Below are 72,089 nucleotides of genomic sequence, written 5' to 3'. Positions count from 1 at the left end.
CACAGAACTTTTCATGCTTTAGGAAAAGTGAACCCAGGCTCAGTTAACTTTATAGGAGACCCATTTCACAGCAGAACAAGCCTTCTTCTGCCTTGTTTCACAATATTAACATTGAATCAAGTGACATTTTTTGACACTAGTAGATTGATCTGCCTTATCCCGCCTCCTCGTTTCAAGACACTGACCCTCATTTCTAGAAAGGTCCATGAAACAAGTGAAACTGCATAGGAAACAAGTGAAAGTATGCAAGAGAGCGAGAGTCAACAGTCAAGAAAAAGCTGTTGTATCGGTGGAGAAACTGGTCTCTCTGCCTCTTCTACGATGGATTTCTCTCTAGAAAGAAGCCCTTGCTCTTTGATTCTGAGGGACTGACACCAAAACCTGACGTTTACAATTTCCTGCTGTCAAACTGCTGGAAATATGACAACATGACAACATGACGTCACATCATCTACGTTTGGCCAGTTATCCTCAGGAATAAGAAAAATACACCACCAAACAACAAAATGGACCCAGAAATCCAAGATGCATCGCCAATAGCAGTTTTTCTAACAGTGTTAAAGTGTTTTTGGGTGGATCTTTCCTTTAAGGTGGACATTTTTGTGCAGCGCAGCACCCCTGCTGCAAGGGCAACATCAAACGACTGAGTCAACAAGGCTTTTCAACCTCCGAGCTCTTTTTTTTGCAGCGCGCGTTCCAGCGGCTCAAAGGATTATGGGAACAGATATATGTATAAACAGCTTGTTAAGTAAACAGGCCCGACTGCTATTATCAGACTGGAGACCGGAGAATATTGAAAAAGGTGGCACACACACACGCGGCTGTGCAAACACACGCGCACGTATGTACACACACACACATGCATCCAAGCAGACACACACACACACATACGAAGGCCAACAGCAGCATACAGAAATACTCTCCGCATCCCATTTTCTCTCTGTCTCTCGCTTTCTTTGTCACACACACACACACACACACGCACTAGTGTTGCTGAGCAGATGCTGGCTGACAGGTTTGAGTTCAGGCTGGCGAAGACGCCGAGTCAACGCCCTCCTGCCTTGTCAACAGCACTGAATCTCCTCACCTTAACGTCACCTTGCAGTGTGTGTGTGTGTGTGTGTGTTTTCCTGAGAGGGAAGCTGACTATAGAAAAACACAGTCTAGTAATGAGAGAAGACAGAATATTCAGTCTTATACACACAAATATGTATGTATAGACTGTAAACACACACACACAGGTAGGGAGAGAGAGAGAGATAGAGATATATATAGAGTGAGAGATAGAGAGATAGATAGGTAGTGGAGAGAGATAGATAGATAGATAGATAGATAATAAGGCAAACAACTACCAATATAAACTAAAGAAACAATTACACTTATACATATATATTATGATTTCTTCCCTTCAGGAGAAAGAAAGGGAGAAAGAAAGATAGAGGCGTATATGTCATCGCTCCAGTAGATGAATGGCTCCCTATAGGCGAGAGGCGTCACTCCTCGTCCTAATTGCTCTGCAGGCACTGACCCAGGATCAGCTCTCCCACTCCGCTCTGCATTTAACCCTCGAGGACCAAACAACTAAAAAACTGACCCTCCATCTACTGAAAAGTCACGCGGGTCAAATCTCCTCAAAGCTCCATCAACTCCTCGCAGAACTCGATACTTTAACTTTATGAACGAAGAATCGGGAGCGAAATTTGCATCTGCCCCATCCCCCCATCCCTCCCTCCTCCCTCGTGGTTCCGGATGATTGATGACTCATCCGCCGAGACTAATGGGAATACAGACGGCGGCATACATATTTCATAACGGTGCAAACCTTTCGTGTAATGTACCAAATGTTGGGAGTCAGTAGCCGGGCTTCCGTCCAGGTATTTTCATGCAAGTGATGATGAGAGGATGAATGGTAAACTGCAAATTCCGCTAAAATTTCGAGTTTTTACACGCTGGCTTGAGGCAGAATGTTGAATCTGTCTGTAAAACCTCTGTCCGCCATGACAGCCTAGTGTTGCACCCATGTATAAGGCTGCATCATAGTTGCATAGTCATTAGCTGGTTCACTAGAATGTTGCCAAGTGCATTACTCCGTTTTCATGTAATATTCATGAAATATGGCCATCATTAGCTGACACCAAAGAACAATAACAACTCGCCCAACACCAATACATTTTTTCCCTTTCTGTTTATTTTCTCATGTAGTCTCCAGTCTATATTCGGGATTTATTCGCCTCAACCCAGCTGATGGAAACCAAATTCCCATTTTATTTCTTCCCCTTAAAATCCGCCTGGAAGCAGAAACTGGTGTCAAACTTTTCCGAGCGTTCCGTTTCTTTTTTTCCCCTCCTCATTCTCATGCAGCGGGCGTCGCCGTGCCGCATGTGGATGTCTTCTCCAGACAGCTCCCAGCGGGCTGCTGCAGCTTGATTGCATTGGCCCGATCTGCCGGCCATCACAGCACACACACACACACACGCACACACACACTGTGGAGTTAGTCAGGTAGGGAGCTAGTGACAGGGAGAGCCAGAGTGTGTCCGCTGTCTGCTGCCTACCTTATGTTTGATAATGGACTACCGGGGCAATGTGTGTGTGTGTGTGTGTGTGTGTGAGCCTATGTATGTGATAACCAACATTAGAAACCACTGATTGATATTACCTCCTTAAATCTGTGATCAATAACTGAATCCCAGTGGATGACTTTCCCACAGCGGCTGTTACACTTTCATTCGTCCATGGGATATGAAGTTAAACGGACAATTCGCTCCAATTTGCAGGCGGTAATGTGATTAGCATTATTAACACCATCCACAGCCGTCACTAGCCATTATTTGAAGGCGTGTAAAGCAATTGCGGCTGTAATCTCACCCGCTAAACACTGTCTCCCCCCCGTCACACACGTTTCAGAATAATCCAAACAATAATTACAGTTTTCCAACAGCAATGTAATGAAACACGGTTAACACAGTTACCATTTTTTGTTATCGCATTACTGGAATCCTATTACATGAAATGTGTGGGTGTGTGTGTGTGTTGTGTGTGTGTGTGTGTGTGTGGCCTTCTGTTTCATGTAAATGCTTGTGTCCCCGGGGCGGCGGCGGCTTCTCCCTAATGGACGGATTGATCAACGTCAGCCACATCTGCTCACTCATCCAGGTTCACTGTATTTTTCTATTTTTCCTCCTCTCCTCCCCACCTTCTCCCTGTTTTTCCATCTATCAAAACCCCTGACTCAACTAAACGCATCTTTGTTCAGCCAAATACCAGCCTAATTAAACCAAATACATCAAGCAAATTCAACTAACTGAGCTAAATCGAGACATATCAACATATTTTCGTCAAACTGTGGGGATATGTTAATGAATTTGTGTGCACAGAATAATGAAAGTGAGGGTCTGGATTAACAGAAACGAGGGAATAATATGTATCTTGCACCACCAATTTGCTGAAGAGGAAAAACATGTTGGAAGTGATTTTTCCATCTTCCTTTCACTCCTTCCAGCATCTGCCGTTGTGAGAAACTGAAAACTTTAGCTCTGTTTGCGCTGGAAGAACAGCGCCCTCTTCCTGTTTTGTGCCATAAAGCATTCTCCCTTTGTGCCGTAAAGTAATCCAGCAGATTTTGTGTGAAATCACAGTGTAAAATGCAGTGTAGAGGCAGATAGAGGCTGCCAGTCTTCTAGGCGATGGTCTCGTTTGTTTCTCAAAATGAATGTGGTAGTGATTTATGCACCTTTAATCAAAATGTAAAGTAGATTCTGGCCTTGAAATATATATTTTTCTCCCTCTATCTGAAACAACAGCCCATATTGAACCAAATCTCAGCTGCACTGCTGTGGTGTTTCACTGCTGTTCACCTGAAGTAACCTTTATTGTTTGTAGTAGCACCAGGATCGCTGGATGTGTGAGGTGTGGCAACGTCCATCTGCTGCTCAGTCACACACTCAATGTGTGTGTGTGTGTGTGTGTGTGTGTGTACACCCATCTCTTTCTCCACCTCTCTCTCTGCCTCTCACTCAGTCTCTGTCTCTCTCTACCTTTCTGCCTCTCTCTCCTCTATCACACATTCTCTTGCTCTTTTTCCAGCTTCCCTCTCTCTTTTTCTCGCTCTTTCTGGCTTCCTCTCTCTCAGTCTCTCTTTCCTTCTCTCTACCTCTCTTGCTCGCTCACTTTCTCTCCCTCTCTCTCCGTCAATCTCTCTTTCTCTCCCTCTCTCTGCCATCTCCCCATTTCTTTCATTTGTCATTTATCAAAGCAGGCAGTAGTTGTTGGTCTCTCGGGACTCCTGCTGCACCTCCAGCCTCTTTCGACAGATATGGGTTTTTGAAGGCGGATACCAGTACTGATATTTGTGGACTGAAGTCTGAAGCTGACATTTTGTGCCAACATTTCACCATTTTCATGCCCAAAACAATCCATTTATTTTTTCTTGCCAGGGTGGAAAAGCCTGAGAAACAGCATTCAGGCCATGTTGGGACACTAAAACTCTCCACTGAAACCCCTGAGGCTGGCTGATATTACTGTAAAGTCTTAATTAAAGGCCAATATCGGCCTGATATATCAGTGTCAGGTCACTAATCACAAATTAGAGTGATAAAATGAAGGCAGACAAAGGCTGGTCACATATAAACATACTCAATTCATCAGATTTATATGAACTAAAATTACTTCAAATATTGTCATAGTGTAAATTTCTACTTATCACAGTCATCACTGACTATTAAAAAAAAGCTAATGAAAGTGTTTATTTGTGTGTGTGTGTGGTCTTAGTTTTCTGTGCGTCATAAACACTTAACAGCAACAGTTGTTTGTATTACTGACCTATTTTAACAGCAAATGCAGTGTTGTTACTAATCAACTCAGACACAGTGCTGGAAAACTGTTGGCCGTGACTTCAGCTATTTTCCCAACCTGAGGCTTATGTGTGTGTGTGTGTGTGTGTGTGTTCCATTTCTTGGCCCTCTGCCATGACTTTCACTCGCTTTGAGTCTCTCTAATACGATTTATCCAAACAACACATTTCAGATTCCATCCAAAAAAAGCCAAACGGGGGAACTGAGGTGAGGCAGCGCAGGGGGAAATGCTGTTTGGCTGGATTGGTCAATTTTGAGATATTACAATATTTTGCTTCTAGAACTACTGTAGTTTCCTAATATCTACAGAACAAGCATCAGAAAAAAAACTTTAAATAGATCATTTATATGTTTTAATTCCAGCTGCATCAAGTAAAAATTGACATTTTCTCAAAATTACATATTCCCTGTATGAAAAACACTTTTGTTTCAACTTAACTTAAAACTGTTCTAATCGATATTCTTGCATGTTTATGAACTATTACCTAATTTGTGTTAATAACAACATAAATGAAAGTCAAGTGTGCATCGGAAGCTGTATAGTACAAAAATAGATATGTATTTGCGTCCATATTCAAGATCTAAAACTTAATTCTGATGGGATGAAAGGATTTTTTTTCCCTATTCAACTGTGATGTCTCATCTTAAGTCAATGTCACCGCCTGCCCTTCCCTATCTCCGCCTCACCCCCCCTGCATAATAGCTGGTTTTGCAGTCATGCTAAACGTGTGAATGCGCGCTCGTCGCCCGCTGGTAAGCAATACTGATACACAGAGCGAGGTCCCGGCCCGCCGCCTCCGCATCCTGTCAGGAACATCACCGCTCTCCTCCCCGCTGCTTGTAGATTCACAGAGCGCCGGGGCCGCCGCGCGAAACCCCGCTCTCCTCTCAGTCCATCTATCATAATGAAACACTGCGAGGGGACCGATGATGTCTACATCCACATGCCGGCTGCCGTTCCCGGGCCCGGATCGTCTGACAGGCGGGAAGATTGCATCTGGAATGGATTCATTTCACGCCCTTGTCTTTTATCCAATTCGGTGTGATATGGATAATGAGATTCTGTTTTGATTCCCACTGCAAAAAATAGTATTTTCACCTTTTCTCTCCGCAGGGAGGTCAAAGGTCAAAGGTCAGCTATAGAGCAGCAGACCTGGAGCTGGTAGGGATTCAGTGTCTTGCTCAAAGACACTTCAGCAGGGTGGATGCATAATGACAATGGGACATGAACCAAGGTCTTTCAGTTTAAGGTGTTCTTTATTGGGCCAAGAAGGGACAAGGTTTGTCCCAATAAAGGTGTGTAAGAAGCAATAGAGTATGCGCATCTCTCTCTCTCTCTCTCTCTCTCTCTCTCCCTCATGTGTTGATTATTCATAGCATTCTTAAACATCAATATGTGATTGTCAAATTAATTGGGACACCTTGGTATAATTAACGTAAACAAATGAGACCATTGTGGAGACGATTGGTAGCCTCTGTCTCACACCAGTGGTATTGTTAGCGCTAGTGTTTCTCAAAATTAAGGATAATTCCGGTTATTTTCAAACCTGGGCCATATTTTCCAATTGATTGTGTTCAAAATGTCATCACTCACTGTTCAGCTTGATGTCGCTTCAGTTAGCTGTCCAACACACACCCAGGGGACAAACACGCTCTCCAACAGTTGATCCCCAAAAAGCAATTAAAACACGTCCTCCCAAGTTTTGCCTCTAAGACTTTAGTCTGAGTCTTAGCCAAGTTAGTTGTAGATTTTCTACATCACAGGACTGTGGAGTGGGCTTTGCATTGTTTAATTGCCTGGGGATTCACTGTCACCACCGGCGTTGAAGCTCCTCTTGAAGTACTGATAACTGCAGCCGGGCAAAAATGACTTCTTCCAAAGTATAAGACTCAACTAATTATCTCGTTCCAACTACCTGTGTCTTCTTTCTAATGTTTGTTTCTGTGTTTGAGAATAACAAAGAGAACGGAAGTGAGAGGGGGCGACTACGGGTCCCTGGAGCGGACAATATTCCTGGCTCAAACTGGAAACTCTCCCCAGCACCGCTTGACCACAAAAGTTGAACACCCACTGACTTAACCAATCTGCTAAATTATATTATTTGCACTTTTCTGCGAATCAGCTTGGAGGTGTTTAGGTGCGAGTGCTGCTCCTCCTACCTTTCTGTAGACGATCATGTTGGGGGAGTCGTCGTCCGGGTCCACGCTGCTCATGGACCTCATGGAGAGCAGGGGTCGGGCCGGGGGGGTCCGGACGCCCTCCTTCGCCTCCTCGGGCCCCGCGTCGGCCTCTGCGGCCCCCGCCGCACTCGGCCCTAGCTGCTCCTCCTCCTCCCGCTCCTGCTGCTGCTGCTGAGGTGCCTCAGCCATCGCCGGGGTCTCCCTCTCAGTCTCTCTCTCTCTCTTACTTATCCTTCCTTCTGTATCAGTATCAGCCTTTCCCCCTCGTCCTTCCTTCTCTCCGCCGCTCTGTGCTCTCTCCTCTGCGACTGGAACCTGCTGGAGGGAGAGAGAGGGATGAATTAGATAGATAGCGCGACTCACCGCTGGGCTCTGTTCGCTCCTCGCCCCACTATCCGTCCCTTTTTTTTTGTCTTCTGTCAGCGGGGGGACAGGACGGATAAAATGAAGGCATCATAAATTCTCCTAGTTGTCTCTATTCTCTCTCCTCTGCTCTGCAATTTCTCCTTGTTCCCCGTCGCATGAGACCGAAGGGACAGGAGAATAGAAGAAGTCTAGTTTGAATTTTGCTCTTTTTTTCCCCTTGCAGCCTCTCCTTCTTTCAGTATCCCAAGGTGAAATGAGGACACCGATAAAAGACACCATTACTTGGGAGTATTGTATCGTTAAGGGGAAATAAGGATCAATTCAGGATTCAGAGAGCATAAAGAAACTTCCATTTCACTTCAAGCATTTACCAATATACAAGATTTGATGTTGCAGTGCTTTGAGCCATAATCTAAGGTGAGCATTCATACAGAAGCCCAGTTCAGATGTCAAAAGAGACACCGTACACACACACTTTGAATCAGTTTTCTATCTCGGCATCCCATAACTTGGGGCTGTCAGCTTGTGTCTGATGGTCTGACAGCTGTCAACATATTGATGTCTGAGGAGAGCCGAGCCAAGGTGAGAGGAGAAGAAGAAGGGGAACAAAGGAGAGGGGAAACAATAGGAGAAGAGAAGAGTCTCCAGGCTCTACCTCCCACATCTCTCTCCTCTGGGTTCTCAGACTGAATCAGCGTCACTGATCCAGGACCAGCCTACTGCATCCTCATCCCGACCACAACTGGGAACCGATTCATTTCCCATTCAATCCCATTTTAAATGGAAATAGAAAATGCCATTCGCTTGCTCATCATAGCACATTCATCTTCAATCAGCCGCTTTCTTTACAGGCTGGATATGACAACATCGATGTGCAAAAGGGTTTCTCAATATTGGAAATGATTTGAGGAAAAACCACTTCCTTACTTGATTGAAATGAAATAGAATTGATCCCAACTTTGATCACAACCGCCAATGAGGAAATGCAAATCTCATCCGGCATCAGTAATGTGTGGGCTCAAAGAGCAGGGTTGCAAAGGTTACTTTCAAAATGTAAAGTCTTACAGATTACGTATTACCAGGTGTGGAAAGAGTACTAAAATATTCCACTCAAGTGAAAGTGCTGTTACTTTGGAAGTAAAATCACTGGTGTAAAATTCTAACCAAAAGATATATTGATAGTCAATATATATTACAGGTTTACTATGTTGAGTGTTGTAAGATGAAATTAAATTCATTCATTATTCAGTGTCATTAAAAAAGGGTTAGTTTAGCAAGGCTAGCAAACTAGCTAGCAAAAACCACGCTAACCAAACCAATACTGTAGCTGAATGGATGGTAACTATACTGTGACCAGGCTTACTGCGGGTTGGTACCTTGAATAACAGACTACACCACCTAGGGAATTGCACCCCAGGACATATGTTTTAAACACAATACCCCTTTTCTATGAAATATCCACAGGTAAGTTTGTAAGGAAGCAGAGACGTGGTTTCAAAAGTGTATTTATTGAAGGTTATGCTGAGAATGAGGGACACCGGAAGCTGCTATGGAAATGTTATTCATATGTTATTCATAGCTACAAAATATAAAAATATAAATTATTTTAAGTTCTTAGTATTACCTACTACAGTTGGTTTGTCAAGATATAACAATATAAAGATTACAAAGTACACAAAAAAAACCCAAAGTTATTCTAAGACCAGACAGAACGTGCCCGAGCTCAACACTACCACCACATGAGTGGCAATGATGGTAAAGGTCAGTCTCTTGGGGCAAAAGGGAAAAACTAAACCATAAATACAACTAAGGCAAAACAGCAGGGGCGGTAACCTACAAAAAGAAACAGAAATACAAATAATAAAAATTACCGTAGTCTGGATTTCAGACCATTACAAAATGAACCAAACAAAAAAAAAAAAAGGGAAAATACCCCTGGGCACAAACACCACCTTGTACTAAGAGTCAACACAGGGAATTCCTACACTCCTCTGGACAGTGCTGTGCTGGGACTTTGCTTCACTGGACCATCATCCCTATTTGAGGATAACATTAGTCAACCAGCATTAAACCATTAAAACCAAGAACAAGAAAATAGAAACACAGATTACCTTGGTTCCCATTCACAGTCCCAGTCTGATGGGGAACCACAAGGACCCAGACTGATCAAACCTAGAATAAGGTGAACTACTCGGTGAAACAGTCTGAAACCAGTTTGATGTCATTAAAACCCATCTAGCATATAGGCTGACCTTAGGCTACAAGCACAGCACGGGAGCACAATCACAAACCAGCTTCCTATGATGAGGGGAAATAAAACCCAGGTGTGCCTGATGCTACCCATTGGCTGATAATTAGCCAATTGGCTTCACTGGTTACCCCTTATGTAGAGATTAGTGTCACACAAACACACAGGGATCTACCTGTGTTCTGTACCTGTCACACTACTATCATGGATACATTTGAGCATTTAATGTAGTTAGCTACACAAGCTTCTGATGTAGTAATGCTTATGGAGAGCCTGCAAAATGTGTACTCTGTAATGGATATGATTTAAAATGTAGTAAAGTACGGTACTTAAGTCAAAATGTAGTTCAGTAAAACTAAAACTACTGACAAATACTCAAAAAAGTACAAGTACACAAAAAGCTATTCAATTACAGTAACAAGAGTAAATGTAATTCATTATTCCACCCTTGTTGATTACCTGCTAGAAAATGTAATCCACTGTTATAGGCCTACTCAGATACTCAGGTGCTTTTGTATTGCCTCCAAAGTCAATTACATTTCCAATTTCCAGTTACACAATGTACTCAGACTTTCAGTACAATATTTACTCCACTACACCATTTCATTGTAGTTTAAATGGTGTGTTTATCATTATCTTCCATTTTTTCAAGATGTGAAAAATAATGTTAAACATCTATAATCTCACAATCAAAATGCCCATTCAAACATGTTTCTAAGTATTCCAACAAATTATCAAAATATCTGAAATTAGATTGATGTGTTAACCACCAACCATTCATTCTGCATGACATTGTACTATCACTTGAGTTTACATTAGTGTACATAGTAAAATCTATATTCTGACTTGTTCTGTACCCACTTCTGTCACTAATCAACAGTGAATTTAAAGGAGAGCATCTCATAGTTTCTGTGTGAATGTAGATGGTGTGTGTGTGTGTGTGTGTGTGTGTCTCTCAGTGCCTGTCTGTACTAGTGGCATTGGCATTTAGCTCCATGTCAACTGGCTCCTCAGATCAATAAACTCATCAGCCAGCTCTGTGTGTGTTTGTGAGTGTGGGTATATACCTACAAGGCAGTATTTGTGTGTGTGTGTGTGTGTGTGTGTGTGTGTGTGGGAGGGGGTGGGGTGGGGGGGTTACACTCATCATCAATTCCTCAGAAGCTTGGATCCAGCTGAAGGATGAGCATGACGTATTTGTTTGCAAATCCAAATGGGAGATGAATTTAATGCATTTCTGAATCAATGACTCTCAAATTAAATGAATTGCGGCTTTCATACGAGAGGTACCATCTGTTCAACAGGTAGTCCTAATCTCCGGATCACCATGAATAGAAATGCCTCATTCGTTTTCCAAAAATGCTCAAGTTCCTAGTCCCATAGCCTCCGTCTCTGGAGGCACATGTGACCCTGCTGGCCTGGCATCATCCCACCAGAACCTGCTCTACTGGGCTTCCTCTCATTCTTCCTACTATCGCTATAAATAAATTCCTAGAGGAGATGACTCAGTTCCCCTTAGTTGTATTATAAATGACTAGACCAGGTTCAGGCTGAATACACCCGCCTTATCAGCCTGAATCACAAAGTGGGGCTGGAACAGTTGAAGAGCGTCCCATCCAACCTAATGGAGACGCTGTAGATTTGCCCTATTTGTCCAAATTAAATTCTTGTGTAGAGTATGGACACTTAGGAAGAGACGAAGCAAAACTGAAGAGTGAAATACAAACTGGGTCTTTCTCAATATGCGTTCTTATGTCCTACATGATGCAATTGACGTAATATCTAATGGCCGAAGTACAATTCCAAAACAAAAGAGCGAAAGGACGGAAATTTACAGGAGTTTTACGTACCAACCGAGGAAGCATCAGATGGTCACTTGGCCGATGAGAATGATTGGGAAGCCCCAAGATTCATTGCGAGAATGACACATCACGTCCGAACACTGTAGCCAAGGCAGTCAATTATGGTTCTCGAGGTCCAGTGTCCTGCGGGTTTTTGTTCCTCCCTGGTGGTTAACAGGCCATTAACTATCAGGGAGGAACAAAAACCTGTAGGACATCTGACGTCGAGGACCGGAATTGGGTACCTAGAGTCTACGGTATAGAGTCGGTCGAAACAGCTGGGAATATGAGCGCTTGTGTGTCTTAACTGATCACATGACCTCAGGCACACGGCCCATGTCAGACTGTAAAGCTGATTTTCTGTTCTCGCCTTTTTGCAAGTTTGTTCTGTCCAAGATAACTGTGGAAGAACGCTCTCCACAAGGACAGAAGTATCGACTTAGCATTCTCGGACTGAACCCCAGGACTTGCCTTTTGGGGTCACCAATGCGCAGAGTTGCCTAGTGCAGGTTTAACCCTCGGATATGTACTTCAGCGAGAGTTCTTGCCTTCCCTGGATGCTGAATTAACAGTAGGTGAACCTTGCCCATGCCAAGGACTGTTAGCAGAGCAACTGAAGAGTTTCTCAAAAAAGATTTCTCATAGAATCATGATTTTAAGCTCCAAGTTCTGACAACAGTTTTGGCATGTGGAGAACTTTGCTTAAAGGAGTACTCTAGGAGATCCTTTGTGGGGTTTTTTTTTATGTTGATGACATCTTTGGTGCTAAGCGTTCACTGCTGTGGTGTTTCTGCACTGCACTTCACAGAGATCACCTGTCAATCAAACAGTGTGTCCAGTACTGTGACGTCTTTTTCCTTGGATTTTCTGTTGATGAAGTTTGAGTTTCTGTAGGTGGCGCTCTTTTCTTTGTCTGTTCAACCATGATGACTATCGCTGCTCATGCCAACTACCCAGTTCTTCTATTTATTACAAACAAGCCAGCCAGAAACATAAAATACATCACTTACTGTGTGCCAGAGTATTTTTCCCAGGAAAGACCTACCAGACACTGGGTGTTAAGAACAGCAAATGTAAAAGCTTTCATGAACTGGGTATAGGTTGAATCACTGTTGTGTTATAGCAATCAATGACAGAGATGAGCAAAACAGACATTTATTGATATGAATGTCACGGATTATTAATTTAACCTCAGATCACACTGAGAACTGACAGACTCCGGCCTGACCTTTAGTTTTTCCAGCACATGCTCTGATGTCAGGAAGTAGAGGCAGAGTGAGATCTCTTGCTCTTTCCCCCCGTCTCGGCTATTTTTCCCCGCGGACCTTCCACAGTGTAAAGTGCACCCAGTGTTTGCTCCATCATCCAGCCTGTCTGCCCCTGGCAAGACTGGATGATGATGACGATGATGTCTGGACGCTTTACACTGTGGGACGGCTGTGAAATAAATGACAACGTCAATCCGGCAGACCGCCATCTTTACACACCGGGAGCCACATCTGAAGGCTCTAGACACCAAATACAAGCCGAAGTTTGGTTTTGTGAAAACTTGATCTTGACATCAACATCAGTGGGTTCCAATGATCTTAATTGTGTGATTAATCAGAAGTTTAAACTAATTTTGATCATTAGTCACAATAAGAAAGTCATGTAAGGTGTATTCTGTAACAATTGCAGAATGAAATCAAGAACATTTTTATAAAAGGTCCATTAACGTGTCAGTCACGCATCCATTTACATGCTATTCATAGTATTCATAATCACTGCTCTATGCTACACTGGATGTACTGGAGGCTAACTTCACATACTATATAGACATAACCAATATGTATGTTGCACTGTATATGAGGTGCAGTTGCACCTCATATACAGTAGTATATGAGTACATAAGTATATGAGTACATAAAGTCAATATGTCTCTGCACCAGTTTCACCTGGACAAATCCCTCCACATGTATTGCACATGGTGAGTAAAGTATGTTTGAACTGAAATACACTAATTATTCCATGAGTAAGTCTCATCAGGCAGAATAAGTGACTTCACTCCAGCCATATTAACCCTGGCATCAACCAAAAGACACGACAATATCCAATGTAACTTGATACCATAGATCACAATGATGGTCATCCCCAGAATTAAGCTTAAATATCCAACATGAAGCAATGTAATGATAAAAAAAGAATTATAGTATGGTATATAATGAATTACTGTTGTCTCTATTTGAATTAAGCCAAAGTTTGGAGAATTGAAGTTTGATGGTTTGAATGGTAAGCCTATGATAACTATATAGGCAATGACAGTAGCATTGAGGTACAGTCTCTCTCTCTCTCTCTCTCTCTCTCTCTCTCTAACAGCTGCCTGTGGTCTCTCTATCCTCCCAGGACCACTCCACTCCCCAAACACACAGAGCCAGCAGCTCTGCAGCCTAATTTAGACTCTCTCTCTCTCTCTCTCTTCCTCTGTGCCACTTGTGAAAGATTTCCATCGGTCCAACGGGGTTTTACATACAGTAGACTGTGTTGATATCATTACACACACGCGCGCGCTTTCGTGCAAATGCGTAAACATACAGTATGATGCACTTTGCTATCATCACGCGCGCGCGCGCACACACACACACACACACACACACACGAACATACGTTTCCGCGCAAATCCAAGTACATACACAGACAGCGAGTTACATTTATGTTGATACCATCTTTTTCTCTCTCTCTCTCACACTCACGCGCACATCCAAATTAATATACATAGGCTAGTGTAGCCCGCGCGCGGGCGCACACACACTCAGTTCCTGCGTACACCGGCGTCCTCCTTACAGTGTGTCACTTGACCAAATACAGTTGAGGGCGCGCTCACCTGTCAATGGTCACTTCACACTATGGCGCACTTTAAAGCGCACGGCGCAACTGAATGACATAAACTCTTCTCTCTCTCTCCATTCATTCATCCCTCTCTCTCTCTCATCCCCCGGTCATCCCTCTCCATCTCCCCTGTAATCGATCCCTTCCTTACCTCAGCGCTGGCTTCTCTCTCGCTTGCAGCTCCAAGCCAAAAAAGCGGCTTCACCGACCCGACAGGCGCTATACTACACAGAGAGAGAGAGAGAGAGAGAGAGAGCGAGAGAGAGAGAGAGAGAGAGAGAGAGAGAGTGGAACAGCTGTAGAGAGAGAGAGAAAGGCTGTGGGATTACAGGCAGATGCTGTGGCGCGGCACTCTTTCCTGGTGTGTGTGTGTGTGTGTGTGTGTGTGTGTGTGTGTGTGTGTGTGTGTGTGTGCGTTTCTCTCTCTCTGTTGTATGTTTCAATGGAGAAAAACATTGATTTAATCTCAATTACGTGTCCATTGCCCCCACACTAATGGTCTAAGTCTACACTGTCGACTACAAGTAATGGATTAGATCAGTACACTGCAAAAAAAATCCACCGTAACAAGTCACTTAGTCTCATTTTCTGTCTGAAAATATTATTTTTTATAAAAACGGGGAGTGAGATAATTCCACTCGTTTCCAATAGAGTTTCACTTGTTTCAGGTATTTTTAGACACAGTAAGTGTCAATATCAAGGATTTGAAGCCTCTATTCCAGACTAAATGACTTGTTGAGATGGGTATTTCTTGCAGTGTGCTGTCCGCCTACTGTTGTGTGTTGATTGAAGTGTGCAGACTGGAGCAGACTGAGTCTGGTCGGGGGTCTGCAGGCGGATTTGGATCAGCTTTTCATCGCATCTGGAGATCAACTAAGATGGATGGATCTCTCTCCAGCTCTGTCAGTCTGTCCCCCCCTCTCTCTGACCATCCACCCCTCCCTTTATCCCGCTTTCTGTCTCTTATTCCCTCGCTCTTGCACCTCTTTCTGTTTTCAAGGGAGGTTGGGTGTGGAGAGGCACAAACTGTCAGTTTTATTGTATTAGAAATGTCTTGTTTTGGTCTTCGCCTGTGGAGATGAGGAGTTTCATGACCTGTGAAACAGAGAATGAGATATACATGAGTGGGAGACTGAATCACTGAGCACAGAAGAGAGAGAGGAATCAGGAATTATGATTTGAATTTCCTTAGATTAAATCTTTCATTGTAAAACTCTTTACCCAAATGGAATGAATGAGGAATTTTATTTTGCAATGATTTCTTTTTATTGGTCCATAAGCCTTGAGGTGGCCATTTTGGATGTCATTGAATATATTTATTGCTGACTATACATGCGATCCTGTGAGCCTTATGAAGGCTATTACTGCCAAAATGCATTGATTTTTTTAATTTTAAAGCTTTGCTCTCGAACAGTAGCTGAATGTTTTGATCCCTTTGGTCCTTGTTTAGCAGTAGGGCCTATATGCAGGGTGTCCTGTGGGTTAGAGGGACTCTGTGCTAACCGAAATGTCCCAGGTTCAATCCAATAATAGCCATGTGCTCTGTCCAAGTGTCCTTGAGCAAAACACTGCTGGATATAAGCATCAAGGTTGTGGGGAAGAAGGTCCTGGGTTCAAATCGGTCCTGAGTTTGTACATTTCTCCCTGGTTTCCTCCCACAGTCCAAACACATGCAGGTCAGGTGGATTGGAGACTTTAAATCGTCCATAGGTGTGAATGTGAGTGATTTGTCTATCTGTGTTCGCCCTGTGATGAACTGGCAACCTGTCTATTTCTGTTTCCCTTCCGCCCGATGCATGCTGGGACATGCTCCAGCCCTCCCGTGACCCTGAATGGGAATAACACACGTATAGAGAATGAATGAATGAATGAATACTTAAGGTCTTGTTTGTGCTGCAGTCGTATATGAGGAGCGACCTTGAGTATGTTATTGCTTTTATACGTTTGCAATATTTTTGCAACACTATCGTCAGTAAACTGCACACAGTGCGCTCCTGTTTACCAGTCAAGCCCGTTGGCATTTGGGCATTTAGGGTGAATTTACATAAATGAAACATAAATCTCAATAGGTAGAGCAAGGCACTAATAATGTCATGGTTAGGGGTTCTTCAAACTCTTCTAAACTTCTTCTTCTCCTCCCCATTTTCTCCCTCCATCTCTCCCTCAGCATTATCTCTCTCTCCATTTGTCTTGAGCCCATCTCTCCGAGGCTAAAGGCCTTAAACCAGCCAGATAAACTCCTGGCTGATAAGGACGTTTGGACCGAGCGCTGCGGCACATCAAAGCATCTGATGCAACCACGGACTAAGGGAGGAAACTGGCTAGTTACAGCCGTCAGGAGGGGTTAAGCTCTAAGTGTGTGTGTGTGTGTGTGTGTGTGTGTGTGTGTGTGTGTGTGTGCAACTGCCACATCTCACAGCACACAGTAGAAACGTCAAGTCAAGCAAAAAACGGCGGGGACTAAAAATATTTGCTGCCCTAATTCAATAGAATAGTACTGGGACAGACAGTGGAGCATCAAAAAGCAGTTGTTTCTCTCCTCTCTCTCTCTCTTTCTTTTCTCTCTCTCTTTGTCTCTCTCTTTCATCTGCAGTTTAGCGCACAAATGGGGAAATGGACGCCAATAAGCCCACAAATCAATACATGCACTTACCAGCTAAACATCATCAACAACAACATTGATACTAATGGACCACTCCGGCTTAACGGACTGACATTGAGACACACACACACACACACACTCATGGATGGTAACTGTAGCCTCCACTCTGGACGAGTTGAATTATTGAGGAAGAGTAAACAGGAAGAGAGAAGGTCCCGCTGGGAAGTGTGTGTGTGTGTGTGTGTGTGTGTGTTGGTGGGTGTTTGAGTGGGGGGTTGCCCCACATTTAGTGCTCTTTTACAGTTACATGCCTTACACACACACACACACACACACACACACACACACACAGAGAGAGAGATAAAGAGAGAGATGATCTGTTCCATTACTCAAATGCATCCTTTGCTTTCTTATAATAGATAAGAGTTTTTCCGGGCTGATATATAAAACAGGATTGTTATATGATGAATACTAACATAATGATGCCATACACATTAACACTGCTATACTGCATTTCTCTAAAACCTGTGAACAGGTTTCCATGAAATTTGGTGGGCAAACAGGCCTTGGCAAAGGAACACTTGAGTAGATTTTGGTGGTGATCTGGATCTGGGATTTCTGCCATTAGATGATAATTATTATTTTTTTTTTTTCATAACTAACAGAGATAGAGACTCACTTCCTCTCGCACTGTACAAATTATGCAGGGATCAGAGATATTTGCCTCCCCAAATTCAAAACCATATGCACATATTTTGAAAACATTCCAACAAACGACAAACAACAAACAAACAAATGAAAAGGAGTCTGCCACTACTGCAGCCAAATCTGTCTTAGCCTGTCATAGTCTCAGACAGGAGAACAACTGACAACATGAAAAAAAGAAAAAAAGAAAAAATGTGTGCCCAACACTGTTTGAGAATGTAAAATGTATTTAGATAAACTGGTTGACTGTTTATTGTTGTATTTACTAATTTAATAACACATCAATTGTATATTTATTGTTTATTGACAGTTTGATTGCTGCTGTTTGAATTTGAAATTGTTCACTTTGCTTTGGCAAAGTATTTTTGTATTTCATGCCAATAAAGCAGCTTGAATTGAACTGAATTGACTTGATTCCAAATGCTAAGGGGATGTTTGCAGGCTCAAGAAATCAATTTAACTTAAGTTTAAGTGGAATGATGTGTTTAGGTGTAACAGCAAGTTGGAGAATTGTTCTTTGAGTGACTTCTAGTTTCTTTTTCCCTATCCTCATAACTTAAAAAATAAAAAAGTAAAATAAAAAGGTGGCTAACTTGAGCTTTTGGATGGTTTCATCCTCCACCACATTCCTGTTCCTAGCAACTTAAACACTTTTTTTTGTTGCATCTCAGTCAAACCAGTGGCTGCCTAGTGTCGACTTACAGAATGTGGTTTGAATAATCCCCAAGTCAAGTTTGGAACTCACTTTTGCGGCATGAGGCAATATGAGTGTTTGATTATCCTAGAGTCTCCTGTAATGCTTCACAGATCCTTGTTGACGGCCGTTGAGAGGATCTTAATGGAAATGGTGGAGATGTAAAATGATGTGTGTGTGTGTGTGTGTGTGCGTTCTTTCTCGGGACAGCTCGCTGAATACCCACAGCCATCACAGACAGCGGCACACACTGACAGGCATTGTGTAAGTCGGCAGAGAGCATTAAAAGCATAAGGGACCGTTCAAAACAGCAGAGACAAATCTCAAATGATGGCGGAACAACAGAAGAACAAAAACACCTCTACTCTCTCTCTTTCTCTCGCTCTCTCTCTTCTTGAGTGCCTGATAAGAACCGAGAGCCATCCAGAGACATGAAGGCATTGTGTGGGCTGATGGAGTGTGTGGGATAAAAGCACGGAGGGGCCCCATACACAACAAAGAGGAGGAAAAAGTCAAGATATGGCGATGCGTCGCTGAAGAAGCGAGCGGCTTTTTTTCCCTCTCTCTCGGCTGGAAATGTCTGAGTCACGCTGCTCTTCAGGCCACTTAGCGCCAGGGGATGAAGTGGAGGGTAAACCCATCGACACGCAGTTCAACAACCTTTTCATTTGCGCAATACATTTTACCCATCTTTCCAGGCCGGTATATGAATCTTTGTGAGGGAAATTCGTAGTTTACGTCATAGAAAGCGGTGTCAAACTGGTGGACGTTAGATGAGGATGAGGTCTTTTAAGGACAAAAAGAGAAAGGAATTCATGCTTTTCTGAAAGTAGAATGGATTTGTTTATATTGGTGGTTGTTCGCCTTGTGATGATCAGCGACTGGAGGTCAGAATGCTGTTGAGTTTCCCTTGAGCATGGCACTCCCCCCCCCCCCCCCCCAACTTCAACTATTATGCGGTTCTCTTTTACAAACCGGATCCTCCTGTACTTTAGAGATACTGAACAATAGCCTCGGGTCGTGCCTTTTTTTCCCCCTCCAAAATTGAGCATTTAGCGTTTTTTGGAAATGAACCCTTTTATATCTACCAAAACGCCACAGCCTACAGCTCGTATCTCTCCCTGATCAAGACTTCAGTTCAGGTCCTGTGTACCTCGCACCGTAGCGAATCCTTGAAAAGGAACCCCAGGTGATCCAGCCCCCGCATTTTCCACCTGAAACAAAGATGACTCATCTGCGGCCTCCTCCGCATTACGCTTCTCCTCTTGTCCTCCTTTCTCCTCGTCTGTGCAAAAAAAAAAAAAAAGTACTGTAGCGATCGCTGTGCTGGCCTGACATGGCCCCGGAACTGTCCCTGCAGGTAGACAGACTGAGAACAAGCGCAGGTCAATCCGCAGCTACAGAGATCACAAAACAACACTGTTTAGTTTGTCCCTGCAAGCGTTTGCTCTCCCCGTCTCCCCACTGCTTATTTTTGTACAGATGCTTCTTCGTATAGCAGTGACTCAGCCACAGAAGTATGTGGTCATCTGCATCAGCATCACTTTATTCAACATGGACATGATGGGATGGGACTTCTTTTTTAGATATGGCTTCTAGTACGTCAACATACTTGTCTTAACATAACAAATGGGCCGTATTAACATGAACTCTGTATCTCAAATCATTAAGGAGTTATAGTAGTAAGAAAGTCAGTTTTTCCTCATTAACATGCACATTTATGCAGCAAGGTGCTCCAAAATCTAATCATCTACTCTATAGGGGGAACCTGTGGTGTAAAGTATGACGTTCCTGTCATGTATTGTTCATGTGTCTACACATGTACCATGGTGGCAGCAGGACATAAAAAATAAAAAGACTGACTTAAGCTAAAGTATGGTACCAAACCCAATTGAAGCCTGTTTTTCCCTCCAAAATAGAAGTGATGCATGTTATTGTTTGGACCCATCAAAGGGAATGCTGTTCCCATTTCCCCCCAAAATGGAGAAGCAATTATGTTGCTTTGTGGCTACCAGGCCTTATGCTCCAAGAACTCAGTGGTAATGCGTATACAGTATGCTGAAATCCTGCTTTTTTATTTAATGCTGGTTCAGTACATATATTGCTTATGTATGTCTGCTTTATTTCCTTGTCAGTTCCGTCATAACCAGGCTGCCTCCAGAAATCACATTGAATGCAACTAAAAACACACACAAAACCTGTTGAAGCATCTTTTGTTGCAGCGGCGGATGGAGGCGTTTCAGGTTAGAGTTCTTCATCCATTGATGTTTAGTTCCAGCACAAAAGCTGTTTTTGCCTCAATTCAGATTTGGGGCAGAATGGCTGTATTCTGTTTATGTTCTCAAGAGAAACAAATAAAAGAGCTGACTTATAATGCAGCTTTCATTTTCACATTTCCTTTAGCGGCGGCGGCCCACACACCAGCCGCCGCTGAATGAGTACAGAGGAAAACGCCGGCTTCCACTGTGAGAACAGTTAAAGTGCAATCAGGTGAATCAGGGTCTGATAGGGGAACAATGGCAGCCTGGGGCAAATCCCAGTCCTCAACCCTCTCCTGTTACTCACTGCAAGATACAATTATAGCTCCGCCGGTGTGAGCAGAGCCAAACCGCTTCCCTTTAGCTGAAACTGAGCTGTCTTTACGAGGGAATGAGAAAGTGCGAAAACGTCTGCTTGCATCATCCGAGCGAAAGAGAGACGGCAGCAGATCAAGACAAAAACTGGATAAAAAGGCGAATGCATATATTCAGGCGCACACACACACACACCTCAAAGCGAACCGGAGGTCGACTCCACCTCAACAGAAAAGGCGAGCGCACCACACATCGATACAGCATTTATTTATTTCAGAAACTTCCAATACTGTGATCACTGCAAATGTCTTTTTCATATACCTTTACACTTTACAAAGGAAATGAATGCGGGATGTAAACAGTATTTTGTATTTTTCGCAAAACTCGTCGCCCTCTTTAAAATGTGTGCGTTGTCTCTCCGATCGGAGCGGATCACATGTTCGCCTCGACTCGGAGCTTTGTGAAATCCCTCTCTCCTCGTGCAAACGCTGACCCGACAAGACCGGCTGACTGAAAGCAAGTATCCCTACACAGTCTCCGGTCCGCTCTTGTCGGGTCGGCGATGCCTTCGGAAAAGAAGGGCTGGATTTTTAGAATGAACAAGGTCCGAACGCTTTCCCTCTGTAAAAATCACTCTGTTAAGAACAACATCGGCAGGAAAACTACAGAGCAACAAGGTACAAATTAGACAAAATTGCACAGGAATGGATCTATTCATACTTCTTATCCAAAACCTGCAAACACAATCCTTTATACAAAACATTGTGCAAAGGTTCTTTTAAAAAAAAAAAAAATCAAACATTATTGAACATATTACAAAAATGGAACATCCGAACATTCACATTTCCCATATCCGTCCTTCTGAAAAGCACAAAAGCAACAACAAAAAAAAAAAAAATGAAGGTGAAGGAGAAGAAACACAAAAGAAGATGCACCGTAAAATGACTGAGCATTCACATCGGAGGAACTGGCCTGGTGTGAAGATGAGTCCGTGTGTCCATGTGTGTGTGTGTGTGTGTGTTAAGGTTGACAACTATACAGTATCTAACATCCAACTTGATGCACACTTTTAAAGATGTGAGCAAAAACATCTGCACTTTAGAAAGGTTGTAATTTGGCCATACTTCATAAGAAATACAAAAACTATAGCACTTTCCATCTACGATGAAATACCAACCATTATCTATCATTTCTTTTTCATCATAGCTATGGACCTTTGATAGGAAACCAGTGTGTATAGCATAACATTTTCAGTCAAAAGTGTTTGTATTGGGACAGTGAGCTGAAGTTAGTCATTTTTTGCCGTTGGCTCATCTTTAGTGTAATGTGGATTTCACATCAAGAGATGAATATGAGGCAAAAGAGCAGACTGTATAGCTTCTGAGTATTACTGGCCTACTTTGTTAAAACAACCAGCTCACTTCACCAAGCCAATACCTCTGCTGTTGACTGTCTATAGATGCAGTTGCCATCCATACAGACTGACTACAGGAGATTCTTAAAACAGAACCAAGACTTCAAAGCCTTATTTTTTTAAAGAGTCCACTCATCTCTCTGCAAACATCGCAGAGCAGAATGAAAAGGTCAGTTAGAGTAAACATCACATTTCTTTAGACTTCTTTTTTTTTTTTACATTCGGACCGGGTGCCCTCGCTGTGCTTTCGTTCCCTGATATGATCGCTGTGCTGTGCTGCGGGGCTCGGTGTAAAAGTCGTTTTTAATCGCCGTCAATTCGAGAAGTGGATTTACTTTTTTAAAAATCAAAAAACGGGAAATGTTTCGCCATCAAAGGCTTCTTACAGCCCTTTGATGGTACGAGATAGGGAATAAAGGCTTATTATCGTGAACTGCAGTTTCAATTTACATGCTGAACCTGGTGACCTGAATTAAGCCCGCTGCAGTGTCAGGCACCTGGGCTGAGAAATAGCTTTGTGCTTGTGTGGAGCTTTGTGATTTGGGGGAACTTGTTTTTTCAATACGCTTTTATAGGGGCCAGCTGGTCTGGAAAATATTCTGCATGTACCTGAAGGCAAAGGTGCGTGTACACACACACACTCACACATACACAGATACAATTACATACACTCTTCCCTGTATCTGGAGGCTGCCTAGCCCTGTTTGGGTTTAGTGAAAATGTTCATCTGAACCGGGGGGGAAAGGCAGATGGCTCTTCATAACACAGAAGCCTAGCTGCGGCTTCCATGGACAAACATTTCGTGAGGCAGAGTCTACAGCTGTGGGAGTGCAGTGTGAACTTGATTAAAAACCGTGTGTGTAGGTGAGTGTGTTGGTGTGCATTACCAAGTGTTTCTTCAGCTTAAAGAAGGGCCTGTTCCTTTCATCTGTTTCCCAGGTGCTGTTTCAAAGGCACGTCCCTGCTCTGCCCTGCAATAAGTGGCCGTGATAAGTGACTGTAGGCACGACTGGATAGACTGATGCGCGTTCACACAAAGACAACACACACACATCAAACCAAATATCGAAGTCATTGGAGTTGGATGAGGAAGTTTTTACAGGAACCTCATTTTTCTCAACTAAGACGCCCGACCCCGAGGTTTGGAAAACCTGGGATGTTGTGATTCATGCACATACAACACACACACACACACACACACACACACACACACACACACACACACACACACACACACACACACACTCTCCCCTATGGTCTGCTCCCTTATAAAAAAAAACCTCCTAAGATTGTCTCACAAAGCTGGCGTCTGACTTTCTTCCTTTTCTCTCCTGGAGTCTGGCCTCCCGGTCGGTGTCTGACTGATTGTTAAAGAGGCATTGGAAAAATACAAGAGTGGCGGCACATTAAAGAAGCATGACATTTCCACTTGTCACCACTAGAGGGCACTGAAAGCAACACAACAGCAGGCTTTGGGCACCACGAAACACAAGATAATACAGAATTAAAAACCATATAGTCAGGCTTGAGCCAGAATGAAGAAAGAAAGCCATTTAAATAATATAGCAAGTGACCCTTTCTAGATAAACTAAACACTGATGTCAGTTGCACTGTACGAATAGAACAACTTATTTATTGGAATTATAATACAAGGAAATAAATTAATCTGGAAAAAAAAGTCCACCCAACCCCCCCTCCGCCCCCCGCCCTGTCCCTCCCAAAAATGTCTCTGTCATTTATTATCAGTTGGCTCTCGGCATTCCTTGAGATAGTGGGATGATGAGCGGAGTCCCCTCTTTCCTCCTGTCCTGCCAAAGCCTGGAGATGTTCATGTGCTTTAGAGGAGAGGACAGTGGGCTCTTGTGCGGTGGAGGACGACTGTGTTAAGTTTAAGCACGGTTGAAAAACGTCTTTGTCTTTTCCCCCCCATGTCGAACCACAGAGCAAACTCTCCCTTTTTTTTTTTCGGAGAGGGAGACGGGAGTCGTTACTTCTTCCTATTGCTTTTAAGACATGTACAATTGGGATGAACCAAAGCACTCTGGATTTCAGTCTTTGTTGTGTGGCACCGCTGCCGATGGCTTTTTTTTAATATACTCCTCTGTCAGGTGTTGCGTTTGTGCTGCTTGGGACAGACGGGAACTGGTAATCCGGATCTGGGTTGATGGGGGAGGAGAACGACGAACGAACACTGTACAAAAACCCAGATCTTCCTCGTGTGCGGAGGCGGATCCATCTGCCTCCGTGTCGGCGGCTGGTGGAGAAACAGCCACAGCAATCCCTTTATAGGTCAGAAAGCTGCTTGGTTGGTGCTGGGGACACCAGTTTAGAGGAGAGGAAATACAGGAAGGTCCTCAGCTTCTTCTTCACTCCCCATTAGCATGTATGGGAAATGAAAATCCCTCCTGTGTCCTGTGGTTTTTTGGAAATAAATGAATGTGTGCGTGTTACAACATCTAGTTGCTGCGTACCTGTCTGACTTTCTGTGGCAGTGTTTCAGAAACCTCTTCTTGAAATCATTTGGATTCCACCGCCATCCTCCGCTATGGCAGGTTCGATTCGGCACAATAGATTAAATCCCAGTCGCCGTTAAGAGAGGCGGGGCGGAATTCGCAAAAAAAAAAAAAAAAGGAACAATGAGGCAACTTAAAGAGGCCAGAAATCTAGGTCATCCTAAAAAGAGAAGTGCATCCGCTGAGAGGAAATGGGAGGGAGATCTTTGCGCTCATCTCTGGAACAAAGATCGTACGTCTCCAGAGAGAGGAGGAGGAGGAGGGGGGAAATTTGGTGATAATGTTTCGGCGCAGTGAGATGAGAGAGAAAGGTCAATTTGGCAATCGTGTTTTGGCCCGGTAGGAGAGCAGAGGTCAGTCCTTCATTATCTGATAAACGACATCCCTTTTTTTCTGGAGTCTCATCCTGAGTAGTTTCGCAGAGGGACCGAGGAGACGGGCTGGAGGATAAGAACAAGCCCGTCGGTTTGAGCCAGTGGAAGATGGATGGAGAGTCCCGGGTCTAGTCACTCGAGTCCGGCAGCTCGGCGATATTTCGCCAAGCAAAATTGGGAACAAATCCTCGCTTTTCATGCGCACAATTTTCTTCTTAGTGTAGGTCCCCCTCCTCCTCCTGCGTCCAGACTTGTGTGTGCTGATGTGTACATTTGTGTTTGTGCGTGCGTGGGTGCGTGCGTGGCTGCGTGCGTGTGCGAGTCAGTTCATGTCGATGGTGTTGAAGACCCACTCGGTGAACTTCTTGAGCTTGGCGGCGGAGGTCTGGGACTCCTCCTGCAGTCTCTGGTTGTCCTCCCACAGCCTCTTGATCTGCGCCTGGAGCCGCACCTTCTCTTCTCGCTCCTGCGGAAGATGAAAAAAGGTTGAATAGTGCGTTCAGAAAATAAACCATATACAACAGAAACAACTCAGAGACACACGGCTGGCTTCAGAAATGTAATCCATGTCCTATCCATGGCATTATTGCGAGGAAAAGTGGGATGAGTGTTGTTCATCATTGCTCTTTAAGGACGATGTTAGCATGTGTTACGCTCGATATCCACTTCATTAGGTAAACAGTGAGTCACATATAAATAGAGCTTGAGTATAAAGCATGCAGACAGGGTCGAGAGGTTCAGTTACTGTACAACTAAATGTTAGAATTGGCAAGACACATTTTAAGCAACTTTCATATGATTGTTGGTGCCAGACACACAGGCTCCAGCATTTCAGAAGCCGACCTCCAACCACCAGTCAGCGGCAGCCCTGTGGGTGAAAACTCCTTGTTGATGAGAGAGGTCAGAGGATAATAGCTAGACTTGTTCAAGCCAACAGGCGGGACGCAAGTTTGCAAATAACAGCTTAGTACAACAGTGCTGTGCAGAAGGGCATCTCAGAATTTACAACCTTGAAGTGGATGGGCTACAGCGGCAGAAGGCCATGTGGGCTTCCACTCCTATCAGCCATGAGCAAGATGATGAAGAACTCTGGAAGCTAGACCTACACCTGCTAGCTAGGTGTACCTAATGAAAAGGATATTGAGTGTATTCCTGTTGGCTGAGAGTAGGCAGAACAAACACCTGTGTGTTTGATTGATACATTAATTTTCCGCTTTTGCTTTGCAACAAACGACACATCTCAAACAAGCCGCGTGTCTCGGCAAGTTGTTTTTTGAAGCTGTCGGGAACACAATGGGTGTAACCGGAGTGTGGAAACCACACAGAGTGGAGACAAGGAGTGTAATGTGTGTATGGGGAAAATCATTAGTGTTTAGTTTAGTGTTCATTAGTGCAAACCCATGTTGGCAATAAGCTAGAAGCAAAATTACACCTGCGCTATCCTTCCAGGTGATGCGGAGTAAAAATAATAGCTGGAGTGATTGCAGCAAAGCCTGAGTCAGCAGCTGACAACAATAAGCAGCAGAGCAGAACTAGAACAACAGCAGTGGCACTAAACTGCTGACTTTATATTTTCTAAGGAACACAAAACAATTTGGGCTGGGTTTTTTTTTAAAAATTTTTTATACAGCTTACGCCCCCCGCTTCCCACTTATCCACTGTATGCAAATCAACCCAGGCCTTTCAGTTTTCATCCCTACTGGCACCTGAACAGAAAAGAGGATGCAGAAAATAATTCTTTAGCAAAGCACGGAGTGGAGGTGGCATTTACAGAGACAAAACATTTTGATACACCAAAAGGAAAATCGCCTGGAGCTCTATGCATGTACAGTATTTATGTGTGTGTATGTATATGACTGTGAATGTGTGTTTCTGTGTGTATGTTTGTGTGTTGTGTGCGTCTCCCACCTTCTTCAGATCCTCCTGGAGCATCTTTACCATAGCTTCCAGCTTAGTGACCTTCCTCTCCAGCCCTATGTGACCCTCACTGGGCAAAGGAAACAGATGAAGACCATTAGTAGCCGTCAGTGTTAGGGAGTGGTTCACTATATGTAACTTTATGATGTGTGACCCCCCAGTGGGAATAAAAGCCCTATCCCTGGTAGGGTTAGTGTCATGCTCGACCCACTGAGCTAGACAGGAGCTACACAGTGATAGTTTGATTAAATTCACTTCAAATCTTTGTTTTTTTTATCAGTAGTAAACTACTTGTAGCTGTATTGTCTGGGTAGTAAACTACATATTTTCCTTTAAAAAGGAAAACAGTAAGCCTCTCTTTTCTCTCTCATATTTCTACCTCAGCTTTTGTCCCATTTTTTCAATTGTTTCTGTATGTGTGTGTGTGTGTGTTACCTAGATGAGGGTCTGGACGGTGGAGCAGGCTGCAGCTCTATGTGGGGCTGCTGGGGACTGGAGGCACCGCTGCTTCGGTGGTTTGAATCCCCAAATACGAAGCCTCTCTGGACTGAATAGAGAGAGAAAAAGACAGAGGTGAAAACAATTTAAAACTAAAATGGAAAAAGTGACAGTACATTGAACAAGAGATCTTTGTTTATGTGTGTGTGCATGTTAGAAGGGCTTTTTAGGGCTCGGGTTAAAGCTGGGCATTTAAGGTTTATGGCATTACAATCTTAGTGAAATGACCCCACATGTATACTGATACAAATATGTGTGTGTTCTTGCAAGATCAAAGAAAGGTCAAAGGTGACAAAGCACTTAGAAGGAAAGAACTGTGGGTGAGTGTATTTAAGTGTGGCTGTGTGTGTGTGTGTGTGTTTCTCTCACTCTCAAAGGTGTTGGCCACATCCACCAGGTGTGTCCAGTCCAGGGGGCTGTCCCTTTCTGCAGGTGGGAGGGGCATAAGCTCCTGAGGGAGGGGTCCGCGGTGACGCTCCACCAGCTCCACCAATGACGTATCAGACGCAGACAGGTCGCCTAGAAACAGACAGAATGGCGATTTAGAGAGTTCCATAAAGGGAAAATGTACATACTATTTCCATGAGCCCACGCCCCCATCAGTGAACATATTGACATGAAGACACACATTTCCTATTAAATACTAGATTTCTATACTCACATACTCCTTCAGCTTTTAGTTCAAAAGACACTGATTTCCTATTTTATCTACTCAAACATATTTTCAATCAAAAGGGGGCAGCAGATACACAGCCATGGCTTCAAGCAGCAGCAGATCTGTCACACACACCCATACACACACATGTTCATGCAAGCAGACACCTCCAGTTCGATTCTCTCAGTAAGGCAGTCACTGAGAGTGTTATCATCAACCATAAGCCAGATGTCTTAGCCTGGATGTGTAAACCATGTCCTACACTTTTAACCATGACTAAGTTGTTGTCTCCAACCTATTAGGAAACAATTGTAATTGGATGCTATACACTCTATTTACATTTTCAAGTGACTGAAAGTAAAGTGAACGGAGCCCAGCTGTGGAATACAGTTCTACAATAAAATACCTACACCCCTCTCCCACCCTCCACCCTCTTACCGTGCAACTTGACACCCAGCTTGTAGGAGGGCCGCCGGAGGGGCACGCCGCGGGTGGTGGGCGAGCGCGGCACGGTGGAGCAGCTGAAGAGAACGTCGGAGCCGAGCGCCGGTTCGGCCACCGAGTCGCTCAGGGGAGGGAGCCGCTGGCCGCGGTAGATGCTCTCGTCCGACAGGGTGCGATGCAGCGAGCGGCGGCGGCTGGGAGGCTGGCCTCCCAGAGATGACTGGGAGGGGGGGCAGGCGGACGAATGGGAGAAGAGAGTTGATGAGGGATGAGTGTTATTGTCATATTGTCATTTATCAGTACACAGGATCGGATGTAACTATCCCTTGTGCTATTTGGGTGAGCACTGTGTAGAAACCTGGGATGTGAATTTGCCTAGGTATGGCAAAGTCTCTGCACCTAATATCATTTCCTACCAAAACTTCAAAACCCACTTATATTGACCACATTTCTGGGGACAAAGTGGAGCAATGGCTGATGACTGACAAGATATGATAAATTATTAGAACTAGATCACCAAACTACAGTATCTTGCACAAGTACACAGCTTAGAGGTAACACTGAAGAACAGATTTCTGGCCATTTTTGCTGGATCATTGCTCTCCAATATAATGAGAAAAACTACAAGATCAAATTTGGACTTACTTAGGCTAAGGTGAACCAAGTGACACCCATAGAAACCTGACTTGGAAGAAGAGGTGGGTGAGAGTAGTAATCTTATTGTGGTTATCAAGTGGGAACTCCTATCAAAGAGGGGTATCAGTGATGACCCGATTGAGAATTGATGCAACTATCCCAATGATGGCAACCTGTCAGTAATCACTTTTTCTCATCAGTAAGACTCAAGAACACAAGCGATGTAGAAGCCTAGGTAGCAGCATTTCCATGTCATTGTGTTTATTTCGTTTTAGGGTGACATTTCCCTATTAATGTCTCTAATAAGAGGCAGTTTCAGTATTAAGATTCACAAGCATGTTAGCAGCAGTACCTTGTCCTTGTGTCTGCGTGGTGGTGGGGGGCTGTCGGGGGCATTGTGCCTCTTCATGTCCTCCTCCATGGTGGACTTGGCATGGGGCTGGGGGGAGTGCATGTCCCGTAGAGAGGGCCTGGCCGCTGGGGTTGGAACACCCTCCACTCCACTCTCTCCTGGAGACTTCCTAACAAACACACACGCACACACACACACCCAGCCTGAAGTTAGCTAACCACAGCCCTGTGATGAATGAGCACTACCTACATGTTGTCACTACATTCTACAGAGAGACTTTTGACATGGGAACTGATGGCTGAATGAAAGAACTGGAGCCATTCAGCTTAAACAGCAGTGCCTTTCATTGGGATATTGCATACTGCTACTGCATCACTGTTATTCAGTGTAATATTCTCTTTTGCCACAAGAGGGTAATCAAGTAGTATGCTTATTATGTTCTCTAAAAAGACAACAGAGAGGTAGATAGTGCTGCGGTTAGAGAAGCCAAGAAGACAGAAAAAATAGACTAGAGACTGTTGGACTTGAGATTATAATAAAAGACCTTTTGCATTCTTTCCTAGTTTTCTTCTCCTCCAGACTTACTTGCGTGTGTCTCCAAAGTCCACAGAGTTGATGGTGGAGCCGGGCTTCCTCCAGCCAATCAGGTACTTGGACTGAGCTCCCTGGCGCGGGTAGAAGCTCTTGGGCCCGGGGGACACCGAAGACTGGGAGGAAGGGGAGGTGGCTGAGGAGGAGGAGGACTCCTCTCTGGGGGAGCTGTGGCCCGAGTGCCTGGAGCTGAGGGACGGAGGAGATGGAGGGAGGAGAGGGGGGAAGAGGATGTGAGGGGTTAATCCTGGTGGTAATGATGAGACGTCTGAAACCATTTTAAGGCAAAATATGTTCCTCCGCGGACGTAATGCAAAGTTAAATCAGTGATAGAAACAATTTTTTGGGGCCCTGACCTTTACATTGTTTAGAGTTTTTCATCCCCTTAAGAAATTAGCTTTGGTCTTGGGCCCAGGATTAATATAAAACATACTAATGTAATGTTCATGTCATGTGTGGACCCACCAGAAATTGGCCATCAACCAATCCCAACCCATAGTTTAGAAAACACAGAATCAGACTGCAAGGCATTGTCCTAAAATTCACATTTACTATGATGTGTATAAAAGTTAAGGTAAAATTTGGACACTGGTTTTGTTAAAGGCAATGGTCAGATGTTAGTCAAATAACCAGTCCATTATTGTGGAGAGATAAAAAAGTACATAGATTTACAAACAGACATTTTATCCTAGCAGACTTTTTGATGAACTGTGCAGACTGGAGGAAAACAAGATTTCCAGGGTGGAAGGGAATTGTGGCCTAGATGAACTTGCCCCCACCACGTCTCTGACAGAACACAAATATAGCTTTAATGTCTGACAGACTTGATGTCCAGGTCTTGGACTGTATCTATCTGAAGGGATGAGGTGAGACTCGCTGAAACAGGGGGGAGGACTAGGGCTCCAGACACCCACTCAGCTATGAAAAGTTGGACACGTGTTCCACATTTCCTGAAAAGACCGGGAAAAGCATAATGTGGAAAGATAAGGGGGAGTAAAGATTAGTTCTCCTGTGGCTGGTTTCCAGGAAAGCCTTGTTGACAGGGAGGTGGCCTGTCATATGTTTCTCTTGGCCAAAGAAATTCTGGGTTGAATAATGGGATTTGGAAACATGTTGGAGACGCCACGCAAAAACTGGGTTGATGCATGACGAAGTGGATGAGGTCAGATTTGGAGAATAGAGATTTGTTGAAGCTGTTTTGACATTAAAATAACAATACAAAGGATAATACTGTACATTATCAGTCTGTGTGTACATGTCTAAATCCCCTGTTTGCATGGAATTGGCTTTTCAGTGATGTTGTAGATGTTTACCATTAGCTGTGGGCGAGGCTAGAGGCGAGGTGGTTGTGGCTACAGTATCAAGGTGAGGCTAGTGGCCACAGAGCAGGGCAGTCACAGAAACAACAACAATGGCAGAAAGCAGTAAGAAAATGACATACAGCGAAGCTACACATGCAGCAGCCAAAGCCCATTCAAAAACACTCATTTTCTCTCTGTCACACACACATAATACTTCGATATCAGCACAAATGCATACACACACACATGCATACAAACAAGGCCATACAGACAGACCTGGAGTGTGATCCGGCATCACTCAGACTGTAGGTGCTGCTGTCCCTAACCAGGAGGTGAGTAGGTGGGCTCCGTCCCGTGCTGTCCAGGCTCCTTTCCCCCGGAGGTCCCGGGGACTCGGCAGCGGCGGGTGACCTCTCCAGCATCCTGCGGCCTCCCTCGGTGGGGCTGTGCCAGGGGGACGACACCCGCTCCCTGCTCTCCCTGCCTCCACTGGGCGCCAGCAGGGAGCTGGAGCTGCCGTGGTGGGAGTGGGGGTGGGCGTGGTGAGAAGCTCCGTAAGAGCTGGTGTCGATGCCGCTGTCGGCCGAGGCCCCCTGCAGGTAGCCCCCTCCTCCCAGACCGTTGGGCTCCGCTTCGCCCTGGTCTCCGCTGGAGCCGCCGCCGGCGCCCAGCTCGTACCACTTGTCGCTGTCGCTGTGGCCCCCGCTGGAGGCCGTGCTGGATAAAGTGTTACTGCTGGAGTGACCGGAGTAAGGCCCATCCGACTGCCACCGCAGACAGAGAGAAGAGGAGAGAGGGAGGAGTTAGACCTGAGGGAAAAACACTGACTTTTTGGCAAATAGGCTCCACAGTATATGAGTGAGAGGATTGGCAGCTATTTTACCTATGTGTTTTGTATTGTTGTATTTAGTGTACTAGGATGCTACATACATTGTGTTAAATCATTACAATACATCATGGTAAACTACATAAATGAAACTGCTACCAACCTCATCACACAACAGTAAGTTGATCAAGGAGCTTAATTGCCAAAAACTGTGTGTATTCCTTTAACTTGGGGTTACTAGACCAGGGCCTGAACACAGTATAGTGCAACAAAAAAAAGTACAAAAAAACAATCACATTTGCCAAATTAGATGGCCAGAGGGTATATGAAAAACTAATAAAAATCAATTATGGGTACCATATAAACAGATTTTTACAAGGAAGGCCTTGCCAACATTCCTTGGATCATATAGGTCACTAAGTTTCAGAGGGAAAAAAATCCATCAACTGGATAGCATTCAGTAGAGCGCATACCTCCACCGATGTTATGCAATTGTCAAGATATGCCAGTTCCACATGTTGGATTTTCACTGGGCCAATAATACTGGGCCAATAATGGAGGGTTTGCCTCCATTCCTCTGTCTTCCTCTGTCTGCTGATAGGCCACAAAGTTTCATGGTGTTACGTCAATCCGTACAGAAGATATATGCCTTTTTATGAGAAGCCGCGGCCACTGTCACGCCCCCGTGGCCAATTGGTGTGAATAGTTAATCAGTTCTTCCATGCCCAATGACCAAACTTTCCAGTTTCATGCAAATCTGTTCATAACTTTTGGAGTTATCCTGCTAGCAGACAAACAGACGGAATGGGGCGAAAACATAACCCCCGTCCAACTCCGTTGGCGGAGGTAATAAAAAAGTAACAGCGATGGCTGTTAGGTAAGTGGTAAGTGACGAAACACGGGGTGCCCAAATGCAACTGCAGATTACTTAGAACTTTGTCTCTGGAGTCTGGTGGAACCCAGTGGTAGAAATAGGCGGGCTGTAAGGGGGTGTAAAGCCTGACCTGGCTGCCCTTCTTGGGGGACAGGTGGATGACCTGCTCCTGCCTCTGGATGCGGGGAGCTCCAGAGTAGCCTGCGCCAGACTTGGAGACTGGGGCTTCTGAAACAAACACAAATACAGACGACTCGGGTTGGTGACAAACACACACACAAACCCTGAGGTACAAACAGACAATATTACAATATTTAACAAAGGAGTTGTTCCCCACTCTGCTCATTTGTGTGTGTTTTGCTACTACAGTAGTCATGCTTCTAAGGAGGCTGACAACTCTGACATCGTTTTCATTCTGCCTCTGTCGAGTCCGTGAACAAAAACCCAGATCACTTGTCATCAAAAACAACGCGCATCAAACGGAAATTTGTCCCCAGACGGTCCCTGCTGGCTCGGTTTGTTCTGGGCAAGCTGTGCCGCGTGAGAGAAAGTGTTTGTGTGTGTGTGTGCGTGTGTGTCTGAATCAAAACTCAGGGTAGAAATGCGACTGTTGTGTAATTGTCTAGATGTTATGCAACAAGACATACAGCACAGCAGACAGAGCAGGCAGTTAATGACCAGAGCATCATGGGAGAGGTATGAGAGGGAGGGAGAGAGAGAGAGAGAGAGAGAGAGAGAGAGAGAGAGAGAGAGATGGCAAAAAGAGGTGTCATAACATCTGCCTGAGGTGAATGCAGTAATGTAGTGGAGAAAATCCCACCATATTTCACTTAGCATGGCTTCATTACTCTGCATCCTCCTCTCTGTATACACACACACCCACTGGGCTTTCTGCACTAATTAGGGTGGTTTGTGTGTGTGTGTGTGTGTGTGTGTGGCTGTGTGAAGGTGTGCATGTGCATGTGTGTATGCGTGTGCGCGTTCAAATTTGTGTGCCTATGCCTGCATGTACAGTATGTGTGTGCTTATGCATTGCTATGTGTCTATGCATGATTGTGAGTGTGATATTTCATTTTGTTATAGATATGCGTCTGTGTGTATGAAAGTGATCTATACTAATAGGCAATATGATGATTTGGTGGCACACAACTCTGTCTGTGGTTGCATGCTGGTGGTATGTATATCCTGATATTTCATGACATGTTATTCTTCAACTTTTCCTTTACTTCAAAGGATTCAAAACATTTCTGAAATATCTCACTTTCCAATCAGGGATACTCGCAAAATCCCAAAACTTTTAAGCACATGAGAATATGAGAAATTCAGGCTTATGCTTAATGCTTCAACTGATTTGATTAAATTAAATCTTTCCAATTTGACTAATACTCATGGAAGCCTCAAGTGGCCTCAAGTGGAATTTGCATTTTATGTGTCCACTGTTTGGTGTTTTTTCGGCTGTAAAAAAAAACAATCTACCTAGCAGAATGTTGTTATGCAATTGTAGTAAAGTCATGTCAACTAGCCATTCTCTGCATCCCACCACCCAACATAAATGAACCACCGGCCTGCCACATTTCATGATACACACAAGGAAAAGAAGCGAGCGGGGAAGGATGTGCCCGATGTTGGACACAACATGCATACTTCCCTCTTCACCATATTGTCCCTGTCCTGCAGTCCAAATCCTTTTAGACCAAAACCATGTAGAGACAGGCTAAGTTAAGGCCTGGACACTGTCTGCTGTCCTGCCCGCTTGTGTGCGACAGAGACTGAGAGGAAAAGAGCGAAGAGGGAGAGAAAGAGCGGGCTGCCCTCTGCGTGACTCGTGTTATTTCTGGATGAAGGATGGCCACATCATCATTGTCAGAGACTAAGGGGTCAAGGGGTAAAAATAGGGGAGAGAGAGAGAGCGAGAGAGAGACAGAGAGACAGAGCCCTAAACCACAGAGACGGCAGACTGGCCCTGCTTAGGGCCGGACACTTGGCTGACTTAAAGCCGGAGCTGGCCCGGCTTGCATCGTTCCACCCTGACCATCAAGTCTTGAGTGCTTTGGACGACCACGAAATGAGCGGCTAAGGCCTTCTCCCTGTGATTGCGGCGGTCCAGAACAGGTTGAAGACACGGCTGAAAGCAGGCTGGACAACAATAAACCAAAGCAACATCCTGCTGGGAACGAGAGGAGCGGCAGAGGAGCGTGTAAGTCTCCGTGGCTTTTGGAGACCGAGCTGGGAAAAAAAACCAAAGACAAAAAAAACACAACAGCTCCACACACCAGCGCATGGGAGAATAGTGTCGCGTAAATGAAAGGAAATGTGCAAGAGAATAAAAAGGTGAATGAGATGAGACAAACAGGAGGGGAGGGGAGGGGCGGGGGGTGTTGAGTCATGATATTCTCCGACCTTGAGGCGTGAGGAACGGGCTGGAGGGAGGAAGGGAAGGAAAGGCGCACAAAGAGTCGGTTACACAACCGCACCGGCAGGAAAGAAAGGCATTTCTCCTCTTTCTCGTTTTCTGAATTAAACCTTGGAGAAGCGGAAGGAGAGGGAAGAGTGAGAGGGGGAGGAGGAACAGAACAGAGAAGAGAATCCACCGTTTTCTTTAATTGGCTTCACCTCTCGAGCGCCTTGCTTTTCTCTCTGTGAATCACCCTCTTTTCTCCTTTTCTGTGTTTGCCTTATTCTCTCTCAACCTTTTTGTCTGTTTGCAGAAACATATTAAGACCTTCCTCGTGAGGCAGTGCACTGCACAGCTAGTTGAGGAGGAGGAGGAGGAGGAGGAGGAGGGAGGAGGGAGGAGGAAGAGCAGTGCTGCTCAGAGTCAGTGTGGCTGCTGTCAAGAGCCCAGCAGCTCAGCACCGGAAGGAGCTGCCGTAAACAACTGTCACTGGCAGAGAGGAGGCACAAACACACACTCTCTTTCTCTCTCTCTCTCACACACACACTTCCCGAATACCTGTCTTCTCAAAACACTCAGCAATATGGATGAAAAGGTATTTCTTCCCTGCTCCGTCTCTCCCTCCCTCTCTGTGCAGTGTGTAGGAGTGAACTCCCCTCCCTCATAAACACACACACACAGTTTCAAGGCTCAAAGAACCACAGATTGATGTGTATGAAACAGGCAGGACTACACACACAGTAACAGTTACACTGCAGAACACCCATCAGTTTACTGTATTTACCCACAATGCCTCCAAATGCAATTACCATCCTCCTTGAATCTCTCCACTATATGTTATTTGATATATATACACAATTATAAAACATGTTCACAATGGCCTATATTCACCTGTTGACCCTCGTTCGACTCCGCCCCCTTCCTCCATTCTCGACCAATTGGGAGTGGACTTGCCGCTTGACCCGCCTTCTCCAACCACCTGTCTCTCCGAGGACATGGGAGAGTGGCGGCTGCCTGCAAATCTGCACACACACACACACACACACACACACACACACACACACACACACACACACACACACACACACACACACACACACACAATCAAAGCGGTTCTGTTTTTGCATCAGCTCAACATGTGTTTACCATTGATTAAGAATCCAGAGTTAGAAATAACAGAATAACAGAGTTTGTTTGGAACACAATACATTTTTCCACAGGCTGTACTGGGTGGGAGTCATTATAAAGAAGTTCTCATAAGTGTGTACACATGCAGACACACACACCACACACTATCCCCTTTCCTCTACCACACTTTAGACACACAAACACCCTTTGGCACACACTATCTATGTTTCCATTTAACTGTCAGGTGAATTTTTTGAAATGTCGCAAAAACTTCAATGCAAATTTGGGGTGTTTCCATCAGCTGGGTTGAAGCAAATAAATTGGCTTCCAGAGGAACAAGAGAAAACAAACGACCAGACAAATGGAAAGAGTCTGTCAAGAACTGATTGGTGTTGGGCAAGTTGTTATTGTTCTTTGGTGTCAGCTAATGATGGCCATATTTCATGCTGTGTGAACATGAAAACAGAGTAATGTACTTAGCAACATTCCAGTGCATCAACCCACGACTATACAACTATGATGCGGCCTGTTGGGAGCAACAGTGATTACATTACTGGGATGACTTGCTGGACAGAGATTTTACAGATAAACAGCCACTCGCCATTATTTATTTAACAAATGCATTTCCAACTAATGACCATAAAACCACAATGGGCGCCTTATATATGGGCCGATATTTGACAGCAAACCTCCTGCATTTTTTATGCAACAAATTTGCTGTTTCCATTCAGCTTTTCTAATGCAATACATCATAATTTGCATGAAAATACTTAAATGAAGCCCAGCTGCACACACACACAAACACACACAGTTCCTATCCTCTCCTCTTCCTTACTGTTCGGGCATGGACTTCTGTCTCCAGTGGGCGGAGCCTGCGGAGGTGTCGCTGGAGCAGGACAGGTTGCTGGGAGAGCTGCGGTTGTGAGGGGAGCGACCCAACGCCAGGGAGGAGGCCAGGCTATAGCTCTCACTGCCTGGGGACATCCTGGTGTACACACACACACACACACACACACACACACACACACACACACGGAAACTGGTAAGAATTTGCGAGCAGATGGAAATGGAGGAACTAAACGCAGATGAGATAAACAAAGCAAAGCATTGTAGAAACAAAAAAAGTTCGAAGTTGTTCCTTCAGAGGAAATTCCATTGATCGCTACTTTGTGCCTACAGTTCTCACACAGTCTGCATGAAAAGAAACATCATGAATACTTAAAGTTTCTGCTCCAAAATCCCCTGCAAACCTAACGGCTGCCTACTCCCTGACACACGAGCATGCAGAGAATGGTGAACTATGACGGCAATGATTTTTATTTTTTCTGTTTTGTTTCACTTGAGTGTTGGAGAAAGCTGAGGGGCTGCAAATATTCAATATTTCAGATGAAAAAGCATCTCTCACACAGATTTTAGAAGTGATACCATTTCATCCAAATACACATCCCACCAAAATTATCTTGCAACCTTTTCAATCAATACTCTAAGATGAAACTTTAATGATCCCCATGGGGAAACTGGGTTGTTGCAGCAGCAAACATAGTAGGATACAGCAATAATAGAATATAAACATAAGAACAGAATAAAACAATTGAGGTTACACAAACATGAGCAACCAATTTCAATGCATGCTGTGCAGACTATATGAGCAGTAATTATGGGGCCAGTACCAACCAACCGACAGAGTGACTTACACTAGCTGCTCGTCACAGCTAAAAAGCAAATGACAAAGCAGTATTATTATTACTGTATTTTGTGTAAGGTCGATAAAAGTGATAGATTACTTAATGCCTCTTTAATATATAAAGTAATTTTACATTTCTACTATATATTATCAATGCTATATGTTACTTATCCATAAGTAAACCTCCAAGGCTCCCTTACCTCTTGGTATCCAGGGGCCGACCATCGCTGCTGACACTGCGTGGGATGACGGCGCCCCTCTCCAGCCTCTCGGCGGACAGGGTCTTACCCACCGAGCTGCCCAGGCTGACGGCCCTGTTGGGCGTGTGGGGCTGCGGCGAGGCGGTCAGCGACTGCTGCGGGCTGCTGGACGTCCGCTGCCACTTGTTGTTGTTGCTGCGGAAGGGGAACTTGTACTCGAAGGAGCCCCCCTCGCCGCCGCTGCCCTTGTATTCCACCACGGGCATGCGGTAGAGCTCCGAACAGCCCCTGTGGAGGGGGAGGGATTTAGTTTGGTAAGGGGGGTGTTTTGTGTGTGTGTGTGTGTGTGTGATGGCGATGACCCACATCACTTGGCAGGGGTTAAAAAGGTCTATGAAAGGCTGTGTAATTTCCCCACAGGGTCATTAAACTTTCATCTTATCACATTCTATTGACTTGAATTCCCTAACTAAATCTCTAATCTATAAAGGCTTCTTTTCTGGGTTTTTGAGGTTTTTTTGGACCCGCAAAAAATACTAATTACAAAAAAAAAGACAGAAAAAAGAAATCACATGACACACAACCATCCCCCCTCCCACCCACCTGCGTGGCGTGGCGTCGTCGTGCGGCGGGATGATCGCCACACGCACCGTCACCGAGGTCCTCAGCAGGTCGATCATCTGCTCATGGGTGAGCGTCGCTACGGCGACCTTGCAGATCTCCACCAATCGGCTCCCCTGCCGCAGTCCCGCCTGCCAGGCGTAGCCATAGGGCTCCACCTAGTGGCGCAAGTGTTTCATTGTATTACAGATGCTTTGACATAGCTACTACAACTTCTGGGCCAAATAAAAACCATGTAGATCCATAGTCCAGTCCAACTGTGACTTTTCAAGTTTTTTCAAACAAGGTAACAGTAAATATGTCACCCCCCATGAACGATGCAGTCCCCCTCTGGGCCCCCCAGCCAATCAGAGTGTTTGGAAAATGTCGTGATGCAGTGGTGAGATGCATCATTCTCCCAAATTCTGACAAAATCCAACCAGCATAGCCTGAGATATCATGTGACGGACGGATGGCTGAGGGGAGGGAGTCCAATCCATAGTCCCCCCCCTACTCGCCCCAATAAAATCACATTATTGTAGGCAAAATTATTTGATATGGACAAATTCCCCTGTGTCTTACCACTATTGTTACTCCCATCTCCTGACTACCTTTCCAAAAAAACATCTATCATGTAAAACCTTCTGGTAGAAAAAACCTTCTGGGAGCATTGGAATTAGGAAGGTAGAAAGGGAAGAACAACAAATTTACAGGTAAAACTGAGGCTAACGCAGCACATACTGCACATTCCATCACAATGAATTGGCCCATGATACAGTATATTTACAGAAAAACATACACAAGTTACTTTAAAATACTAAAAAAACAATATATTCAGCCAGTCACCTCGGCCACGATGCCCTCATAGTTGACGTGGAAGCCCAGCTGACCGAGGCCGTTACGACGAAGCGTCATCTCCGATGTCTCACAGCCCTTAGTCAAGAACTGGAGGGAGGGGAAAGACAGAGATGGAGAAAGGATAGAGAGGGTGAACGAAAAGGCGGGAGGGGAGATGAAAAAAGGAGCAAACGAGAATGAAGAGATTGGGGGAAAGAATGTAGGAAAGGGGAGAAATGGAAGGAGTGAGAGGTAGAGAGAAAAACAAAGGTGAACTCATGCAATCATATTTATCTTCCACAAATGTAATGGCTTATATTTTCCACACGTGTAACGCCGTTTATCTCACTGTACTGGTATTCAGTGTCCGAAATTTACTTTTTTCTGTTTGGTGGTCCTACAAACTTCAATGGAGTTTCGACTGACATGGGGGTGAGTACATAATGACATACATTTTTCATACAAATATGTCACCCTAACAGTTTTCAGCGCTATCTTGTGTAGAGAATCAGGTACCGAGTGAAACATTCAATAAAAAAACAAGAGCAAATTTAGATTTTACTGGGATTTTGGTGCTTGGTAGTTGGCAACTTCATATCCTGCTGGTATTTATCAAGTAGTATCGCTTCAATTCATGGTCCAATGATCCAGAGAAATCACATTCATTAGCACCATATTGCTATCATAACTGGGATTATATGGGTTTTTTTTTAATTCAGAGAAAATTAAACTATAAGTTGATTGTTCCAACCTATTTCAATTGAAAATGTATTAGATGTCAGCAAATTACACACAACTTGAAAATCTGTGCATGGAATCAAAAACTGCAGAATGGGGTGTGTGTACATACTGTATGTACTGAATGTTTTGGGTGTATGCTGTTTACTTTCGAAAGGGATAGGAAAATCCCTTCTCTTCATCTCTTCAGCTAAAGTGATCCCTGAGAGCCTTAAGACTATAAATAAAGACAAATTAGGGCTTCAGCATAAGTGGTATACCCCTCACTAAGGGCAAACACACAAACACACACGTGACAGATGACAGAAAGGAAAGCAGGCGTGTCTCTCACGGTGCCACTTTAGCAAAACCTCTATAGAAGCCAAACTTCACAGGAAGCCAGAATAAATCATGCTGCAGACTGGCACCTGGGGTAAAAAAGAAAAAAACAAGACTCTTTTGGAGGGTGTGGTAGGAACTGTTTGGAGACTCTTATGATGCTCTCTGATGTTTTTGAATGTGTGTGCGTGGGAGAGGAAGCGGGAGAGAGTGCAAGAAAGAAACTAAGAGAGAGAGAGCAAGAAAGAAACTAAGAGAGAGAGAGAGAGAGAGAGAGAGAGAGAGAGAAAGAGAGAGAAAGGCCTCAAGTTCCAAAAAGCGAGTGGCCCCAAGGCCATTTCCCTTCCTCTCTCTGGCACTGAGGTAGTCCAAACGATTGAAGATTAACGCCAGATGCATAAAATGCAACATGAAAGTACTGCGCTCCCTGAGCTCTCCAAATAACTGTGTGTCTGTGTGTATAAGTGTGCAAATTTGTTTGTATGCATGTGCATGGGTAAATCAAAGAGGATGGTGGATTTAACCACGGTTTTCAAGCCAGGTTAAATGTATACAGGATAAAAAGATAAAGATAAAAAGATTGCGCACACACACACACACACACACAATTTGAAGGTGGGGAGAGACTGGGGAAATGGATGTATTCAAAAGCATCAATGATTACATAAGAAAACAGCTTTTTTTTCTAACCAGTTACCATGGAAACAGCTAAGGAAGAGCTAGCGCCACTTCAGTGTGTGTGTGTGTGTATGTGTGTGTGTGTGTATGTGTGCGCGCCCGTATGTGTGCAATTAGGAGTCTGTTGTCCAGAGACGTTTCTGAAGCGTCCTCCACGAGCTCAGACCGGTAATGAGACAGCAGCTTTGGCATGTAGACACAACAATACCGTCACCCTAGCAGACTGACAGCAAACAGCACCCAGTAGGAGAGGCTGTGAGAGGGTCAGGGAAATGATCCATTGATTTGGTTTCTTAGAACGTCTCTATTGTGGGTGTTTGTGTATGTTTCTATGCCGAGGTTGATTGGGTCATACCTGGGTGTAAAACAGAGTCTTCCAACAGTCTGGGAAGCTACTTCCATTTAGTCAACTACTTAAAGTCAGAGTATTAGGGAGTCTGGTTTTATTTTAATTGCAGTGCCTGGCAATAAGATCACGCTTGTTGATATTGACCAACTACAGTATCATCCCCTTGATGAGTGAACTGAACCCCAATTGATGGCATTTCCTTTTAAATTGATATGAAAATGTGGTGGATTATTGTGTATCAGTCTTTACACCCATATAAGGTCTTGGTGTGTTTGTGCATGTGTGTGTGTGTGTGTATCCTCTAACCTCCAGCCGCTTGACCACCTCTTTGAAATCTTCAGTGTTATTACTGACACTCCTCAGGGACACGCTCTCTCCCCGCTCGTAGAAGATCCGCATGGAGGCGGGGCTGCTCAGCGTCCAGCCGATCACGTCCTTGGTGGCGCAGTTGAACACCACGGCCTTGGCCTCCTGGTCCAACAGGATGAGGAAGTCGTTGGAGATGGCCAACAGGGCCTCCAGCTCCCCCGCGGTGCCATGGTCCTCGGCGTGGACGGCCCAGGTCACGCCGCCCAGGCTGCGCAGCTCGGCCCCTGAGTACGGACGGCTCTTCTCCTTCTTCTTGTGGGCCAGCGAGATGAAGGGGAACTTGCCGGAGGGGTCGATGGGTGTGCTGGTGGTGTGGCGCTCGGCCAGGTCGCGCAGGTACTCCTGGCGCGTCCGCGTGGCCATGGCGCGGAACTTGTGCGACTTGTGCGCAGCGTTCTCGGCGTTGATGACCTTGGCCAGCAGGAAGTCCCGGAACACGGAGGACTTGGGGAAGGTCACGCCCTCTGGGATAGGAGGGCCGAAGGAGGGCATGTCTTTGGAACGAGTGACCGCCACGCTAGGGAGGGAGGAGAAAAAGGGTAAAGAAAAGAGGGAAAAGGGAAGGAAAGAAAAATAGATGGTCAATAAATCTATTGTGCCAGTATCGGATAACAATTTGGCCAACGCAGGATAGGTGCTTTGTGCAGGCATGACAAATGGTTCCGATTCAGGATCCTGGGGCCTAGATTCAGAGTTTTATTACACAGTAAATCAAGTCATCATGTCAAGTCCAAAGCTTGTACTATTTGTATCATTAACAACTGAAATAAAAAGTGAAAAAAGTGCTGCCAGATTCCGTGACAGAGGAATGGTTTGAGATTTAAAGCCATGCAGTTTGCTCATAGGAACGCAGGGCAAAGACAAAACCTTGGCCTGGTGTATCATATCTCAGGACCAAGAGAAAAACATTTAGAGGGGAAAAACATTGGGAAAGTGGTGAGGGAGGTAGACTTAGTCCCAGTTTCTACCTCTCTCCTCTTACCAACAAAACAGCTCTGGTTTCTGCATTCTCCGCTTAAATTAGTCTTCCATGTCCTTGTTGGGGTAACGCAAACAGAGGAGTCCGTTTCGTTACCATAACAAAGACATCTGTCAAAATGTTGGTTGATGACATTTATTAAAGAAAGTACTGCGGCGTGGAGACTATGTGTGCTCGGTGTGCCTCTTCCTTCTAACGTTAAGATCAGTTTCACCTCCCTCTTTCCCTCCCTCTCCATCTCTCCTTTCTCTTCGTCTCCTTTTTCCTTTCATTAAGCCCCTGGAATGGCCATCTGAGGCTGCTTGCCCTGTCTGGTATGTCAGGAACTCAGCTGGACGGCCATGGCAAGGAGGGAGGGGAGTGGAGGAGGAGGAGGAGGAGGAGGAGGAGGAGGAGGAGGAGAGGAGGCTGCTATTCAAATCCGTCTGCCCAAAGTCTCAGAAAAAAAGTCGAGTGAGAGAAGAGGAAAATATGGCTGAAACAAAGAGATGAGTGCGTGGGAGACTTTGAAAGGACAGGGGAATGGAAGGACAGTGGAAAAGGGGAGTGGTTGTGGGAGGTCAAATGAAAAAGAGAAGTGTGTATGTGTGCCTGTGTGTGTGCAAACTGCACTCACAGGTATAGTGAAGAAAGATGGAGAAGTGCAGAGGAGAAAGAGAGAAAGAAAAAACAACATTTCCTGTAATGAGGGACCAGTAGACTTACAGCCCGCTCCGTCTCGGTCTCATGTCTTAGTTTATAGCAGCTAGCTAACACAGAGCACCTATTGTGCTCCTCTGGCCTTGCATTTGACCGACTGAGCTGTGTGTCTGTGCACAGGCCGGCTGCCCCGGTCTCAACCTCTTCATGCTAATGACTAAATGAGCTCAATTACAGACGCTCTCTCAGGTAATAATTGCCAGCTGACAGCGCAGCGCTGGAGGTCAGAGCCCTCACCCCACACACTTCCCTGCTGACACGCATGTGTTGACACTTAGAGGGCTTAATAGCTTCGTCTAATAAGCAACTAAAGTCAATATGTTGCCCACATATTTCTAAACATATCTCCGAGACACCCTGTCATCAACGGAGACGTGCGTGGTGTTCAACTAATCGTCAAATTGTTGACACCTCATTTCCCACATTTCCTTGTTTGTGACAGACAGAGGTAAGAGAGGAAACGCCGTTTCTGTGGTTGAAATTGCCTTGGAGATGTCTCCAGCTGCAACTAGTGTTTCCAGTTTTTGTTTACATTTCCCCAAAGTGGCGCATGAACTTTCATGATGTATTACAACAGCGAGACCAAGAAACTGGAAGTAGCTGAATTCTCTAGCTGAAAGCAGGGGGAGGAGGGGGAGTGTGGAGGTGTGTGGAGGTGTATGGGCGGTGGGGCATCCGAACATGCTAAAATAAGTTTCCCTGTAGCTATTATGGTAGTGTGGAATAGAACTGAGTCAAGTGTCAAGTTTCATTTTAATGCTTATGGTCTTAAAGGAAAATTCTGGTTATTTTCAACCTGGGAAAACGCTCAGGTTGAAAATAACTGGAATTATCCTTTAACTAGCTTTTGGCGTGCAGCCAACTTATCATTACCCTTGTTCCAACAAGGTGTTACTGGCGTTAAATCTGACCAATGAATGATCTCTGAAAAATCCTATTTTTCAAACTGACAGCCACGAAGCAAGTCACAAGGCCACAAAGCAATATTCGCCTGTATTTGTATAGCTGATAAATGAATCATGCAGGATTAGGAGAGGAATAGCTCAAGTGGCTATAAGCAGGCTGAACGGGATGATTAATATAAAATGTGACCTTTTATTTTTATTCTTTTCCGTCACTCAACACATCACTCAATACATTACATCGGCGCTCTAAAAGCACTTGCGCTGATCTCAACCACCCATGAATCAGTCTACCAAAGACCTGTGACTCAGAGGACAGGCAAAAGAGAGGGGGAGAGAGGTAGAGGTAGGGAAAGTCAGGGAGAGAACAAGGCAGAGCGAGCGAGAGAAAAAAGTGATTGAGAAAAAAGGGCGAGAGAGAAAGACAGAGTGAGTGTGGAGAGAGAGAGAGGGAGAGAGAGAGAGAGATGCAGTGCAGTGGGGCTGGCTGAGCTGTATGGCTGCTGTGTGACCCTCGTGGCAGGAGGCTTGGCAGTAGAAAAGAAAGAACGCATTCCTGTGGTTTCAGTGATTTGTGGTCTTATAAATATCCGATGTGTGGGCAGCTCCGCTCTCCCAGCATCCACGACCCGCTGCCCACTGAGCCAGGGCAAGAAAAAGAACATGTCAATACCTATGGAGTAGGCGGCTCAGAGGGGTGGGTGTGTGTGTGTGTGTGTGTGTGTGTGTGTATAACAGGTTTCATTCCACTTGCGACAACCAGCAGTCCTCAAAATTACAGTATGATTACCAGTAAACGGCTTGTAAATACAATTCTGCCGGTCCTCACAGCAGAAAAGGTTTATATTACGCTTAGGGTTTGATTTTAATTGGGGTTGGGTAGGGCGTCCCGGTGGCTCCACTGGCCAAGGCACGTCCCATGTGACCACAACATCCTGGGTTCCAATCCGGCCCTTCTCTCTCTCCCAATCTTTCCTGTCTCTCTCCACTGTGAACTATCAAATTAAGGGAAAAATGCCCCAAACATAATCTTAAACAAAGATTTAGGGTTGAGGTAAGATTATGGTTGGGATTAGGAATTATGTGATCATCATGTGATCATCATCAAGCATGATTTATTACCTCAGTATCATTAGACAACAAAAAGTGTTTTTCTCAAGATCAACCACTGCAATACAACAATACTAACAAACCATTTGAAGGAAACTAAAGGACAAATGTAAAAATTCCTCTTTCACCATGTGACAAGTGTCTGGTGACAATGGCACAATGGCAAGGTATTCCTTTAAGAAAAGCCCAAGAGTTTAGAGCACTGCAAAGATTACTGGATGTCATGTCAACATCTATTTGAAAGCAGCCGTTAAGACTGTATTTTATGAGGCAGGTTTCCTAAGTAGTTGGAATTAACAGGCAATTATGCTCAGTTAAAGATAATATCAGTGCACAGTGTTGGCCCTGCAACCTAATAGCGTTGCAGCTACAGCAGCCAATAAAAACCACAGGAGACCGTAGGCTAACTACAAACAGGCACACACAGTGATCAAACGCATTAAAGACCTTAACAGGTTTACACACACCATTACTAATCTTTTTTTGTTTGGCTTCAACAAAACACCTGTGCTTTTGCAAAAATATCAAATAAAATACCATTCAAAGTCAACAAGTCTAAGTCTAAGCTTAATCCTGAAAGCAGCCGGAAAACAAGTCCGACACTATTGGTAAGCACCACTCAAATCTAAAAACACGCACATAAAGCAGCCTACATACTGAGAGTGACTTACCGAACAACAGCAGAACAAGTAAACATTCATGAAATTCAAAGGGGGGGAAGAAAGAGACATAATGCACTGGAAGGTCAATCAATTTAGAATTAGGAGACATAATTAAGGTATCTGCAGGTTTCAGAAAGCCAAATACTTTTTGATATGGGGGCCATGGTGTAGGCGTATGCACAAATTGTGCAAGAATTGCGCTCTCTATGGGATGAAATCAATAGGCATATTCCTCTCATCAATATTTTGCACAGGGTCAAAGATATTTCAGAGGAGATTTGCCAGGCGTGGAACTGGTCAGCGGCCTCCTGCAGCATATCTGATATGGATCTTACTGCCTCTGTGTTGCAACTGTCTGGCGGTCACTGGGAAAAACCCTCTGCACTGTGCAACAGCAGGCACACCCACTTAACCCAGATTGCCTTTCTATGTTTGATGCTGGATTATCCTATTTGTTATGCTGGCACACCATGGCCCCCATCTTTTAACACCTTTTTAATGTTACCTGGAATTGAATTTAAGACCAATTTAAAAAAATAAAAGTCCAACAATGTCTAGTAAAGCAGATACAATGAATGAAACATGTTCTGCATATTGTACAACTAACCCTATCTGTACTAATAAAAGAGTGGACATGTAGCACAAAAGAAACTGGTCATTGTATGGTGAAAAGACTGTATTTAGGACATTTCAGTCCTTTCTAAGGCCTTAAATTTAGATAATATATTTTAAGACTTTTTCCGACTTTTAAGGACCTGCAGATACTCCAATAATGCATTGAAAAGTCATTCAGTCAATTTACAGGAAAGGGACACAGTATGTCAAGTAATGTTTGAACAGTGTAGGGTGCAGGTAGTCACCAGTTGCATTAGCTGTTGAAGAGTACTGTGTTAAGTTCAGCTGAAGAGATCAAACCCCAAAGTAGACAGAGGTACAGAGAGGACCCAGAAACCCAAGCACAAGGCTGGGAATTCAGTTAAGACTGTTGACTCTTTAAGACGAGTAATGAGTTATGGCTGAAGGAGAAAGGATTAATGGACTCACAGCTGTAATGATGATCCACTTGGCAGGACCCTCTATTTGCACGCGCATGTGCATGTGGCTGTGTTTGTGTATGTATGCGTGCATGTGCTGTAATAATGATCCACTTGGCAGGACCATCCGTTTGTGTGTGTGTGTGTGTTTGTGTGTGTGGTTGCTCAGTAACGAAGTAGCCCCATGGGGGACAATTAAGACCTTGCACACAATGCGCTCCGACAGCAATTAAAACACCCATTAGAGGGAGAGTGAGTGAGAGTGAGAGAGAGAGAAAGATAAGAGAGTGTGACAGAAAAAGAGAGTAGATAACAGGACAGCGACAGGCATAAACAGCGAGTGAAAAGTCCTTCACAGCTAAACAGGTTTTTGGAGGAAACTTGGGAAGAAAAGCAGCATGTTCATTATTCCTTTACAATGGCTCTGGGCTGGCTCGTTGGATTTTATCTCGCACATCTCTGACAATGTGGTAATAAATCGTGAGCAGTCCTGAAAGGGCTCTGGACACCCACAGCCTACTCTATGCTGAAAAGAAACATGCATGCTGCCTCGAATGAGGTCATTATAAAGGCAATGACAGATGAACACATTTTGAGAGGGGCAAATTTGTTTCAGCAGTGATGGGAAATGACTAATGGGGTAAAAAATAATTTGCTCAAAATTGAGAGCAAAACTACATCTAGATTTTCTCAAAATGTCACCAACTGCTTGTACTATGGCCTCGAACTCATCAGTTGGGCTCTGTGTATTGTGTGCATCTGTGTGTGTGTGTGCATGCGTCAACAGGTGCGTATACGTGGTGGTAGTGTGTCTCACCTGTAGGAGGTATTGTCGGAGCAGGGGTTGTGCGTGCGCACCACCACGAAGACATGCTGGAAGTGGGAGCGAATGTTCTTGGGGGTGAAGGGCTGCGCCCCGGGTTCCTGGAACACAATGGTGACGATGTCGTTCCCTATGTGCCGCTTCCGCAGCAACTGGGAAAGCACACAGACAGACAGGATGAACTCTTTACCAACACATCAAGAAAGTAATTGAGACATTTCAATGGCAAATTCCACCTTAAAAATAAATTCACGTGTTTTTATGACAACCCTGGCCTGGGTAATCAGTGTTTATAAATGTGTATGTTTCTCCCGAAGCTGAAATAAAAGAACCAAGGCTAATGTATGATGTAAACAAACAATATGTCTTGGTGCTGCTGAGCTTACACACCCAAGAGAGCTTTTTATCACAGTATTGCTAACAGTTCTAGGCCAGAGAATGCACCAATATATCAGGAAAAATGTAGTCACACTGTCCACAAAGTCAGTTTACTGTTCACCGTCAATAAAGCAAATCAAAAATATTGCTCTATTCCAACACAGATGACACTCTTGCTTCGATCATTTAGAAAAAAAGAAACAACTTCTCATGTACACAAACCTAAACTTTACTGTCGATCAGTGGCGAGTGGAGTGACACAATTTAAATGTTATGGTGGATTTTGTTTAAACGATGAATCGTTGTTCTATTAACATACCTGCTGTTTGTTGTTGGGCGTGTAGGGCAGCATGGTGGACACATGGAACATGATCTCATAATCCTTGTAAGTGGTGTACAGGGAGTGGGTGCCCGTTGAGTCGGCTGGAAGGGAGACATCACATATGATTTGATTTGACTTGAAGAAGAAGAATGTTTTCATTTATAACAGAGTCCTGTGTACAGAAGGATTTGAAAGAGATATAGAGAATAGATATAGAGAAAGCAAAATAAGAATAAAATCAAAAAACATTTCTGTCACATGAACTGGAAATCATCTCTGGTACAGTAAAGATGAAGTTAATTCTACATGCAAAGAGTGATTCTCAGTGCATCATATTATTTCCACACGATTGCTTGCATCGTTTATGGCCAGAAACCAGTGTCTAGTGCCTGCTGCTGGAGCTGACTCAATTTTGGCACTTGTTCTCAGATATGTTCTGCCCAGCCTCGCTCTCTCTCTCTCTTTCTCTCTCTCTCTCTCCATCTCTCTCTTTGTGTCAGGCATTTCTCTCTCATCAGCTGTCTGTGCAAGCCGCCATCTCTTTCTCTCTCCCTCGATATCTACAATTCTGCCAGGGCTAGTCTGTTGTTTCTTCTCGTCCTCTGCTGCAAAATGCTGATCAGATGGTCCCATTGTTCCATTAGCTCTTAACAGACTCTGGCCCTAAAGAGAGCCACAGCATCCGCTGCGCACTAACAACCAATTCCACAGTCTGTCGATGTGCTCTGTTCAGAGACCGAAACAGTCGCAGGGTGTTTAAAAGCCCGTACTTAACCTAGATTAACTCAATTAATTACACTCATTCTGTAGGGAATGTCTGGGATGGCTGTATTTAATTTAATAAAAGGCCACTAAACATTTAACTGTACTGCACTTCCCGCAACAGGTGACTGGGGAGACTTTAGAATAAAAAGAAATGCTGGGAGTGTTGTCTCAAACAGCATTATGGGCGATGATTTAATTGATGGGGCTTGGATGGAGTAAAATAGCTAAAACAAGATTACATAAGAGACAGCAAGAGGGACACAGAGAGAGAGAGAGAGAGAGAGAGAGAGAGAGAGGAGATAAAATGGACTGCAATCTTGGCTATGACAGAGACAGAGAAAGACAGAGGATTACAAAGTTAAGATGTTTTCATACTTGGTCAAGAGAATTCACAGCCTTTCACATTTTTTTTAAAACACATTCTGAGCAAAATCAGACCCCATTGAAGGTTCCCTACAAACAGTTTGACGTTGAATAGATGTCGATACGGCCTGCACCAATGTTTCAAACCTGTGGGTTGATGTTGAACCAGCGTGTCATGTAAACCTACGGTGTTGGTCTTGACCTCCTGCATGCCGCCGTCCATCAAATGCTTGTTGGGCAACTGAACTCAAGACTACTTTAATCAATAAGAATTCCTACTTTGTGTGTGTGAATCTGTGTTTCTCCTACTGCTGTGGGCCACCCTGGCTGATTGGTATTGGTTTCAATGTCAGTGTAAGATAGTCTGAATGCTATTCCCACTGTACTAAGACAACTTTTTTCTGTGTATATGTGCATATGATGTATGTACATACTCTTGGTGTCCAGCTGAGCGCGGTACTTGGTGAAGCCTTTGAGCCTGACCCTCTCCCCCAGCAGATGGAGGAACTCCTCCAGCGCTGGGCCGGCCGATTCGTTGTTGTACATCTCCTCCTCGCTGCTCTGGCCCGCCATGCAGTACATCACCCCCACCTTCAGCTGGAAGCTCAGCTATGGAGAGAAGACACGTGGGTGGGATGAAAAAAGGGTGGTGGTGAGGTGGGGTGCGGGGGGGCAGAAGGATATTACTGGGTAAGAAATCATGTCAGAGAAATCCTGTTGACATTTCATGGAGAACTCATGTTGGCATTTTAAGAATAACCACCTTGGGTTGTACTGGAGTGATTGCGTTGCCATTTTACAGAGAAATCATGTTGACATTTTCAGAGAGTTCAGGTTTTGATGATTGCAGCACCGGGCAGCAGTATCAAAGTGTTTGTTTTTCTGTGGCGTGTGTGTGTATTATTGTGTTTGCATTGCGTGTGTGAGTGTGACACGCTTTGCAGGTGTGTGTTTCTCCACTTAAATGTCCACGTACAGTAATAGTCCGTAAGTGAGTCTGAATGATTAAGCATAAATAAAAAAAATACATGATGAGACATCCGCCTTTTGGAAAAGGAGACACCTACTCTTATAAAATTAATGAAGCACAAAATGAAAATAACTGCCTGTACTGTATATAGCAGTTCAGGAATCAATTCTTCAAATATAAACAATCAAATGAACGTTTCTCTCTCTCCTTCTCTTTTTTTCCTCAGTTCTCATCTCGTCTCCTCACCCCCTGCTCGTCCAGCTTCATCAGCTGCTCTGTGACTTTGGGTGTGTTGAGTGCCAGACGCAGGCAGTGGGCGTTGAGCTCGGGCACCAGGTACTCCAGCACTTCTTTGAGGGGCAGGCCTCGAGCCAGACCGTGCTTAGAGGTGGAGGGCACCACGTCCTCCAGGATGGCCCCACGCAGGGTGTTCAGCTGGAGAGGCAGGGGAGAAAGAACGGGAGAAGAGGAAATGCAAGGATTTGGGCTGCAACTGATTTTTCAAGTTCAGATAAGAAAAACGTATTGTCGTTGTTGCGGTGATATTGTGGAAACAACGGGCAAGCTGAAAGCAGTCCAACAATACCACCAGTGGAAAAGAACAGAAAGGACATTTATTTCAAATTACACAATGTAAGCTGCATATAGTCATTTTAAATAGTGAAAATAAAAAAAATACAAAAATGAAACAAGGCAACATTAAACATGAATGATGCAGTCACGCTTTGGGCCAATCAGTAACAAGTTATGCAAATGTGAAAATGGTCTATGTCTCAAGTCTGTTACGTAACAATACAATTACATTACAAATGTAATGATAAAAGAACAAATAGAGGCCGAAGGTTATAATCATTAGCATTATACTGGAGTCTGCTGTCTGCCTGCATTCTGTTTCTGCTAGCAATCACATCTCATCATGATCTAACACCAGCCATGGACAGCCATCATATGGAAGATTTTAAGGAAAGTTGCCGGTAGTCAATTAAAATGTGACATTTTGGCCAATGGTCAGGAGCAGTTTGAGGTAGTATGCCTTATTGTGTCTACCTCAGCAGGAGTTGGCAATTGCCTGATAGATTTAACAAGCAGAATTCAAGCTGGTATTGGTGAGCTTGGGGCCAAACCAGCCATTGAAAGGATTTAAGGAGATAATTGTTGATGATGATGATGACCTATAATTCCTGTTATGCAAGCACCTAGCAGCACTGAAATGGACAACATGGGAAAAAACATTGTTCATCCCAATGTTTCTTATTATGTTATCACATCTTTTTCTGCATTCCTTAAATCACGCCACAGCCACTTATCTAAAAAACATTGTTCATCCCAGTGTTTTTTGCTATGATGTCCATTCCAGTGCTGCTAGGTGCTTGCTTGAGGTGGATCGCCAGCACTCTGTTCCTAAGTATTGTCGTTTTTTTTTTATTTTTGCGTTGATTCAGAGCAAATCAAAACACTGTGACAAAAAGGGATTCTCCATTTTGAAGAGGCTGGAACAATCTGCCCAGTGCGTTTTTATCTTTAGAGCACATAATCACACCAAGTACAGCAGAAGCACGGTCACACAGTGATCAGAACAGAATGTGTGTGGGCTGTGCCGCCGCTACTGCTACTGCTACTGCTACTGCTACTGCACAGCTTCCACTATGGAGACTCTTAGGCTTCAGGCTAAAACAAACTCAAGGAGGACTTCAATGAATAAATCAGGAGGACTGTAGAAGGACCGGGACCTGTATATCTAACAAGAGAAAATAAACACAGCTGAATATCTGTAGTGGTCCCATGGCTCTTGTGGGTCGCTGATAAGCGTCTGTGTTTTGTGTGTCTTCACATAGTGTGCAGTAAGCCCACTGTCGGTGGCTACACCCTCTGGGTTAAACAAACTGAAGGAGAGAAGCGCTCCAGCTGGTGAAGAGAGGAGAGAGAGACAATGGCTGTCCTCTGTAGACACTGGACTATTCTCGCCAACGTCATTGCATCCCACTCACTCCCACACACATACCTGCCCAGCTCCCTGCTCTCAAAATAGCAATTAGAGAGGGAGAGGGGGGGGGGGGGGATAGAGAGGGAAAAAAACAGCACACTAGGCCATGTGTCATCCCCAGAGATTGGAACGGTTATTACTTATGGGGCGCTTCTATACGAGAGCGGTGCTTTTTTCCTCTACACTCAAATACCTTTGGCGTTATTTTAGTCTCTTTTAGCTGGGAAATGGCACAGCTCAGTCCTTCACAGACGTAGGCTGACAAAGATGGCGGGGTGGGCGTTCTGCTCAGGGGATGAGGACATGCTTCTCTGGAGCTTAGAAGTGTGTCTATAGGAGGAGATGGCGGCAAGGGCTAGAGGGATTCATGAAAGATTTCTTCTCACTGCAGACTGCAGCTTGAGCGTAGGGAAGAGGAGCTCCTAATGAAATACAACATGTAACGATCTCAGGTGGAGCAGAGGAGAGGAGGGGGCGGCATCTAAGGTCTTGTGGAAGGCACATTTGACAACCTTGAGATAAAGCTTTTATAATGTCTCTGTCGAACGGCATTCTCAGTAAGCAAAGTCGGGCGGAGATCCTTCATGCTACCGCCCATGCCATTTGAACTCATAATGGCCTCTCGGTGACAACAGCCAGTGCGGAGTGTAAATACTGACACACGTCTGAGCATCACTGAGCATTCATGGCTCCATCGTCAACAGTTGTGAATATATCTTAGTGAATGGACAGATATCTAAAAGGCAGCAACAATGGAAAAAAATGTCCATGGTGGTGTACCTCGCTAGTTCTGAAGATGACCCTGTAGTTGTACTGCTGGCCGTGCTCCTTGTGCTCGTCCAACTTCTCCCTCCTCAGACTCACTGCCACTGGGCCCAGGGTCTCATCCATCCCCAGGTAGTTCCAGTGCTCTGGGGGAGAGGCGGGATGGGATTGGAGGGGGGAGAGAGAGAAGGAGGAAGTGGGAGAGAGAGGAGGAAGAGTTACGGAAAGGGAGAGAACCGAGGGCGGAGGGATGGAAAGGACATGAGGAAGGACATTCGACATTCCTTAAGTCATGCCACGACCCCTTAAGGTTGAGAACCACCTATCTAATGCTGCCATACCATCACGGTTTGCTCACCTCTGAGGTAAAAGTACTTGCGATAGTAATAGGCGCCGAGGTCAACATGTTCCACTATGTATCGCTTGGCCCTGTCGGCATGCTGGCCCTGCCCGTCCTTGGGGGCCTCCAACACGGCCACGCCGGCATTGGTGAAGTGGGTGGTGAGGGTGGCCTCCAGGGGTCCTTCCTCTGTGCTGCCTGAAGAACTGCTTGAGCTCCCACCGCTGCCTATGCTGCCCTGCTGGAGGACAGAAGACAAGGAAGAGTTACAAGGGTAAAGGTGCCAGATTCAGCCATATTATCACTATTGGATCTTCAGAAAAACTTTATAATACAATATTAGCCTTTGTAGTGATCTATGCAAAAAGCTATTTATCATAAAGATACAGTAATAATCATATTCTTGCCCAAAACCTACCTGTTTGGAAGGACAGATGCTCCTCTCACCCTCTCCACCGACCTCGTTCCTGAAGCAGGGGCAGCTGAGCACCAGGTCATTGCTCTTGTCGTCACCAGGGTCCAGGGCAGGATTGGTGCCGTGTCCTCCTCCTGTCCCCTCCTTGGTGCTCAGCTCCTCTTGCGAGCCACAGGGTGACCCGTACACTCCGCTCTGATTGGAGGAGAGGGAGGAAGTGGCCGAAGCGGAAGCAGCGGCGGCAGCAGAGGCGCCGGTAGTGGTGTTCTTGCGCTTGCCCCCCGACTGCCGGCTGTGTACGGCCTCGTTAAGGTCAAAGAGCAGAGACTGGACGTCAAAGTGGGCAAAGCCTTTCTGGCACACCCAGGGTTTGGGAGGGGGGCCGCTCTCGTCCCCTTTCCCCCCATCCTCTGCGTCTGAGCCAGCCCGGGACGAGTCCCCCTCCACCTTCACGCTGCGCAGCTTGCGGAATATTGACTCTCCGCCCGTCTCAGACTTTGACCTCCTCTTCAAGTGCTTCTCTCGCTCCTTCAGGCGGCTGGCGGGGCTGCCTCTGGCCGGACCCAGGGGTCCGTCAGGCAAGTCCAGGGCAGCCTGTTTGATGGGGGCCACGGTAAGGAGCTCGCCCAGCCTCTCTGGAGCCGGGCTTCGTTGATCAGGGGCCTCAGAGGACTGGTAGCCCTTTAGCATGTCAAAGAAGCTCTCTCCTGACACCCCGTGTTTATCTATAGAGGAAGTGCTGCCATACTCGCGGTGCATGGGTGTCCAACCGGAGAAGGACCAGCCCTCGCTGCCATCCCCATCCAGCTCGCTGATGGTGATATCACTGTTACTGCGCTGGCGGATGCGCCTCATGCCTTTGCGAGGTGAGCCCAGATAGCCATCTGGTGACAGGAAGCGATTGTCCTTCCCTTTGCTCTGCATCTTGCTCTTCAGGGTGTTGTGGATGTTGCGCAGCATGGATGAGTCCTGCGGGCTGATCAGGTGGCCCAGCTTGGCTGACAGATTGCTGTGGGCCGTGACGGCTGACATCCCGCCTCCTCCTCCCCCTCCACCGCCTCCTCCTCCGACTCTTTCTCTTTCTCCACTTCCTGATCCTGAAGAGCTGGTGGTGGTGGAGCTGGGTGAGTCCGTTTCCACGGTGATATGCCAAACACCTCCTCCTCCCCCGTCTTTCCTTGGGGGCCAGTCAGCCACCCGGGCGCGAACCCCCATCTTGGGGACGCCAGGGTTGGTGCCTGTGGTAGAAGAGGAGGAGATGTGGGCGCTCTCGCTGCGGGGTGGCGGCGCCCCTCCATTGGGCAGTCGCAGGCGCCGGGTATAGAACTCGTCGGTGGCGGGCACCGAGCCGCCGACCGAGCGCTCGGTCTGGGAACGCTTCAGACTGGTCATGATGGAGCCGGGAAGAGGGTACGGGGAGGGGAGATGGGGGGGAGAGGTAGGGGTGTGGGATTGGATGGGGTGGTGGGCTCAGATGAAGGTCTGCATTATGCCCACTGAGAGGAGAGGAGAAAGAACCTCATGGACACATGGGGTGCTGCAGGAAGAGGAGAGGAGAAGATTTATGAGTAGGGCCCATGAGGAGGAAGAGAGAGCAATAATCCATACAGTCATCGGATTAAGGAAATCCACCAAATGAGCTCTGGGTCAAAAACTATGATTAAATTACTGGTCTGCAGTATACAATATTACAGTACATATGCTAGTCAATCAAATCATTGTCGAGAAGCTTGCATTTACATTATTTCTGCATTTACTGTACCTTTACGGAGCTGGAGCTTGATGGAGAGAAAAGAGACGAGACGGTGGAAGTTCACAGTGGTCGGCAGTCTCTAAAAGATGGTCTGCATTGCAACCATCCTAGAACTGAACTGAACTCAATCTGGAAGGGACAGCAGTCAGCAACTGAGAAGGAGAGGATGGAGATAAAGAGAGGAAAAATAGGAAAAGGGGGGGGGGGGGGGGGGAGTAGAAAAAGGGACGAAACCAGAGGAGATGATCAGAAGAAGGGAGAGAGGAATCAAACAAAAACATGTTAGAGAATATAAGACATCACAAGTTCTACGGTATCAAAACTGACCGAGAAACCTTAGTCTCAGTCTCCATCTGCCAGGAAAGTACAGGAAACAATGGGAAACTACTGTACATCTGCAGGATTTAGATGATCAAAAAAAGCATGTAAAAGCATGTTCATAACACAAACAAACAAGCAGAACAGTTGATCTAGACCAGGCTATATTTCACTGTCAGTGGAGAGGCTCGTGGCAGGGAAGCCTAGTGGTTAGAGAGACCATCCAGGTACTCAAGGTTACAGATTTGATCCCCACAACAGGCAATATTCCCATTAACAGCCACGGTTTTTCTCAGTGTTCTTGAGCAACACATTGAACCTCTTCCTTTTAACTGATAAGAACGTCAGCTAAATACCGACATCATCAAGGGAGTCATGTCTCTTTTTGTCAGGACTTATCTTGATGACAAAGGAATAATGGTTTTCTTGTTCCTACCTCTTAGGAAAACCTGTTAAAGTTCACACATCTCGATCTAACTGTTCCCAGTAAGCGTTCAGCAGATTAAAGACTAATGGAATATGAAATGACAAAATCAACATCACCGTATCTGCAGGCTACAGTAGGGGTGTGCGCCTTTTATGTGCATGGGCAGATGTAGTTCATTAACTTGATCAAGAACAATGTGACAGACGGCTATAAGCCTGTAACACTGAAAATCAAGAGAGCTGAGAAAGAGCAATACTTCTGTAACAGCGTTAGGGTTTTGTTCTATCCATGATGGTGCAGAAGTTCTCTCTTTTAGACCACTCTGTGTCGCCATGGTGATAAGGACAAGACTTATACGTATGCGTGTGTGTGTATGTGTTTGTGTGTGAACAGACAGTCGGGCCCTTCTTCTAGTTCAGTCTCCTCTATGCTTTGCTCTCTGGGTAAAAACCCATGACTAGTACTAAAACCAAACTATCTGAAGCACCAGTCTCCTCAGAGTGATTTAAGACAAGTTGTAGTTGTTTGTACCTGGAGTTTTTCAAGGCCACGGGCCAGTCAGAGAACATCAGAAAAAGACAAGTACCTCTCTCCAGTTCAGTGGCAGCACAAGTCGAAAATAACAAACAGACAAGCCAGACAGCCTGACTATTCACACCCAAAACACTGTGGGTCCAATGTGCTGCATTTTTACCATCTGTTCCAACACAAATCCAATGGGCTTTGTTTTCCCAGTCTGGAGGCCTAGGGATGGTACTGACAGAGCTACAGTATCTCCTCGCCTGCCTATTGGTGAGCTGTTCAGATGGGCTGTTTTAGCAGCATGACATCCTAGTCTGGGCTTCTGTCGGGCTTGAAACACTAAAGTGTTTGAAGTATAACAAGCAGAAACTCAAAGCTCAAAACTCAAAGCCGCTCTCGCTTCACCGCCAGGTGTGTGTGTGTGCGTATGTGTCTGTGAGAGACAGAGAGTGTATGAGAGGGATTTCACTTTGCAGACACACATACTGCATAGGTTTGTGCAGCGGGGCCGTTTTTGATATGGTAAAGAAGCCTCTTGGCCTGCTGTTGAAGATGATAATATTAACTCTAAAGAGGAGAACCACACTGTGAAATTATCTTTCTGCGAGTCGGGCAGTCGTATAAATTGTCCCAGCTGGCGATAATCCCACTAGAAACACAGACATAAAACCATCTTGGGTGGATAATAATTAAATAATTACAATACATTTTCAAAAGAGATTGTGAATTGTGGAATTGAGTTGGCATGAATATAGATGAATTCCACCAGAGGCGGTCTCTCCTATGCCAGCAAACTCATCAAGCTTCTCAAACTTTTAACTTCGTCGTTTAAATTCGTCGTAAATCAAGAATCTGTTAACACAAACTAACAAGTCTCCAAAGATTGTGTAGACCAGTGGTTCAAAAGCCTTTTCAGAAACAACTTTGATCACACACAAAAATCAACAGAATACCCAATGACAGATAAAGCCTTGTGCAATCATAAATAGTAGCATTTATCCAGGCAGGGCAATGTCCAAAATGCATTAACCTGAACTAAATGTGTGCACTAATAAAACCAATTTGGTTGAATTTTTAAGAAGTAAGTACATGTTTGTATTTACTTCTACTTACACCTATCAACTCCCAGGCACAGTAGTTTTGGGGTTCAAGTCATTGGTTCAATTGCAGCTTTGATTCACTTTTGGGATTCAAGATTCAAAATTTGAAATCAATTTGTGATGTCCAATGCATTCCAGTTATTTTGTGAAATTTTGTAAATTACTTATTTGGTGTACCTACTTTCCCTCAACCTGTCTCATCTACATCAACTTCAGTTGGGGATTTCCTACATTTCACAGAATGACTTTCGACAAGCCCCAGAGAATGGGGTTCTGTGTGCAATAAACGTGTAGGTGGAGAGAGCAATAGAAATAGTGCAGTAAGTTTTACCAGTTGAGAAAAAGTAAGAGGGGAGAGAGATCAATGCCGGGGTGTGTCATGCCTAGTTGTTCAAATAACAAAAAACATTGAAAAGAGCGTTGTATTTCACCCACTACTGATGACAGATCCCCAAACATGTTGTGGCTGCATTGCATTATGGTCTACTGAGGCTTCTATCAGTGGAGAAATTGGTCTCTCTGCCTCTTCCTATGATTTTTTCTCCCTGTATGATTGCTGAACGTCGGTGCAAAATGCTACGTCTAGAATGAAGCTCTTGCTCTTTGCTTCTGAGGACTGACACCAAAACCTGACGTTTACGGCCGGTGTTGTAGATTGCTGAAACAATTTCTGCATTTTACAGCTACAATGGAGTTGTATGGAATCCTGGAAATATCTTGACATCATGTCACAAGATCATGTCATTTATGTTTGGCCATTTATCCACAGGGATAAGAAAAATACTCCACCAAACAACAAAATTAGCCCAGAAATGCAACCTACATCGCCAATAGCTGTTTTTAAATAGCGTTTAAGTGTTTTACGGTGGATTTTTCCTTTAAGTTTGTGAAATGTCCCGTCAGCAACAGTATGGCAGTTGTAGAAAGTTGTGGCAATCCAATATCTTTACTGAACCAAGACCGGCTGGTTTTTCTGCTCCTGAGCACATCAAATTTCTCTCTTTAGGCGAAGGAGAGAAGAAATGGCTCTATGTGTGTCTCTATGCCTATGATTCTTATGGTGGTGAAACAGGCCTCTTCATCATCCACTGTGACAGATAATTTCTGCCCTCCTGTCCCCGGCCCAGGCCAGAGACTGGAGTTGAAATATGTCAACCTCCCCTGTGGCTGCGCTGAGGTACACGGACACAATAACCAGCCACGCTTTAATCATCCCACAGTGTCGAAGCTGAAATGTGCAGGCTCTCAATCACTCTTTTCTCAATTTCTCTTATGGACTAACAGGCTGCTCCACTGATAATAGCTCTTGGTGCATGAGTGGCTTGCTCATTCACAGCACCCAATCAGAAGTCCCATCACAATAAAGTGAGCGTGACAGATACACTGTGGGTGTACGCAGTCTGACAATGTGACTGACTCTGGAGCTGATCATAAGGGGCTTCTTTTCATAAAAAAGAGCAGAATTACATTATAGGCTAGTCCTTCAAAATGTTACTAACAAGAGACAAATCAGAGACTGAAGTTGTTTTCCATTCCTCTACAAAAGAGCTCCAGGAATATGCACAAGAACTGCTTAAACTGCACAGATAGTCAATCTGCTCTGCTTTGTCAAAGGAAAGCTTACCAAACAACTAATCATTCTGCTGTTGTTTGTATGGATGTGAGAAAATGTATTTTTTGAGAATTTTCTACTCTCTGTCTCCAAAGAACAACCACTGAATTTTCAGTGGTTTCACACTTTTTCACACATATCATCATTACAACATACATTTTTATTCAAATGGATATATTTTATTTTTGATCTAGTTGAAATTAAGCCTAGCTCTTCCTAGCACCTCTGGCCATATAATGCTGGAGGGAAAAGTGAAGAGGTAAAAACAAAATTGGTTGGTCCACAAAACATGGTCAGTCATGCATTGCCTCATACATTTTCACAAAAACAAAAAAGTGCTATCAGTTAGTTCCATTATACATAAATTAAAGAGCAATCAAGAAAAGCAGATGGTGATTTCATTATTTTTCTATGGGGATCCCCATAAAATAACAAGTAGAAGTCAAAGAGGACAGACACGGTACCCAACAACAGCAACACTAAAGCACCGGCCGCCAATAACGCCTCTGAAATCGCACTCAAAAATGTCACTCTCCCCTGTATCCCAGCAACCACCTGCAAAGTGCTTTTCTCTTTCTCCGCCGAGGATGTGGCGGCACTCTTTAACGAGAGATGGAGAGAATGACAGAGTGACAGAGAGAGAGAGAGAGAAAGAGTGAGAGGACAGAGTGAGCGAGTAGAGGATTAGGTGTGAGCTCGGGAGACCGGGAGTTGAGAGGAGTGAACGTGGTGTGGCGTGACCCTCTGCCGTCACAGCGGGCCAATTACCCCGACAGATACTCGGTAACCTTTACAGAGCGGCGTCTAAATGAGGCCAGTCGCGGAGGTAAATATGTACCATCTTAAGCTTAATGCTGTTAACTGCTACTGAGGTTGTCTGCTGGCCTGCTCAACTGGAAACCAACATTAACAGAGGGACTCATTTGCATCTTGCAGATGACGGTGACTGGGACAGTAAGTGTACGCTGGCACGAGACCATGCAAGCATGTCCTATTGAGGTTTTGGTGTTATACCTACATGTCTAGTAATTCAAAATCTGAAGCAATCTTCCCAGTGGTGAGTACATGTTGTTTGAAGTACCCTAGCTGTGGTGAGACTTTGGCCACACAGTTACTCCAAACAGAGAAGTGTCGGAGTACGTGCTACTGGCACAAGCTGCCGGTTCCCCAATATTTCTACAAAACCGCAATACTCCGCTCTTACTACTCCGTCCTTACTACGGCGTGTGAAGGCTGCTACAGTCTTATTCTAAGGTTGTTGTCAAGCAACACAGGTGTTCCCGTCTGGGAGCTGTATGACTGTATGAATCTGCTGCAGTGCACAATGAGTCACACAGAGCTGAAAATTATAGAGCAGACTGGCTGGCTGGCTGGCTGACTGACAGGGGCTAGAGCTGGCACATAGGCCTGAACAAAGAGAGAGAGAGACAGACATAGAGAGAGATACTTTTGAATAGAAAGGGCAGGTAAAGTTGAGCAGGAGTGCATGTTCTTAGTGTGTGTGTGTGTGTGTGCACGCGTGTGTGAGCAGCAAGTGTAGTTCGAGCACAAAGACCGAAGCCCAAAATCATCCACTTCCTCTTTCTAGTGTCAGAAATACTGTAATTTGGAGCTAGTTAATATTCCTAGACAATTGCAGAGTAAACCAGTCCTCTGTATTCATTAATCAGCCTCCATTGTAGTGCAGAGAAAATGGATGGTTACACCCGCACTTCCCGGACCTGTGTTTAGGACGGAACACCACCTAGCAATCACACCCGACTACCTGGACAGTTATTCAATAACAGAAGTACAGAGGCAAGAGGGTAAAGAATGGGAAATAAAAAGGGAATTACGGAAGGAAGGAGAAAGACAGTTAAACAAGTAAGACAGAAAATAACAGTGTGTGTGATGACAACTCTACTGTACTTGGTAAAGCCTACAGAGCCACACAGATCAACAAGTGTGTTGTTTTCCAAGATACCAAAGCACTGACCATTATACACCTGTTGCACCAGACAGACATCATTACCACACTTTGACTGGGGAGACACTGTGACTCAAACTTTGACAGAGGGTGTGACAGTAAGTCAAAAGATGTGTGTGCACATGCATTTGTACATGTGTGTGTGTGTGTGTGTGTGTGTGTGTGTGTGTTTGGGTAAAAGCACAACAGGTGGCAGAAAGAGCCTTAGGAAAAGCACCACACCAGACTATGACTCATGCCTATAGTGTACACCCACAAAAGTCTCTTTCACACACATACACACACACAAAGAAAGGCATAGATGATGAGGGATGTTGCATCACATTACTTTTTTTTCTTCCCAGACACCTTTCCCAGGCTCTGTTGTCATTAGAATCTCTCTGGCATATTGAAACGTCATTGAATATATGCAGAAAATTTAATAATCGGTGACATTTTCAGGTGATCTCTGGGAAGTGCGGTGCATAAAAACACCACAGCAATGACCGCTTAGCACCAAAGATGTCACCAAAAAATAATATGGATTACCATATTAAAGCTGCTGTAGGAAAGTTCGGGAGCAAAGATCTCTGGAAATTCAAATTACACACCTCCCACTCCTCCTAGTGAGTGACAGGAGGAGTGATTGACAGAACGGAGTCACGCCTGCTGCCTCAGGCTTCTCATTGGTCAGATGGGTTTCCACACATTTCACTTTGAAATGAGAACAGCAGAGGAATGGGACTACCACTGTTTCTGAAATTCTGACATATCCTGCTCGTCTCGTATTTATCTTTATTACTTCTACATAAATGTTAATCCAGAAAATCTACCTACTGCAGCTTTAATGAACGGAATGTAGTTTCTTTCCAACCTGCTGTGTGAAAATGTAATAAACCTCCGCTGTTCTTAAACAGCCTTTCGAATATCTAACCCGCTTTTGCATCGCAGCTCGTCTGTGAGCGTAGATGAGGAAATGGCAGGCCAAGACACGGAGGGAAGATAAGGAGGGGAAAAAAATAAATAAATCAAATATTATTCTCTTTGAAAGCAGCCAGGCGGCGAGCGGTCCAAAGTGTCGGAGTTTCGGCTGAGAGCCTTTCAAAGTGAAATTGTAATTGTGTGGAAAGATAAACGTGCCTCACTGTTTTTCCTCCTCCCGCAGAGCTCGGCGGTGGGAGTGGAGGGTGGGGGGTTGGGGGGGTCTCCTCCTCTCTGACTCATTGAAATGTAAAAAGGGGCTTTTTCGGGCTCTGAAGTCTGCCGTTGTTGTCTTTTCCTCCGGAGTGTGAAATTGCATAGGCGTTCCACCGCACACACTCCCATATCCCCGGCTATCACAGAACAGCAATGGAGGCGATGGGAGGAGATGGAGATAGCGGCGGGGGGGTGATGAGGAAAGGGGCTTGTGTGTTGGTGTGTGTGTGTGTGTGGCCGATGCAGTTACAGTAACTGCGTTGAGAGTAAGCGGTTGTCATTTAGTACTAGCATATGAATTTTGCTCTGGCTCCAGCTGTCAAATAAGCTCATCAGTTGAATATAATCTATGTTATATTCACAGACAGATTTCTAACCATAAAACATTGAACGTCTATAACATGTCTTGATGTTGGGTGTGCAATGTAATGGGAGAAAAAAACAAACAGCATATTGCACAAAACCCCATATAAAATTATACTGACAGCATCCTGAGTTTGAACGCAAAATTTTTTGTCCTGTCAATCACCTATCCTTACAGCATTTTTTTTGCTCCCCACTGCATATTATCGATTTTAACAGGAATGTCAAAATAATCTTAAAGAGATCACCCTGAACCACAGTGAGCCTCACACACACACAGAAAGACACACAGACAGCAGTATGAAATCTTCCAGATGTCAAAAGGCCAGCACTGACAAAAAAGAAGCAACAACATGATGTTTAAGTTTCCCATCCAGGCTGTGGAGGGCTGCTTGGGGTTGCTGGTGGTTTGACCATGGAGACTGGCTCCGGGCCCCGTGGTTCACCATGCTCCCCCACAACACTGACTACAGGAAGGCTGTAGGCCCACATGGCCTTCTGACTCATTCCTCTTCCTCTCCCTGTGCTCTCTCCTCTACTTGGCTAGTTAGGCTGCTGCACGCAGGGCAGCGGTTCCACACCAGTGAGGTGAGCGGTGGTGCAGTCGAGGGCATACGAGGGTATGTCCGCCTCTTTCACTGGGCTTGTTAGCATTTATAAAATAGATAGTTCAGGTCCTCATATTTGACTGGCTGAGTCAAGTTGTTGTAAAATACCTGATAAACGCACACCTTTGACCACAAAACAGTTAACTTAAATATTAATGATATAATGGTGGAGAGGGGATACCAGAGTGCGCCCTCGCTTTATGCTTCACTAAACCATTAAAGTTTGTTTGCAAAAAAAGGTGCTCATTGAAATCACGGGTAAAGGAATATACTTGAAAAACGGAAGCCAAGGACCTTGGCTTCTCTTAACTGTTCTAAAATCACTGTAAAAAGCGTAGCCTCAAGTGGCTCGCTGCTCAAATACCCACCTACGTGATCGCAATTGTTGAGTGTTGTCACAGTATACCCACCTCCCGAGGTGAGGAACGCCAGCATGTGGACGGGATAGCTCAATGTCAAAAAAGTTTAATGGCAAACTGTTCCCCCTCAAAGCAATTTGCACTCCAGGAGCTCATTGTGCTTGCTAATTTTCTTGTATGATCACACAAAACTTTGTGTCTCATTTCTAAGCAAATGGTAGTGTAGTCTGCTTTGGTATATAGTGTTGGTATTTTGTTATTATTTGCAGCTTGTTTGGTGCTAAGGCTGGGTAACACATCGCCCAAAAAATCCTTTACCCTTTCCCTCTGGATTCACAGCTATCATGATACCTGTTCCTGCGGGGGAGAGAGGAGATGGGGATGATGGGAAAGGGAGGAAGAGAGATATGGGGGTCAGGTGCTCCCTCTCTTTTCACTGGAGGAGAGAGTCAGGATAAGTGCCACTTAGTGTTTCAGGTTGACAGTCTACATCGATGACACAAACAGCTGTAGCCTTTCCTCTGTGTGTGTGTGTGTGTGTGTGTGTGTGTGTACTGGTCCAACAGCAAACAGCTGAAAAGATTGGTAAACACACCCGCACATTGGGAACATGCACGTGGAAGGAAAAGTTTACCGCAACATGAAGCGTACGCGTCTTGTGTTTCCTGTGTTCGGCGGCACATTTTTATCAAAGCCACAAACCACTTTCACAGCGAGACAACAATATCTGTTCCTCTCTCTCCATCTGTCTCTTTCACACACACACACACACACACACACATAAACACACACACACCTCGTTGCCGTCCTCCCACAGTGTGGCGGTGGTCTAACGCTTACAACCCCCGCGCCACACCCCCCGGTGCAATGAAGCGGTTCTAGTTATTATACATCTACTTTACATTATCAAGTCAAAACAAATACATTTAAAAAGCCATTGTGACAAAAAAAGCTAGCTGTAAAATACTTCACAGAACAACAAAGGACAAAACAAATGCAATATTGTATGAAACTATACTATGGGTCTTAAATATGACACAAAGATGATGATGATGGGTATTATGGATATTATGATCATTACTATTATTATTATTATTCAGTGACAGACTAGGATTGACTGAGTTCATGCTCTGCTCTACTGTACAGAGGAGATGAGAAAGAATGTGATGATAGCAGCTGTGTGTGTGTGTGTGTGTGTTTGTGTGGGCTGAAGGCATTGAGTAGAGCTCTGCCACAGGGTCTGTTATTAGTGAGAAGGCTAGAGAGGCAGTGCTGTAATGACACATCATTATACAGAGCCTTACACCTTGAGCGCAGGAGGAACAGGATTTTATCTCCTCTAGGAAGTGACCAATTAGCCTTTTTTTGCTGGATGGTTACGATGTTAAGTTTGGCAAAGCAACACTATGACAAAAGAGGCACCCATCCCTGAAAATGACTATAATATGTTCCCATTTTTGCCTCAGACTGGCAAGTAATGGTATTACCACTTTCAAGAATGTCTTACATTAAAACAAGGGTCTGTTTACAGTAAAACTAATAGTAGAGAACATATACATGTCCAGCCCTGATCCATATTCAGCCAAAACCCAAAGAATGCACATGACTTTGCTGTGCTCTCCCACCATCATCATGGCTCTGAACCACTCCGACATGGCAGTGGTATCTGGGTCGCGTGAGCCCTGATGAATCAGGACCATACAGCCAATTGCCCTGGCGATGGGCTGATGTATTATTTATGGCAGGCGCAGGGGGCCCCCCCCCGGTTAGCCTGCGAGCTTCATCTGTTATTTATAGTCTGATAATAGTGATGTAACTACCTGTTATCTCACAGGCCAATCCATCACGGCCCACTCATTACTGGAGCCAGTGACGGAGCCCAGGATGAAAGCAACGCTGGCAGGAAGGAGGAGGGATGGACAGTGTCTTCACAGGGGATCACAACTGGCTTGGCTTTACTGCAAATGGGTAGTGGGAAGTTTTCAGTTACTCTGTTCCTAGAAAATATACGTAAATACATAATCATCTGGCCTTGTGGCTCACATTATAGTATAGGCCTAATTGTCCATATTTCATGATATGAATATCCAAATAAGAGCCATTCTTAAAGTGGTAATCTGCAACATCCTTTTTAATCAGGCGAGGGGAATATGGAAGGCTGTGTCCGTCCATCCGTCTAAAAAAGTAAGTGATACCACCGGCGATATCTCTGATACCACTGGTCTGATTTTTATGAAACTTGGACGGATGATGCTTCTTCGCAGTGTGTTCTAGTGTTTAAATCATACACTGATTGAGGACACTAAACCAAAGTATCAACAGGAACAGGTCAAATTGCGTGACTCAATCCATGAAAGGCCCATGTAACTTAACACGCAGTCTGAATGGTGCACTGTATGCAAATGTGATGCAAATGTTAATTTTCTAAATATAATCGTCTTCCTGTCTGAACACAAAAGATGTTTGTTCATGAAGGCTGTCCGTGACTATAATGGCTGCGGTTTGAGGTTTTCTGTAGGTACCAGTCTTTTCTTTGTCTGTTCAGCCGTGGTGGCTATCGCTGCTCATGCTAACTATCCAGTTCTTCCATTATTTCTCACTGTTACATCTTACATCATTTGGCTATAGGTTGAATCACTATTGTGTTATATCTATCAGCGATGCAGAGTAGCAAAATGGACATTTATTTACACAAGAATGCTGCTGATAATTACTTTTAATTACTGCAACACCTACTGAACTGATCCTGGAATGGGCCAAACCCCCAAAAAATGTACAAATCTACAGGAAAAACTAACTATAGTTGCTCTTGAGGTGGCAGAGGGTCAAAAAAGTTAATGAGGTCAAATCCAAATGGGAAAAAAATAAATCAGTGAGGAATAAATTGAAAGACACTAATTTGAGTGTATACGACAAGCCTGGCGAGCAATAATTTCTTCCTCTCAAGCACAACTAGGCCTGCACAATTAATCGAAAAAAATTGAAAATGGCAATATGAGCTACTTCAACTTCCAAATCGCAAGAGGCTACAATTATTTTATCTGAGTGGTGAGTGCTCAAAATGGACTTCTAAACATGGTAATCTGGTGCTGAGCCTAATTTCTGGCCTATAAATAAATTTGCACATTTAAAAAAAAAAAACTTATTGTATTCAAACACAGCAAATATTAAAAAATCTGTTTGTGTACAGCATTGCAATTTATATCGCAATTGCAGTATTCTGCAAAATGATCACAGTATGATGATTTGTCATATCGTGCAGCCCTACAGATGACTGCAACTTGCTGACATTTACAGTGACACGGCTCTCGCACCTCACTCACACTTGGGTGGCTCTGTAGGACGATAAATAAGTAAACAGTGGAGAACACACACACACACACTCAGACACACACACAGACAGAAGAAAGGTCCTCTCGGAAAGGTTCCATTCCATTTACCAGAGCCCTGCAGTGTCTAAAAATAAGCACCTGGGCCTAGAAGAAACCAAGCCGCGGACAGCGTGTTTTAAGGGTATTGATCTGCAGATGGTGGGTGTTTTGAGCTCTGTTCAGGCTCCCTAGCCTTAGAGGGATTTGGCAGTAGAAGTGCGGTGTGTGTGTGTGTGTGTGTGTGTGTGTGTGTGTGTGAGATGGAGGTAGCACAGGCTCACAGGGCCTGTAGGTCCTGTGTTAAATAAGTGAGATTTAAGGTGAAAATAGTTTTGCTTTGAGGCAACTGAAACTTTTAAGCTGCGTTACCTTCTGACTGAGTTCAGTACATGATGGTTTAGATATTGTTTAGTCGCACAGAGGATGTATGTACTTTGTTATTCTTAGTTAAGTATAACCCAGTAAAATGAATATCAGTATCAATGTCTACTAACGTGACCACTGCTGCTCTGCTCTGAAAGCAAGCCATGTAGTTTTGCTAGAACTTTCAAAGTCCCAAAATCAAGATAGTGGGTAGGACAAAAAGTAATATCACCTGCCGTTCAATACTTCTGTAAAATCTCCAAAGTTAACAAAATTAAGGATGACTATTTTGATCATAGTTTCACTGTTATCTCTCTACCTACAATACAGATAGTCATGGAATTCTGGACAAAATAATTTCTAACAATAAAAATATCCTCAGATTTGGGTCCAAGAGACAAAATCTCATCAAATGGGGGTCTGTGGCCCTAATGTATAATAAATTAGGGGTCCTTGATATGAAAAAGGTTGAGAACCACTGGATAGAGAACCAACAGGATACCAACAGGATAACCACTTATTTCATGATTATGTGTAACTGCTGCTATGCGGAAGGCAGTAGTATTACCAGGGCAAGTCTGGTGATTAGTAATTTTTTACCTCAGGACCACAGGAATGTCATCCCGTCTGGAACGAACATGTCAGTGATTTTCCCCAACTGTATTTTGAGTTAACTCTGGCGTCCTGGGGTCATTTTAATACTGTCTGGATCAGCATCTGGTCTTTCACACCAATACCGACGTGCGCTCCTGGCATCTGGATTACAAGGGCCTTATAACCAGTGGGAGGAGAAGCATCACTCTTTAGATCAGATTAATAATAAACTTTATTTGTATAGCACCTTTCATACAAGAAATGCAGCTCAAAGTGCTTTACAACAGAGAAATTACATGCACCAAGTGCTTCACATAAAACTTGATAATGATAGTGAGAATAAGATAAGAGGAGAATAGAATACATAAAATGCATCTTCACATGAAAATAGACATAGAATGAGCATAACATAAGATGGAAAATAAAACCCACTGAATAACAATAGTAAAAATATGAGGAATGCATAACATAAGATGGAAAATAAAATCCACAAATTTTAAAAGAAGTGCAGCAGTGCATAAGTGCGAAGCAAAGAGATTAGATGATTGATGATCCCCGTGAAGAAAACAGATCGTTGCAGCAGCAAAGTGCAACAACAAGTGCATAGAAAATAGTGGAAAGAGTGTAGGAGCTGCTGTGTCTGGCATTACAAACACATAGAGCCACTTGAAGAGAGTTTTGCCAGTTCTGCTGTACTGACTTTAATGCATGCCTATCAGCCGATTAATCAGTTATTGGCTTTTTTCTTCTACAAAATATCGTTATTATATTACCCTTTAAAAATCCACTATCAGTCAACCTCTAGTGACTATGCCATTTCCGGTCCTGACCAGGTCACATCTGACCACAATTATAACATACCAGATAAACCACAACACAGAACACAGACACTTATTTGTAGGCTAAATCAATAGGAGAAAGCCCTCTTTCCTCTCTTCTATCCTCTGCTCCTCTCAGCGTTTTCTCTCTCTATTCTACAGGGAACAGGTTGTAACCCAGCCCAGCTATAGCCCAATTATAAATGCTACTCCTGCCACTGAGATTCTGAGCGGTTAAGGGACCCAACTGCAGCCTAGCCCCAAGGTTAGAAAAACTTTCCCAGCTTTGAACCCAAAGGGGGAACTTGCAGATTTCCAAAAATCTGTATCGCTATGCCTGAGCCATGTCCGGTAAATCCTGTTTTGTGGTTCGCGTCTGTTTCTGTGGTGATATTGGAGCTGAAATTGAAATGTGCCACAAGACCAGATATTACAAAAAAAAAGCCTACATCCTGTAGTACAGACAATTGTGTTGAAAGTCTCACCTGATAAAATAATATAGGTGTTTGTATATGTTTGCTGAAGTTGCCATAAGCCTGCCCTTGTTTGGGTGGGTGTATGGTGTGTTGATCGATACAGGGTGCAAAGGTACAGAGCGGGAAGCGCAGTGGAGTGCTACTGGCTCGCAAGTGTAAATTCACACATCAGACAGAATGCGTCTGTTCATTTATGTTCCTTTGAAAACAGAGAGAGACTAACAGGTAGCTGTTAGTCTCTTGTCTTGAGAATCAAACTCATGAAAACTAGGGGTGTTTTACTGTTTATGATAGCTGTGTGATTAGATCGGCCGATCATACTGCTACAAATCCAGTAATCGGAATCCCAAAAAACCTAATAGCTCAATAGGTTAAACCTTAGTTGCAGGTGAGCCGTCTCTCTCTCCCACACATTTCCTGTCGTCGTCCAATCTATTCTATCTAATAAAGCAAAATGCCATTAAAATAGTAAAAAAAAAAATACTCCAGGCGAACGGTTCAGAAAGCTGCGATCTAACAGCAGCAATGAGGCAGCCTGGCCCTCTGTAAGAGCCACCTCCGCACCAGCACCAAAAGCCCTCTAATCTGTGCCAATCAGATGACGCTAAACAGCCATTTGTTGTGGAATTGGGCCCCTGTATACTCCCCTCCTCATCTCGCATCCACCGTGGACCCTAGCAACACGCTGGCAACGGCGCATGAGGAGGCACAGCACTGAGGGCGACAGAAATAGCAGAGTGGTGAATAATACAGAAAAAGAGCTGTGGTGTAATTAACATGGTGGCTGGGGGCTGATGTACTGAGAGAGTGGGAGAGAGAAAGCAAAGAGAGGTGGCAGAGAAAGAGAGGGAGAAGGGAGAAAGAGATGCACAGGGGACAGATGGGAGGTTGAATGAAAGGAGAGAGCGATACGAGTTCAAGGAAGGAACAATGAGGAAGAAAGCAAAAGCAAAAAACAGACAAAATCGAGGAAAATAGAAAGACTCAAAGTTGAAGAGTAGAGAGAACTTGGTCTAGAGCCAACTATGAGGCTTACCCAAGTGCTGCTATCAAAACTTTATTTTTTCATTCTCAAATTGCGTGACTAAGCGTCTGATACAAGGACCATTTGTGACAGCTGAACATGAATTGTA

At 44.6% G+C, this 72,089-nt stretch overlaps 2 protein-coding genes across 2 annotated transcripts in view; both read right to left on the bottom strand.

Annotated features, from left to right (window-relative positions):
* LOC139917775 (regulator of G-protein signaling 6) overlaps positions 1–7,223 on the bottom strand; it is an 86,022-nt gene extending 78,799 nt beyond the window's left edge. The window contains exon 1 of the mRNA XM_071906964.2: positions 7,014–7,223. Coding sequence (XP_071763065.2) covers positions 7,014–7,223 — 210 coding nt within the window. The remainder of the gene's footprint in view (positions 1–7,013) is intronic.
* Positions 7,224–25,370: 18,147 nt separating this feature from the next.
* On the bottom strand, positions 25,371–56,522 carry sipa1l1 (signal-induced proliferation-associated 1 like 1). Its single transcript, XM_078289847.1, has 22 exons — positions 55,134–56,522; positions 54,734–54,953; positions 54,391–54,521; positions 51,873–52,061; positions 51,091–51,265; positions 49,526–49,629; positions 48,823–48,980; positions 42,557–43,136; positions 40,177–40,275; positions 39,334–39,509; positions 38,731–39,018; positions 37,682–37,831; positions 36,610–36,740; positions 33,454–33,551; positions 31,900–32,387; positions 30,317–30,511; positions 29,732–29,900; positions 28,738–28,963; positions 27,993–28,163; positions 27,582–27,693; positions 27,138–27,216; positions 25,371–25,695 (listed from the first exon to the last, which is right to left on the bottom strand). Exons 1-22 carry the CDS (start codon positions 56,520–56,522, stop codon positions 25,552–25,554), a joined length of 5,472 nt encoding a protein of 1,823 aa, XP_078145973.1. The 3' UTR covers positions 25,371–25,551.
* Between the last annotated feature and the right edge of the window lie 15,567 nt (positions 56,523–72,089).

The sequence above is a fragment of the Centroberyx gerrardi genome, chromosome 18 (genome assembly GCF_048128805.1).
Source record: "Centroberyx gerrardi isolate f3 chromosome 18, fCenGer3.hap1.cur.20231027, whole genome shotgun sequence".
In the NCBI taxonomy this organism is placed as follows: Eukaryota; Metazoa; Chordata; class Actinopteri; order Beryciformes; family Berycidae; genus Centroberyx; species Centroberyx gerrardi.
This window is presented reverse-complemented; position numbering and strand designations above follow the sequence as displayed.

Excerpts from the sequence above, each read along its gene's own strand:
- sipa1l1 (XM_078289847.1), bottom strand. The coding sequence starts at position 56,522 with ATGACCAGTCTGAAGCGTTCCCAGACCGAGCGCTCGGTCGGCGGCTCG. Across the intron at positions 49,630-51,090 it reads CGCTCAGCTGGACACCAAGA|CCGACTCAACGGGCACCCAC; the intron begins GTATGTACATAC and ends TCTCCCTTCCAG. Across the intron at positions 32,388-33,453 it reads CCCCCAAGAAGGGCAGCCAG|TCGGATGGGCCTTACTCCGG; the intron begins GTCAGGCTTTAC and ends CTGCGGTGGCAG.